Source organism: Coloeus monedula (genome assembly GCF_965178545.1).
Source record: "Coloeus monedula genome assembly, chromosome: 1".
In the NCBI taxonomy this organism is placed as follows: Eukaryota; Metazoa; Chordata; class Aves; order Passeriformes; family Corvidae; genus Coloeus; species Coloeus monedula.
The window spans coordinates 31096918-31169006 of NC_138781.1; positions in this window are offsets into that span (position 1 = coordinate 31096918).

Sequence of the window (72089 nt, forward strand, 5' to 3'; positions counted from 1 at the left end):
GAAATGCAGGTTGCTCTCGTGACTCGACTTCCCTTTTTGAATTTTTTGGGGATTCCTACTTTCAAAATTTTCTTCATAGTCGTGTGAGCAAGAAATTTTCTTTTCTTCTTTCAAATTCAGGCCAAAGCTCTCACATAATCTGACTCAAGATATTGGCCAAAATGTAAGCGCCACAATTTATGAGACTGAAGAGAAAGTCATGGAAGTTGTCCACACTTCCCTGAAAATAATTATACATGTGTTTACTTTCAGATAATAAATAACAGAGAGATAGGCACAGCAATTTAAGCAGACTGCCAGCTTAGTAGCGGAGCAATTATTAAAAATGGCTGTTTGGGGACAGAACCAGGTCCATCCCAATGAGTACCCCACTCCTGACAGCAGTCAAGGGCAGAAACACTGGGAAGAATGTAAGTGCAGGACAGCTGCATTGCACTGCATCATGAATGTCATAGTGCAAGAAAGTTTTCATCACCATCTCTTGTTGATATTCTATACCTGTTCAGCAGGTAGCATCACACTGTTGCAGGAGGCGATAGTGTTGTAGAGCTGCTCCAGTGTGTTTGTCTTTTCCTCCCTTAATATGGAGAAGATCCTAAGACATAGGAAAGAAATCACTGTCCTTCAATGTGAATAAGACATTCTGTATTTGTATACATTGCGTGTGTAAAGCGCCTTGTGTTCACTAAGCAAGAGGTACCACAAAATGGCAAAGTATTTTTATTATTGTTGAGCAAAAAAATTCTACATATGCCTCCAAAAGGTTGAGCTGGTGTAAAGAAATTTTCACTGTGCCGAGGTAACTCAACAAAAGATGCATTAACACTTCCTTGCTTTGATGTACAGATCTTGAAAAATATTTTGATGGAAAATAAATACTTTGTCTCAATAGCTGTATCTTTTTCCGCTGTGAATCTATTACAATAAGGAGTTTCTCTTGCAGATTAATGGCACCCGGAGCTGAGTTAAGCAATGACAACTTTGGAAGTCGATTTATATTTGAATCAGGAAATGACTCAGTATTTTCTGAAGTGTTACTTCAAAGCTCACTCTTTTATAGTTAGGTAAAAATGATATCACATCTTCAGAATGTTAAATTAAACAATTGCACAGAGGCCAGGATTTATTTCTGATGGTGCTTCAAGCTGCTTTTTCATACTCTGTGTGTATATATATATATATATATATATATATATATATATATGTCCCAGGATGGTGTTGTCACATCTGGACAATTAGTGAATAGTGTCATATACACACTCACCAGTTCTATGACACCTTTTGCAATACTACATGTTACTCTGTTTTGTGTTGCCACACATATAACTTGTCCACAATGTGTTAAAATTAGTGGTCTTACGGTTAATGGATCTCTTGACATTATATCCCATTATTATGTTAGCTGAAATGCAACCTTCATGTGAAGGTGGTAACAAAAAAAGATGTTAGCCAATAAGAAGTATTTCTACAAATGGTCAAATGACAGTGGAAAAGGAAATATTTTAACAAAGCAATGTTAATACACCCCAGGATCAACTCAAATGAAATCCCTGAGGAACACTATCTGAGGAAATATGCCATACTTTTGGCACAATGTACTTTACTGCATGCCCAACACATTTTCCACAAAGCTCTTGTATATTTTCTGTATGAAAATCTAAAACATAAAGTCTTACATTTAGCAGTTGAAAAAACACAGGAGACTTAAACCAGCAGTGGTTCTGCTGTATGCCTACAGATTTTTTTTGGCAATTAGATCTGAAGGAAAGGATCTATCTAAAAAAAAAAAAAAAGAGAGTGGAGGGGGAAGGCTGATGAATGTGGTCATATAATATGATTGAGCTCTTTCTTTCTCTAACAAGTAGAATGTTTGTGTTAACTATAGAAACACAAATAAATAACTACTATTGCTATGATTAGTAAGTGTATTTTCAATATGATCAGCTTCAGTCTTGGCACCTATTGAATTAAGGAAGTGCTGGACTCTGTGACTGAGCACTGCTCACTCATGCCATGGTCCCCTATGCGAGGCACACTGAAATTTTCTCCAAGCTGGTGCTGCAGTCTACTCTACAATTATTCTTGAAATGTTCTTGCCAGACAAATCATCACAGTACCTCAGAAACATTAATGGAGATAGGCTGGTGGGACACGGTTAAGTTGGAGTCTTCAACATTGTAAACAGCCCAGTGAAGAGGACACAAAATGCAGCTGTTGGAGCAACAATGTAGAGTGTCACTCCAAATTTTAGTTTGATCAGCCACTGTCATTAAGAAACCGAACGTAGTTTATGGAGAAAAAATTGATCCACTATGATTAAAATGAAAAAAAAACAAATTAGATGAAATTCAAAAATTTTGAAACATGAAATGTTGACAAGTATCCACATAGCTTACTTAAGTTTGGGTCTAGAAAGCCAGATGTCATAGGGGAATGCCAGTAGGCAGTTTAGTTATTTCTTCCCACAATAACTCCCTGTTGAGGTCCCACCATTATGATTGGTTTTTATTTATGGTTTTATGGGATCAAACTCTTTCGCAAGAATCCCAGCAATGACCAGTATCCATAGGTGTCATATTTTAGGTAGTGTTCCAGTGTTGCTGGTCTCAGACATTCTTTTTGTTCAATCACAATTATTCCTGAGATTTGGTACAGATTTAGATTTTTTATTTTTCCAATATGATTTAGAAAACCAAGCTTATCTGCTGTTTCAGTAGATCTGTGGCTATAGACTGATGTCCGGATGAGTACTGAATTCCAGACAGTTGTTGTAAGATAGGAGAATGGAGTACATGACCTTCAAAAGTACCTCTAAACTGTTCTCTGCAGTTTTCTTCACTGGATTTTACCCCGGCAGAATTTCTAAAGGAGAAATTGTCTTAAGATTTCCATTGGAATTCAAAGTGTATTTTACCACTATACACACAAACAACAAAGAGCTCAGAGGTCTTTGTAAGGTTTAGATCACTTGGATGTGTGGGGAAATTGCAAAACAACAAACTGAATCATCTGCAGAAAATCCCCTCGGCTGAAAACAGCTTGTGGTCTGGAGGAGTTTCTCCTCCCTCTGACAGTGTATGGTTGCTGGTGGTACCCACTCCTAACTTAGCAGAACCTTAGGTACCCATCCTGCAATTCACTCCCGTGAATGGAATAGAAGTCCAGGGCAGCAGCAGAGCTCACCAAGTAGGCGCAGTGTGGGTGAGTATCTACAGGAGTGGGTGGGTGTATGGCATGACAAACTCCACCAAGGGAAAAGCAGGCGGTTAAAAACCTTGTTCATCCTCTTTAATACAGCACATGGCTACTTCAACCCATCCTTTCAGCACTTTTACCCTGCTATTTTACAAGCCTGGCAAACTGAAGATGACGTACATTTCTCTCGGTGTCCTGTAGCACAGTGCAGATATTGAATCTTTTGACTTTTGTAACGTAATTCTTCTATTTCTTAGAATGTTGGGGATGCAGAAGGCGGCGGGGGGGTTGTGTGTGCAGAGAGGGAGGGATTAGGCAGACAGATGCAGAAATACAAAAAACAAAAGTATAATAAAAGTTTGCCCTGGACTAAACATTTTCTACATGTTTTACTGAAAATAAAGAAATTGCAATTCTACTCTCTTTAAGGAACTTGTACTTTGAAGAAGCAAAACACATGAAAATTTGCACTTTCTCTTGTAAAATCTCTGTGTCATGTATAGATAAATGGCCACAAATGGAATTTCCAATTATATTTTATTTTTCCTATGATCCTTGGGTCATTTGTAAAGTTCCAACTTTTTAAAGAGGTGTGTTAGAGGGTGTCCTGGTTCAGGTCAGGACAGAGATAATTTCTGCAGTATTCAGGAGAAGGTGTGGCCAGGACACAGAGGTTATTCTACACCACCTCACTCCCTTCTGGGCAGAAAGCATTCCTTCTGGTCCAGAAAATGTGGTGAGGAAGTTGCCTGGTATTGTTTGTTGTCATGTGTTTTCTGTGTGAGTGCTTTCTTTTCTTATACCTTTTGTTATTTATATTGTTGCTGTCACTGTTCCTTTTCTTGTCGTGTTACTGTTTCCAGCCTATTTATTGATCTTATCTCAACTGATGATCTTGACCTTTTGTGCCTCCAGCTGGAGCAGGGGCGAGTGGCATCGGATTGTGGTTTTAGTGGGAGAACTGGAGAACACCATTCTTGCACCACAACAGAGGGAACAAGTGGAAAATGAATGAATGCAACCGAATTGTTGAGTCTCAAATGATGAAAGTGTAACTGGGCACAGTGGCAGGAATGGTGCAGCACAACCATTCTGAATGCTACAGAACAAATCAAAATACCACGTTTGAAAAAACAAAATCTTGCTGCAGTGTAGAAAGAACATACAATTATCCCATCCTTTCTGGAATGAGGATTGGAAACAAAGACTTGCACTGCCCTTGTGTCTGCTCAGTGGAGTTTTGGCTCAGACATACCTATGCTTGGCAAGACTGGTCAGATTTTTGACCATATTGAAACAGTATTGCATAAATGTCCTAAAATACATCTCAAACCATCGAAAGATAATTTAGCCCCCCCAAAAAACCCCAGCAACAAACAAGCAAAACAAAATCACAACCTCCACCCCAAAACTAGATGAGAATTTGGGAAAAGGAATGCTAGATCTAGGAGCTCATATCTGCAGCCATCCTTGCTCTCAGGTGAACTCCTGAGAGATCCGAGAGACAGCCACCACAGGTCCACCCAGAGCACTCCAGACTCAGGCTGGTGTGGTCTGCACCATGTAACTGCATGGATGCCGAGCTCCAGGAGGAACTCACTACCCCAAGAACCATTTCACAGGTCTTCTATTTGATGTGAAGTAATGGCTCCTGCATAGATGCTCTGGATTTGAATCTTCACACTTAATTTTAGGCAATTTTTCAGTGTGTGTTTTTTAATAATGAATGGCTGTACTAAAAATTAAACACAGGGGAATTGCCTCTTGGCACTTATGCTACCAGCAGTTCCAGGAAAGATTATACACTGCTGCATCAAGAAAGCATTATTCCAAATGAGGAGTCCAGATGTTAAGTTTGTACATTATCTTCCTGATTTCTTCCCCTATGCATAGTTCAACTTTTCAAATATTTTGTCTCTTATCCAGATATTCAAACCCTTCTGCTTTATGGGGAGGACCATGAGATCACCCTGTCTGCAGCCTAAAGAACTGAAAAGACTAGTTGCACTTCAGTCAGCTTTAAGTCCTTAACTCATGACGTAGGAATATAAGCTATTAACCCCAAGCCATTTTGAGCAAAGTACTTCATAAATAGTCTGGCTGACATAAAGATTGTACCATTTAAACAGCAGAGTAAATGCATAAGCAATACTAACTCAAGCTGTAAGTTTTGCCTATGTACGTGCAGTACTTTTAAAAGCTGCCAATAAATTGTAACAGATAGCTTAACACTTTGAAACACAGTGGAAAAGCCAATTAAAAATACCTTGGAGCTGCAATTGGAAATACTGTGAGCCAGCTGGTCAAAATTTGCTTTCAGAAATAATTCAGAGCTTACTAATTTTACCATTGACAGTCAATTGAAATGCAGCAATTAACTGAAGTATCCTCATTTTACTTTGGACTAATGCTAGTGTCATAAGCAAGGATACTCAAACCAAAGCCATTCCTTTGACATGAATGTCAGCCCAGAACTTTAGTCCTCAAAGAGGGAATTAATCATGTAACATTTTCATAAATGCATTCATTTCCTTTTCTCCATAACATCTCTTTTAAACTATGGATTGCAGGCTAGCTGGAGCCTAGAACAGGGGGATCTTCCGTTAAAGTGCACATGTGTGAAGCAGTGGCATCCCAGCTTATGACTGGAATTATGCATGATAATTCACAACTTCTGTGCTGTCTTTTGGGAAGTATTTGTTATATTCCAAGATATAACCTTAGTTTTACAGTCTGCTAACTCAATGAACCATCTTTTAATACATTTTCCTGGAAGACATACCTTAAGGAAGTCTCCTTGTTCTCTGTCATAAATTCTCATGATTCAGAAAATCAACTCTGTTGAAGGTGCTTTCTTCAGAGCTGCAGGTGGCAAAATCAGTAAATATCAAGCAGCGCTAGTAGCAGGGTTTGGTGACAAGCCTGCACAAATGTCATTTTTCTGACCAGTCAGATCTGTGGAAGACCCAACAGTCACAGCTCCTTTTTATGTTAAATTGGAAGATCTCACCTCTCCCTCTGTTCATAATATTTCATCAGTGAAGCTCCTTTGACTTAACATGCCCCTGTGGAGGGGAATATTTCACCTGCTGTTTTTCTCTGCTTTTTTCCCCTAAAGGTATGGATATGATAAACTGGTAAAGAGATATCTGCAATAGAATTTTCTCTGTCTTTTACCTCAGTAGTTAACAGGGTACTCCCAAAATGGGTTCTGGTCAATCTCTGAGCAAAAGCATTAAATAAACATGCTAATAGCCCTGCCCTTTATATCCTATGCAGAGGGAGAATTCAACATGCATTTTGACATGCATTATGCAGTTAAAACTGATGATTTAAATTTAAAATTTATTTTTTAATATCTTGAAAAAATAGTTATAAAATAGTATGGACACACAATATAGGGACATACAGGAGAGTCATACAGGCTATTAATGCCTCTAACTTGTAAAAAGGCAGTCTTAAATAGGACTTGTGGGAATACTAATACTCTATATTGTGTTCACTCATACTGTCAACATATTTTCTGAACAAGTTACCAACCGAAAGATCATTTTTCATTATCATCTTCTATTAGCATTCAGACTCATCTAAAAAAATGCTTAGTCATGGTGAAACATCAAAGTAGACAGAGTATTAACAGTGTAGACAAGCACATGGATCTCAGAGAGAACTTCAAACAGTTTGAGTGATTTGGTTCAGCTGAAGTTCCCCAAGCAAAACAACACTTCTTATATGAAACTTGACCCTTGAAAAATGTTAAAATATTTTTAACATGATCACCAAACTATGTGTTGTTTTACAGCAGTTTCAGAGGTCTAACTCATCATTTCTATAAACAAAATGACTTCCTGTCTTCAGTCAATTGCTTAAGAAGAACGAAGCATGCCAGTTGATAAATATGGGTGTAGCAGAGTAGCAAAGGAAGAACATTAAGAAATAGGAGAAAATCCCCACCAAGGGACATGCTACGAAACAGTGATGAATTTTCATCTTTCATTTTTAAGAACTACTCTCAGAATCTAGAAAGAAAAACCTTTATTTTAAATTCCTTATCAGTAGGATTTATAGTGCTATAGGTTGCTCCAGGCTGGAAAAAAAGTTTTAAAAATTCAATCATGACAACTGGATAAATACTGCCAAGCCCCGAATTTTAATATTTTCATTTGAGATAAAACAACAACTCTTTTCTTTGATAGGATCTACAATCTCTATCTACAATTTCAGTTAGGTTTTGCATAAATATTCACGAGTGCTCTTTCCTCCACAAGGAAGATCTCAAAAGAGAACTCAACAAAGCCCAAGATTGCTAATGGTTTCAAAGAAAAGCTTTCCACCTACGCTCTCAGAGTCCATATTTGGAACCAAAATGTGTATTTTTTCTCAAGGAAAGCTGTGACTCTCCAGTTAAAGCAGTTTCCACCTATACATGGACTATGCACCGCAAATTGCAAGCTAAGTGTTTAGGGCCAAGACTATGAAGTATGTAACTCATGTATTTCCCATGTTGTGAGGATATTCAGTGATTACAAGTAAGACTATTAGATCTCTATTGATCGTAGTTTAAAACAGAGCTGCAACTATATTTTGTATGAAATCCAACTTCAGAGAAGCCAGTGTCTTTTTGCATTAGCTTTGGATGGACCAAAATTTCACCCCTTTTCTCTGTCAGAGAAAACATATTTATCATCTCATTGCCCTGGGTATGAAGAGCAAGTTCTGATCCACCAGCTGCAAAATATTTTGTATTATAAATAGACTTTTTGAACCTCCAGTGGAATAGATGAAGGTAAATGGGGAAAGAACATAATCCACTTTCATTTGCCCTTTGTTTTTTCAGATTAGCAATAAGTAGTGATTTCCATCAGTAAGTAACATGTCTTTGTCAGGCAGCATTTGCTAATGCCTTTCAGAGATGAATGAAAGTCACAGTAGTATAAGCACCATTATAGACCTAAAACTGAAATTTCAGCTAACAATTTTATACTGGCCCTATATTCTAATGCTATCATGAAGTTGCACTTCCTCAGGTGTTTTCATTTTGTTAGTACAGCAGGAAGTTAAGACTTCAGTACAACATTACACATGGCATAAAAGACTAAATTGGAAATTTGCAATATGTCATTAATTTCTTGCCTTGTGTGCCCTGGCACACTTCTAAAGGCATTAGCAGTACAATATTTACTAGTTTTATTGGAGAGTTTCAGCTGTGATTACCCAAATGCCATCTGCTGAAGTCCAGAGTCAGGACAGTATTTCAGGAAAGCAAAATTCCTTGTACAATCAGGGTCTGAGGGCATTTGGCACCTCGTGATTTCTCACCATGCTACAAAAATTTCCATTGTTTATTCTCCTGGAAAGGACACTCCCTTTCCGGTGACCAAAAAGAAAAATTGTGAAAAAAACTCTTATAAATATTTCAGTATTGCTATCAATACATATTGTTATACTTTATGATCACACCATGACCTGATGTGATCATAAAGTGATCTACAGGAAAGCAAACAGACAACAAAAAGGCCATGCCATAGCTAGTGATGTCTCAGGCTTCCTTAGTCCTGCCTGTCTGGACTGACCCTGCGGCTCATGGCCACTGGGTTGGGGAGCTCCTGCTGGCCCAGGCAAGCAGCAATGCTAGTCAGGGCTGCCTGCAGGGCAGGCAGCTGACTGATGGGGAAGAAAAGTAGAGCAGCAAAGAAACCCTGCCATTGTAGGGAGAAGGAGTGGCCCTATTTTTGTTCCACTTTTCTGCGGAAGCTGTCACTCATGCTGCAGCACGTCAAGCCCAAGCAAACACAGTTTGCTGTTCTCAGTGACAGGCTCACAGCAGGGCTGGGGCTGGCTGGCACCTCCAGAGATGGCCTCGTCCAGCCCCCTGCACAAAGCAAGGTCAGCCTCAGCAGCTTGCATGGGGCTGTGTCCAGTTGCGTTTTGCATCTTCCCAAGCTCAGAGCCTCTCTGAGCTGCCTGTTATTAAGTTGTAAGTTTTACCTGCTGAGTCCCTTTGCTTTGCAGAAACACCGAAAGGCACCTTTCAGTGGCTTCTGCAGACAATGCTGCCTTTCAGCTCCTGTGTAACTGTAGATGGTTCCAGAGGACACCAATCCCTGCAGGACTAATCCAGGGAACAGGCTCTAGCCTTTAGCCAGAGGCAGGGTGCAGTGGCAAGGCGACCACAGTCCCACCACCTTCTTTATGTAAGCCACAGTTCAGGCAGTTTTTCCAAGTCCTGCTGGAAGCCTTGGCAAGGTCAGATCTCCTCATTTCCCATCTCTTGTCTCTGTCTTTACTCAGTGCCACAGCAGAAAATGGTCCACCTTAAGGGAAGAAAATCTATCTTTTGAGAAGCTTTGGGCTTTGGGTCTATTGCTTTAAAACCCAGAGAAAGAAAAACAATCTCTGCATGACCGAAATGCCAGTTCAATGCATAATCTGTATTTATGAATTACTGCACAATTAATCTAACTAGTTTCATCTTAAAGAGACATACCATATCAAGCCCAGTCATACTGTCAACATTTAACAACACAAATTATATTTCTTGAGACAGAATAAAAAGAAGGTGGAATAAAACAACCCACAAACACCAGCCCAGTTGCCTTGCTACTGATTTCTTCTTCTAGGACTTGATACCACAAGCTTCCCACAATTATGATCCTTCCTGGTAATGTGAGTTTAGAGAATGTTAATCTCTGCTCATCTAGCAATGCAATTCAGTTGCAAGCTAAAGTAAGTACAGATACAACAATATTTCAACTCTGATTTCCTCTGATATACAGCATAAATATATACAGCATAAATGGCAGCCAATTCCAATTATTGAGTTATCACAGCACTGAGGAGGTCCAGAGATTTTGAAAGACGGTGCAGAAAAGCCCTAGCAGGACAACTCATGCATGGAATTTTGGGCCCATCCCCCAACATTTCCTGGATTTTTTTTATTCCTACCCAATAAATGAACAAAAATATGATGCTTGACCTCCTCCTTACTCCTAACCTTTTCTTTCTCTCCTGTGCTTCAAACTTCTTTTAAAAAGCCTGGGTGGAAATACTTTTATTTTTCCAAATGCTGTGAGAATAGCTGGTCCTGTAACACTTCCAGAGCAGCTTTACTTCAAATGCTGCCACAGCAGCAAACGGGTCTGATGAGGATTAACACCTCCCTGTAATTGGTGGATTTTGATCATTTACAGAAGTGACGTTACTCCCACTGCTCTCATTGATTTTGTTTCATAAATCCCAAGTGTGGTATTATCCCCCTGTAGTTTAACTGCTTTTTAGGTGGTGGGAAGGATGGAGAAGGGGAAGAAAATGGGGGCAAGTGGCACAGTTCATGCTATGTTTAATACTCTAATCCATATGTTTTATTTCAACGTTCTCTGGTTTAGGCTGCCTTATTTTCATCTTTAGCTCTCTTTGTTTCAATTCTCCTTGCTTCCTTCATCTTCCTTTGGTTTACAAAGTGTTACTCTGCTTTCTACTGTCTAAATTTGCTACGTATTTAGAGGTGCTTAGATTCAGTCGTAAAGAAGGTCACACAGAGTTCAGAAATGTTTGGAAAGGAAAAAAACTGAGAAAGATCCCTATTTTTCTTTTGTTGATGGAGGGTGCTGATGGCTTTGTGATTTGCATGGTGAGGGTTATTGGGGACTAGCTCTGGTACAGCTTGTCCACATGCACTCAGGACAGTGCAGGGTTGCGATGCTGTTTCCTCACATGAGATCATATCTGCAAATGAGCAGTGGGAGTTCTGCTGGGGGAGGCTGGGGGGAGGAAGGGAAGAGACAGACTGCAGTCCAATTTGAAATAATTAATCTAATCTTTCTGTAACTGGTCTGACCAATTCATATCATCCTTCTGCTCAAAACAAACTGCTGGATGTTGTGTTCTCTTTTTTATAGACTTCCTGTAGCCATTAGCCCTACGTCAGCTTATGTGATATATCACGTATCCTTTAAAATTCTACATTCATTTGAATGAGTTCTTGAGTTATTAGTTCCTCCATCCACCCAGCGATCTCTCCCTTCCCTGCACTGCTCCAGGTAATCAGCAATTCAGCAGGACACTCAAAGCACCTACTTACAAAATTATCTATCCAGGAGGATGTTAGAGGTTTTATGCATATACAGAGGAGGACCATAAACAATTGGCTGGGTAAAACGTTTACACATAACTTCTGGCTTTCTCTCAGGCAGAGCTTTTGCAAGGGATTTATAGGTCAGATTGGCTCAGCAGTTTCAGCCAATTGCCCACCCTACCTTAACAAAGCTTGTGTGTGTTTGTACAGCTGTGCTCATAGCTGTGGGAGTCCCAGGGATCCCACAAGCCTTCAGTTCCTCTACCTCCCCTTCATCATTTACCAGCACACAAATGTGCACAGAATGAAACTGTAGAAATCTGTCTGACTAGCAGGTTAAAGGCCCAGGATTCAAACCCTGTTTATTTTCTTTGCTTGATTTCCTGCTGCTACAGTGAGTAAATGGTATTTTTCTCCTTGCCTTTTTACCTGTTTGTCTATCACTGTTTGGCCAAGAATGAAAGAAACCATCCCTTTCAGGCTCCTTTAGATGACTTCAAGGGACACAGAATGTTTATGTGCTGCTCTGGGTCTTCAGTGTTTTGTTCTGTTTCAGCAGGGGTGTTGGTATAAAATGGGATATAAAGTCACACAGAAGTAAACCCACCTGCATCCCTTGAAACTTCATGCTAAGGAAGGGATGTATTTTAATTAATAGTAAGCCAATTCACAATTAAACCCAGTAAATGCTTGATGCTGAGCAGTTTAGAGGCAGTTAATATACCTTTTTGAACTGGTGCCACAAATTACAAAGTCTGCCATCTGGGGAGGTATTACATTTGAAATTAAATAAAAAAAAATCAAGATGTTTCTGAAAATTAGCTAGCAAATTCCAGCCAGCCTCACATTCATTAGGACTTTTTTTGAACAGCAAAAGAAAACAAGACAAAAAAAAGGTTTTTAAATTATATCTATTAACCTAATAAAGTCTAGAAACTAAGAATATCAATAAAACATTAGCTTAGCTAGTGATTTCAAAAGAAACTCTATTTGTATTTCAAGTATTATTGTCATTCCTAAAGTCTGATGGCAGTTTGATAAAAGCTCTAATTCAGAAAAGGATAAACTCTACTAACAAAAGAAATTAAAAACTGTCACATTTTGAAAGGATCCTATTACTCAGTTCTTGCAGACATTTCTAATTAGAGAACTGTATTCATTAACACTTGATATGTTAGCAATCTGCCAAGATTTCTGCCTTCTCTTTCAGTCATTTGGGCCTCTGTTCTGCAATGAGCTAAGCGAAGACTCATGTCCACATCCAGCCTAACTCTGAGGGTAGAAATTCAGAGGGAGTGAGAGCAGGAAGAGAGGCTCCAACACAGAGCTTGCAGGGGCAAAAGGACATTCTTGTTCCTTATTCTTCTGACCTGTCCTTTTTTTCATTTTACAATCATGTAGACATAAAAAGGAACAATGAAAACCTCAGATGTTGTCTCCATTGACGTCCATTTATGAAAGCGAGTGCGCCAAACTTTCTAAAGGGATTAAATATTGCATCCCTATTTGAAACATCACAGTAAAGTTTCTGACTAGAAATAATAAAAAAAAAAGTCAGTCTGCAGTTTCTCTTGCAGCATTCAGAATTGCATCTGTCACATTCCCAATTATTTTAATTTTTCCAAGCTGCTCTAAATAGTTCTGGTTTACCTTGCTCTTCTCAGATTAACCCCACTTCTCACATCAGGTAAGATGCTTGCTAGCTGAAATGAAGTAAAAAGAGAAAGAGGAAGTGTATGGATACACAAGTAACATTCACTTACCAAATGACCGTGTTAAATCTTTTCATGGAGAGTCTCAAGGACGTGCCCCAGGGAAGTATTGTAAAGAAACACTGAAGGAAAAAAAGTAATTAAGCGTAAGAAATCTCCAAACAGTATTTTTCTGTACAATTACTCATACTATTCCTATATCAAAGTTTTTCAAAAATCTTGCGATTTACTTTTTTTGGAGGGTGGGGAAGGAAGGAGAGGAATTGCCTTTTGGCTTTTGACACCTTTTCAGGTTCATATTTTAATGATTTCTGTCCAAGTTTAATGGTTAAATTTTTTATTTTTTTTTTTTAGTTAGGAGATGAAATTATTTTCTCATCACACAGAGTCCTCACTTTAAGACAAGGGGGAACTGGAAATCAGAGCTTCATGCCACACCGAATCAAAGATCCTACTTAGCATGTGACTGCACATTTCATTTCTTTCCACAGGACATATGCACAAGAGACCTTCAAGAGATCTCTGGTTGTCACAGTACTGCCTCTTGACTCAGGGGAGTTTCCTCTGCATCCTGGAAATAATTTCAGAGGCATTGCGGGGATAAGACAGTTGGACTTCCATAGTCAAAGCTCAAGATAAAGTGAGGAGGAGAATAGTGTTCAAATACCAGTGCATATTGTCCAATTCTGTACATTTTCATTAAGGAAGTAAGAAATACTATTCACTGCTGAAAGTATGACTAGCTGAAGAAGCAGCTAATCTTCTTTTCCAGTTATGAAGAAAGTTAGATTATAAGCAGACAGTACAGGAAGGGGGTGAAGGACTGGAAAACTCAAGCCCTTCCCTTGAGATACATTTGGAAAAAATCTGTGGGAGAGCTGAAGGAGTTTTTGTTTGACTTTCCGTTTGTTTGGTTTGTTATACTCCAAAGCAAAAAAAGAGTGTGGATATAATACAAATCTCTTCAGTGTTACAGAAGATCCACCTCCCATATTAATCAAAACATGCAAAGATAGACATTTAACTGAAGGAATTTGTACAGCATGGCAAGAAGGAGAGATTATTGCAAAAATCTGGAATGGAACATCTCAGTGAACAGGAATAAAACACAAACTTATCTGAAGTAAATGAACGTGTTTGAAACCCCCTTTTGGCATGCATAAAAAATTCATAATGTGTTTTGCATCCAAGTGAGACAAGGCCTCCTCAAGGCTACTAGCCCAAAATCTACACTTATTTCTGAAGAACTCTAGGAGTTTAGTCCAGTACTTAGGCCAGGAGACTTTCTTTTGCTTTTTATATTTTTCAAATTACCAATTAATTTTAGACCTGCCTCACTTACCCAAATAAAAAAAATAAAACCACACTAAAAAAAGGAATTAGAAAAAAATAAATATGCAGCCTGACAATTCCTTACGTCTTTTGTCATCGATGAGACTAACAAATATGCAATATTTTTTCACCACCTTGTGCCAAACATTTTTTTATACTGATAGGGACCACATGGTGTCAAGAAGCAAGTCCTGACAACACACAATAAAGACAGCTACATACAAGCTGTTAATAGCTTTCAGACCACAATGGAAAATCTTAATTACATTCTGCATATTTTCCTCACATTTCTAAGGTGCTACATATGTAATCCTGGCAGCATAGCTCATCTGCATTTATAAGCCTCTAGTATGATTAGAAAGTGAAAATCTGATGTGACTGAATGACAATCCTTTAGTCATGCTGTCCCGGGGATAAAACTTCTGAACAGTAGATTTTGCTTTTAGGTGATCCAAGCAGAGGAATTTATCAGCTGGTAGAACTGTACAGTGCCAGGCAGTGTCAGCCACCATTTCTGTAAGAAAAGGGGAACATTGAGGAGAACACATTGCTATTGTTATCAATCCTCACAGAGAAACCAAGGACCAACAATTTTCAGGACTATACTTGGAATTTGTGAGGTCTTGAGATTTGTGGAACACTCTAGTAGACTTTTATAATTAGCAAGTGATACCATTCTCATGCTGGTATCATTTAGACTAAGACTGTGCTTAATCTTTGTTTGTTCTTTTCAAGAAGGGCACTGCTTCACTGAGGGCTCATTCCTCCTGTATCCTTCTGTGATTCTCACTGACATTGTGCCATTTAAGCCTCTTCCTGCTAATTCATTGCCTTTCAAACCTTGACCTGGAAATGCTGCAGAACAGATAGGATACTCGGGAGTATGACTGAGTGATTGGCAGGAAGGATTTAGGAATACTGGAAAAGCTAATCAAAGAGAAGCAAGAGAAACAGAGAAAGAAGAAGCTAGAATTGAAAAACACTGGGACAAATTCTTACAGGAGACTGTGGAATGTTATAGAATGTTTCCCTCTGGGAGACAAGAGGTTTCTCCCTATAGTTCCAGGAAACACATTTTCCAGAAACCCCTATTGATGTTCAGATGAACAGGTGACAAAAAGAGAGGAGGAGAAGAGGGTAAGAATTCAATAGAAAACTGGAGAGAGGTAAAGGACAGGAAAGACATTAAATGCACCACAAGGAGTTCCAGTTGTGGTTTTAGTGGCTCAAGGGCTCACCAAATCTTACTTGGCTCTGCAGAGCTGCCACTGTTGGATTGGGCAACTCCATAGCTCCCTGCAAGGAGGTTTTTTTTAAGAGAAAATTTGTCTACTGTATGTGAGAGTTGAACTGAATATTGTTCCCATGTTTGGGTCTTCTGAGCGACAGTTTTTCATGTCTGCTCTGTGCCTGTGAACATTCTTGTAAAACCCTACAAACCGAAAAATAGCAAAAGTGAGTGTCAGTTTGGGTACAATAATTTTAAAAAATGTTGAAATTAAGGCTTAGATGCTTTTGCACAACAATGCAATGTTCTAAATTGCTTGAAACAAGATAGGTTTTTGGAGTTTTTTGTTACTGCCTTTAGCACAGAAAACTGCATCTCACGCTGGGCAATGTCATGCAGTAACTTTAATTTCTACTACTGAAGAATTAGTCAAAGAGGCAATGTTTGTACCAGACTCCTGTAAACTTCAATCAGGTTTGGATTTTATCCTCAGCTTTCATTTTAAAAAAACACAAAGTTAAGTTTTGCAAATATACAATGAACAATGACATGAAGCAATGAGAAAGTTCTATAGAATTGAACTGGTAAAGCACAGCTTTTTTCTGTGAAGGTTTATCTGAGTTATTTTCACTTGTGAACATGAAACAGAATACAAGACACTGAATTGCAATTGAACATTTTCAGTTGTATATATTTTTATACTACATATATATGTATTTATATAAGGTAAGGCAGAATGCTACAATAAAATAGACTTTAAAAGCAGAAGTTTCATCTGAATTGCAATTTATGGAAAGGTTCAAGAAGCATTTGTCATTCAGCTCATTTTGTATGTGCACAGTTGGCTCCCTTCTTCCCCATCCTCCTCATCCTTGAAAGCAGCATGCTGTTATCCTAAGTAGTCTGTTTCCGGTCTAGCCTTCTTTAATCAAGATGAAAAGCTTAAAATCCAGAAGAAGATCCAGTGTAATGATATTTTTTTTTTAACAGAGAAATACTTAGCAAGCATTTATTGTGATTGGCCTAATTATAGCAGCAGCAGAGATGTGCCAGTATGTCCATTACAGTTTTCTTACTCATTGCAACATCTCATTGGAGAAAGAGAACTTTCAGCTCTAATTAATGGTGGCAAACTTGATGACTTTTCTTATGGCATATACTATCCAAAGTCTCTGTTTATTTATTTTAGTTGAGACTGGTTCTAAAGATTGAAATTATTCCTGCATTGTTTTGATTTTGGGGTGGAGAAGAGCCTTAACAGTTATGAATTATACAATGCAATGAACTTCTTCTCACCTGACCCTTTGCTACATTTACTATATGGAGAGGTTAAATCTTGAAATAGTTCTAAAAACTAGTTGTTAAAAAAAACCTGTTCAGGTACTGTAACAATTGTCTTTGTTCTGAGTTCTATCAAAAGTGAGAGTGGACTCACTGTATTCTCAGGCAAATTTCACAATGAATAAGGGTGCACTGAAGGGGAAAAGTGATGAAGTCTTGCTTACCAGAAGGAACTAGGAGGAGCCCATCAATGAAAGACTTGAACTGATAACTCATGATCTTGTTGGCTCTCCACACAAAGATTCTTTCCTTTTCCTACATGACTGCTTTTTAGGGTAGTAACTGTCTGATTGCATTTCATTCATACTACTGCACAACAAAGAACAGGGCTCACCAAAACTCCTCCAAAAGGGCTGAGTATCCTGCAGCAATGAGATATTGTGCACGATAAGCAGCATATGATGTCATTTTCTAGGTCCAGCAAGATAGCTGTCTTCCTGAAAGTCAGTTAAACAAGAATTTTCAAGCTAGGAAGAAGCATCTGCTCATCCAGTGTGAATATCTGTTGCTCAATACCAGGGAGCACCTTTAAACTGGCTATTCAAGTGGTCTTAACCCTAGTTTCTTCTTTTGACATTTTCATACTAAGGAAATAAGCTTGTCACAATCATGGACACAATGAACATTTTAAATTTCATTTTCTTTTAGCAAATTTCAGCTGCTTACCTGGATGTATTTATGTGCAACAGAGTTATAAATTCAACTGGAATTTTAAAGACCTGCAAGCATATCAAGTCTCTAATTCTTAGATCCCAATGTAGGATCATACTTTTATCTATAAGACAGCATGAGAAATGCAATGCTATCTGTCTCCTTTATCTTTCAAAAGCAGAAATAAACAGAAAGACTGAATCTCTTTTTGGCTTCAAACTAAGTTCCTTTTTTTTTCTTGCATCTAATTCATATCCTGTTCTCTCTGGTCAATTTGTGACAAAAGTGTCTTTATTATCCTCACTTGTTAGTACATTTAAGTAATGCAGTAGGGAACAGTAGCTTAGCAGTGAGAGATTGCTCCACATTTCCTGTTTTCCAGGAGAAAAAGGGACATTTCATGATCCTTGATATGCCTTATGGACGTAAAATTCCTTCTCATCATCCCAGCAAAACTTTTGCAATTATAAAATATTCAGGGCTGATCTTTTGGGCACTGGAAATTTCCTGGGAACTCTTACACAATTTAGTGTTGTTACTTAATTTTTTTTTTAAATAACTGCCACTGCAATAGACACTTTTATTTCATATAAATTACCATTTCTAACTAAGGCTCCCAAAGTTTTAGCTTGTTATAGTGGATGATTTAAAACATAAGAAACACATTGGTATATTTTCTGAATCTTCATAATTTTAAAAAAAAATTATTTTAGAAATGCACATATGAAGTTGAGGCAATTATTGTTGTTTGAGTTGCTAAATTACCATTAATTGGTTTTCACCTGAAATCACAGAACTTAATTCATTCAGGATATCATAATGCTGGCCCATATTATGTGATTTTCAACCACTTCATAATTTTTGTAGGAAATAACTGTTAGGATATAGCAGTCACCACATTTTTTCTCACCAGGCATATACATGTATTAATTTATATGCACAATATGCAACAGGAAAAGGTTAATTCCAAAGGGAGAATTCTATATCACTCAAATATGCTGTTGCATATTCACTATATGTGAACACTTACATGCCCAGCTAAACTGCATAATCACTATGATTGTAGGTGCAAATTATGTAATTGTACATGCTGGTAATTGCCATAACTCTTTGCCTGTGAAGTCACCTTATTTGCATGTGTGACAGTGGCATCTGCATTTTCAAATTAGGGAATTTACTGTGGGGCAAAACGTTTAACAAAATAGAGCCCTACAGATTAAGTCTCACTTCCATAAAAATGTTCCTAACCCTGAGCAAGTTGGGAGATGTACAGGGAAATGAAACAAAATTATGTCTCCCAAGAATGTCACTGGAAGATTTTCACATGGTATCACAACATTTTGAAACAGCAATTGCCAAATGACAGTGCTGCAGGAATCGGGATGAAAGAGCCCTTGCAGGAAAGTGTGTTAGAATAGCATGGAAATAAAAGAGTAGTCATGCAAATGTCAGTTCCATTTTGCAGCTATAATCTAACGCTTCAGTCTAACAAGTATTTCCAGCCATTATATTTCTTTGCTTGCATCACCTGGTCTTCTTCAAGGGTAAGCCAAACTGCTCCACAGAAAGACTTGAGAATGGGCCTGTTTAGCTGACTGTGCTATCACAATCTCTGGCACAAGTTCCTTTTTCCTCTTACTCTCCCACAAAGCAATATTAAACTTTTATGCTATGGGGGAAGGTCACTTGTTTCCTTAAATTAGCAATCTACTACTGACTGCTGGAATTTTAGAGAGAACAAAACCTCCATAAAACACTGTTTCATGGTCTGTATAGGCACATATCCAAAATTATGATATAATTTATAATCTTTTGCTTGAAAGTGATGCATGATGTTAACCTAGCCTTAGAAGAAGAGCATTAAGAGCATGTCTATACTATCTGGTGCAGCCTGAGGGAGAGCTTCCCAAGGCAGGGCCACAAAAATGAGCTAACCTATAGACACACTGAGGTATAGACCCAAACAAGTAACACAGCACTGCTGCTCCAAAGCTAGTCGAGGGATTAATCCTCAGGAGATGCTTTTCTGACATGCAACTCCTCATCAGGGTGGATTTCCCCAGTCAGAGTGCAGCACTAATAACCTTCCTTGAACTTATCAAGTGAGCTATTTATCACTTTCACTTCTATCCTTAACGTCTGTAATCCTCTCTCTTTAATAAGCACTCAGGTCATAAACACTATTTCAATAGTTTAATGAATTGGTTCTTCCTGTGACTGTGCAGCATTAATCTCACATGTTTCAATAGGTGTGCTAAAACTACTGCCAGTCATACCCACTTGTTAGCTTGCAAGGTGGTTCTTCTCTCTACATAAAACCTGGCCAGGAAGACAGAACAATCCTATCTGCTATCCTGTTTTTTGTTTAAAGTCCGTGATGGGAAGTATGACAACTCTGTCTGCATTGGCTGGCTATGCGAACAGTCCTCTTCGTCCATTTCTTTCCAAACCAAACTATTTTCTGTTCTCGGACTCTACCTCTCTATATCTTCTTTTTGGCAATCCAAAGGCCTCAGTAAATGATAAACAAAAATTGGCACTTGCATCCTAACAGCACTTCCAGCTGCCTGCCTTTGACAGCTTCCAAGTCAATCTCAAGTACAAAATCAAACCTACAGGTTGTGTCACCTTCTTGGAGAGATGAAACCACTGGGAGGGTCAGAGAAGGAAATGTATGGAAATTCTTTCTCAAAAGACAAATGTTGCCAGAGGTAGTTTACAAAAGCCCATAAGTTCTAGTGATAAGATATGTGGGCATGATCCCCTCTTGGTTATTTATGTGGAGTTTATATTTGTAATGTGGAGTGAGAACAATACCGCTGTTCAACACCAGCTGTATGATTTTAGATAACACTCAATAGCCAATTGCACAAGACCAATTCCGATCTGTCAGTGTAGTGTGGTCTGTCCTGTCACAGGAAGTGTTGTTTTTGGAACAGTTTGAGCAGCCATTGCCATTTTACTGTCTACTGACAGAAATTAGTAGTGAAGGCCTTGTAGAGCAATTTATCAACAGCTGTTTGAATTCACACTTTTTTCACCCCTCCTATCTCCAGACCAGAAGGACTGCCTGCCTATTTATGTCAAAATGTCAGTGGAAGGTAGAAATTGAGCAGGATCAACTCCTGGGAGTAACTGATCTCAGTGACACAGGGTTTCCTTAAACTCCACTCGGGCGGTTTTGAAAGGGGCTGCAAGGCTGCAGCTCAGGCAGGTCACAGGAGAGATGTAAACACAGATGCATTTAGCGAGCCCAGCCCTGCAAACGCAGGCCCCGACAGCGCAATCAGCGCTGCGCGAGACAAAGCGACGGCACAAAACCTCCGAGAGGAGCAGTTGGTTTTGCTTCAATTCAACCATATAACATAAAGTAAAAAATACAGACATGTTAACTGATATAAGAAGGAAGTTTATTTTCAGCCTTTTCAACCTTTTTTTTTTTTAAAAAACCCCCACATTCCCACTCTGAGAGAAAATATGAACGACGGCTGTTTTCAAAGTCTTTTATAAATTCCATTTCTTCTTCTGAAAATGCCAGGCTGAGATTAGTGTTCTTCTATATCCACAGACTGTACTTGTGACACAAATTGTTCTGCCATCCACCTTAAATGACAGTGTAGTTCTGCTAGAATACAACAGTACTCATAGATGTACCTTATTAGTAGTGACAGGGTGTATACAAACAGTGCTAGGATGGCAGTGTCATTTCAGTATTCAAGAAGAAATAAATCAACATCAGAATGGAATTCAAGGACTATATGGAAGATCAAAAGCAAAGAAGTGAATGGAATATTGACAATCTTGTGAAAAAAATTTAGGGTTTGTTTTTAGGAAAATAAAAAAAAATATTTGTTAATGAGAAAGTTATTTGAAACAATACTTGTGTGTATATATGCATAAAGATAAATTGAAATTAAATCTTCATTGAAAAAAACACCACTCTGAGATACACAGAGATTCTAAAAGGATTACATTTTTAAGCATGAATGACATTTATGTAAAAATATGTTTGTACACAATAGCTTTGAAAAAGATTAATCTCTAGACAGGTTTGTCCATGCAGTTTTTCTCACTAGCTTGCATCACTGGAGAAATAAAGTCTTGCAGAAACTTTGAAAGCACATTTTCCAGTAGCAGGCTTTATTTTCAGCAATTTATCTTCTGCTGCTTCCTTTCTTTGAATGTGACTTTTGATGCTGTTTTGTGTAAAGGATAACAGCAAATGGTCTGGAAGAACCTCAAAGGGGTGGGGGACAGGGAAAAAACAAGGCTGCCTTCCTTGATGAATAAAAATATGCTTTACTGTTCTCTCATGCAAAAAGCTGATTTTTCCAGCATAGGAAAAAAAAGGGCGTTCTTAAATTTCTGGCAGCACCTAACATAACCTTCATTACTTGCTGTCCTAACCACATCATCAAAGCCTTAAAAATTTAATGAGGAAAAATTGCTTTTTTTTTCTTCAAAGGATCTCATCATATATTTCACCATGAATACAGACAGCAGCGATTTTCTTTCCTCTAAAAGGTGTGATTTTTATAGCAAATCAGAAAGACTGTGGAGGTCCAGACTATGTTTTACACCAAAAGACTAGCACACAAGGAGCCTTCATGACATATCGCAAGGTCAGGAGCTGTAAAAATTAATGCAGAGAGCATACCCCAGTTAATAAATAGTTTTACAGAATCTGATCAGCCCAGGAATGACTGGAATATACTTTTTTCTTAATATAGTATTTGTTTCTGGTTTGTAACTCCTTGGGAATAGTGGCTTGGTTGCATACATATTCATTTTTCAGACTTGAGATGAAATACAAAGGTAGGTGCATGAAAGAAACATGGATAGGAACCATCCATACGGAGCAGGATGAAGGGTGAAGAAAGATTGTTCTCACTGAAGGACAAACAGGATTTTGAAATAGCTTTATACACCAATGCATCTTAGTAGAAACCGTTTTTACTCTGAAATGAAATTAGATCTTACCTTCGTTTCTCCAATTGAAATGCCTGTCCTGAATGTTGCAGGACATGAATGCCGAATTGCTGTTCTGCAAGGGACACAGGAAAATCCTCCCACCAGGACCCCCCTAGCACAGCTAGTGAGTTCCACTTGTGGGTAAGTACAGCCATATGAGTTGTTGAATATTTTGAAACAATCTGTCATCTATCCACAGCATTGATGTAGCAGAGTCTGGGGCATAGTGCTTCACACAGAGGAAATTTTTTACTCTTTCTTTCAAGCTGTAGCTGTTTTAATAAAGACTACAGGCAGTACCTACTGAATTCAAAGAAACATAGGTAAAACCCATATAAATGCACAGACCTAGTTAGAAATGTGAAACTGAAAATACAACTGTGAATTGACTGTGACTGTATACTGTCCATATTGTAGATCTGAAGACAGCCAGAATATAATCAGCAAATGCATTAGAAGAAAATACCTGGTCTTATCAGCAACAATGTGAGATCACAGTTAAACCTGGGTGATCAGAGTGTCCTGAAAACAGTCAGATCATCCCCGTGTGCTTTGCAATTGTCTGTTTATTAACTTTATTTCACCTCTGTATACTTGCAGAGGTGCTTTTCTTTAAGAGACCTTCTCCTTAAGTACTTCTTGTTTATCATTGCATAGAATTTTTTCAGGTGATACTGAACCCAAGAGAGAACAATCACTTCTCCCAGCTTCACAAAATTTGCCATCTCTGTCTGATGCATGTTACTATTCTGCTCAAGATATTTCTTCTCTCATCCATGTGCCTTGTTGTAGTACAGGACATCTGGTGGGTGCACATAGATTTCTGTTGTTCCAGTTTGGTGCAGCTTCAGAGTAACTGAACCTTCACTGGCATTTAAGGAGCTAAGAGCAGCTGAGACACAGTTATATGTGTGTCCTTTAGAGGTGTTGATTGCTGCTGTGTTGGACAGTGGGAAAAAAAAAAAGTGGCATCTTAAACTGGTATAATTAAACCAGAGCCATAAACCAGAGAAACCCCTAATGTAATTTACCTTTTTCTAAAGTTGCTTTTTGTCAGCTGATGAGACAACAGAAAAAATGGAACAAGGAGGGTTACCATCATATTATTCCCTCTCAGCATGACAACAAAATGAGATAGTAAAAGTAAATAATGATAAATTCAGGTAACTAAAATGTGTTTGTGAGGAAAATTACAACTCTCTTCCTGACCTGAGCATGTAATGAGGATGCTGAACCAGCAGTGCTACTGAAGGAAGACCAGATCAAAAATGGGCATCATAAAATGAACAAGGTTTCAGGGAAACAGACAAATGCGAAAACAGGTAAAAATATGGTTGTTTACATTTTTCAATAGTGATTCTTTTTTTCACAAAGTTTTCTTAATCCATGAAAAATCATCATAATGTCACACTGTTAATCGGTTTTGATGGTTTAATTTTTCTACTTTGTGTTGAACAAGTGTTCTGTGATTGTGAGACCTGATGAGGTCATTGTGAAAGAGCTTGTACTTACACCTGTTTTACTTTCAAGACAGTGCACTCAACAGACGTGGAAATAAGAGGGTCAAATAAATCTTGATCAGAGCTTTGCCTGCAACAGATCACAGTGGTTTAGCCATAAGGCGGTGAGAGATAATGTTTCAAAGGTGAGTAAGACTGTGCAAAAACTGCTTTTGTCTTGCCAAGAAACGAATCTGATTAACAGACAATTCTTTCATGTTTGGGTGTAACATCTTGGAAATGAGGCATTTGGTCTTTTTTTTTTCACTGAATTCTACCAGTGGGAAGAGATGAACAGGTTGGTTTGTGTACTTCCCACTGGGATATATAAGCACAAGTAGAGCTGGTTCATAGGTTATTTCAGCTGGTTGAGCCTCTCTATGCTTTTTGTATAGAAAATAGGTGTTTATTACTTGGGAACCCAGTAGAGAGTTGTCCTTTAATCATCTAACTGTGGGATCTGACATGTTATAAAATGCACCTGTTAGAGGCTGTGCTGGAATTCAATTAGTTCTCATGTGATTTTGCAGCTGAACTAATGGGCTGAAAGGTTATACTGGGTAAATACAAGATCCCAAATTGATTCACAGGGAAGTCTGGAGAAATGTCATGATTTCACTTTGTAAATTTGGGTCATACCACAACAATCACACTGTTGTTTTGCTTTAAAAAGGCCCTAACTAGAGTGATACTGCTTACTTACTTTGAAATTCCAAAACAAAAAAGTCTTTTAGTTAATACTTCTCCATTAAATGTCAGCTCCTTCTAAGTAAGAAAGAAAAATTACTGTACTACAACAGCTACAGTTTGATAAATGGTGACCATTCATTTCCACTCATTGTTTATACTGTCATGTTTGACTAGTACAGCTAGTCATAGAGAAAATTCATTAAGAAAGTGATCGTGGCTTGTAACAAGAAACAGTGATTTTAATTGATCTGCCTAAAAATAACTTGTAATTACATTATAAAAATTAAATAATAAGAGACAGTTTTCTTTTAGGCATATCTGCTACAGCAAAGATTTTTTGGTGTGTGTGTCCACCAAGGATTTGGCAGGTTTATTTCCCTGCAAGTTTTCATTTGACATTCTATAGCATGGTCTGGTATCAACTGCATTATGCATTTCCTACTTGTACATTGAACAAACAGAACTTTTACTGGTTTACTAATATGAATGACCAAAAAAGCTATATCTTGAATCAATTTAATGTAATCTTTTAGTGTCTTTCACATTTCGTACATTTTAAATTTTGCGTCTTGTAAACATCAAATTAGAAACACTTGGTGCTTACATAGCAAACACAGCAAAAGCATAAAACCAGAACGCAAACAAGATAATATAAAAAGTTAGAAATTTATGTTACTATCTACACAATTTTTTGTTATCTTTTTAGATTTTGTTCAATTCTACATTAGTCAAAAGTTGCAGATAACAGACTTTGTTCTCTTGGTCTAACCCTGCTGCCTCCACAGTTCCCATAGCTGCACACTTTTCATGAGGTACTGCTTCATAATGCAGAAACCTGAGATACATTATGCTTTTCAAAAAACCCATGAACAGACCTTATTCTAAAATGACCATAGCTGTTGACTTGCTTTCCAAGTGTACTTTGTTATAAATTAATATATGGATGCATAATTGTTTACTTTATGATGTATTATCATGATGGTAATTTTGTTTTTCCCCTGTTGAGAGGAGCAGTGAAGCACTGCAGCATCCTGGGGAAGTTGCAACAGTCTTGAGCTGTGGCCAAAGCCCTTCCACCAGCTCCTGCTCCCCATTCATCAGCCTCTGAGAGCAGGGATAGGAAGGAGTTGGATCATTACTCTGCCTCCTGACTAAGTTATATTTTCAATAAACTTGTTCAAACAAACTACCAACCCATTTTGCCTGGAACTTTCAAAATAACATCAACCTGAGGAAGAATCCTGGCAAAGAGAATTTAAGCCTAATGCACTGTTTTAAGTAGCATCTGAGAGAAACCTTAGGTGGCCTTCCAAACAGGACCTTAAGCCCAGAGGAATACAAGAAAATGATCAAGTAGTGTGTTTTGTTACTGTGAACATCCAATACTGGCTGAGTAGACAGGCCTTGTTGTCCTCCCCATCTAAATCTGGTTTTAGATTTGAATTTATTTTGACTTTTTTTTTTTTAATGTTTATTTATTAGCACAGTACAAGGCTAGACTGAAGGAATAACCTTAGTAATCCTTCGAACAGGTGTTGCTCACCATTCCTTACTCTGATTTTTGCTCATATTTTATTTTTTTTATTTATTCAAGTGGAAGATGCAACAGGTTTTGACAGCTAAATGACTGTAAACCCTGGTTTAGTAGAATGAATGCATCCTTTATGAAGTTTTCTAGTTTTTGAGCAAATAAATACAGCATTGCTTCTGTGTACTTAAGCTGCCTCTAGTCAGGGCTTGGAGAACTGCCATTCCCTGCTGGTTGCTGCTGTGGTTAGAAGCCTAAGTAGAGTGAAGTTATCAGGCAGCTGGATGTAATGCTAATTAATAGATCTTGAAAATGTCTTAACCCACAGCCCTAGAAGAACCAAATCTACTTTTCTATTTGCATTTTTCATAGAAAAATGTGCATTTATAATTTTTAAAACTTTTATTTTGGAAAAATTAAATTCAGTTTTAAAGTTAATTGATGATGTTTTGCTATTAGATAATTAATTTTATTATTTAATCCATGGTGTTCTCTGGGATTTCCTGTCAGGAACTTGTTACGATACAAATATCTTATCTGTCTCGAGACTGTTACTGCACCATCTCAGGCCATGGAGTGCCCTTATACAATTCAGATTATCAACAGTAAGACTGTCTGACCCCATAATGACTAATCAAAATGCTTTTGCTGAACTTGAATCCAATGTCTTCCTAGGCTCTATGTTAATTATTACTTAAATATAGAAGTTAAAAAGAAAACAGAGAATTAAAATGATCAGACAAGCTGCCATGGAATCACTTTGATCACTCTTACTATGATGGAAAAATCTGTAGTGCAAGAATTCATAACAGAAGAAAATTCAGGATGTTCACATTCATAATAAAATCGGCATAATATTACCACTGCAAGCCAGATATGTCCCTTTGAAAATATGAAACAATCCTCTCTTTTATAACAGATGTTATTGAACAATGAATGATGGATTACAAAATTAAAATAGGCATCTTTCAGTACATAGGAAATTTATTGATTAAAAGTCAAAAATGCATATATTGTATTTCTGTTGTGAAAATGTTGTCACATCATCTTTAACATTCAAAATAATCTCCCCTCCATGGTCAGTGAAGATCTGGGAGATTTCCTTCTCCTCATTTATTCTTTTTCTTTCTTGATGGTTTAATTTGCACTAAGCTCCTGTGAAGAGTAAGAAGCAGAAGCAGTCTCTCCTATTTACTCCAGTTTTAGCCAAAAGCAGTAAGAAATTGCTACCCAAAGCACAGGGCACTCCCCAGCCTTGTGCCTGGCTGTAAACTGCACCTGATACGTGCATGGCTACAAGGTGGAGAGAGGAAGACACCAGCAAGGGAAGTGTGAGTGAGCATTTCATTGGAAAAAGGTCAAAAGACATAACTCCTTTTGGGAACTGCGTTTGTTGTCAAGTCAGAGGTAGATTTCTGTCTGACATAGTTGGTTGCTCCTATTAGTTTCTGTGGAGCACAAATAAGTAAAGAATTGCCCATTTTCCATGGCAGAAAAGAGAGGCGTCAAATAAATATGTGGCTCACCTCGAAGGTTTGTTCTGTAAACTAGAACAGAAAGACCTTGAATGGTCTGTAGTCACCTGAGCCAAAAAAGTCAGCAGCTCCTCCCTGAGTCACAGGAGGACTGAAAAACTGGAGAGATGACATTGAACCTTGTACCCCACTTTGCAGAACATCCTGTGCCCAGTGGGAGCCAGAGTGCTGTGTTGGCAGCTGGAGGGTGCCCCTCATCTCTTGGAAGCACAGATCCCCTGCTTCCTTCCTACCTTCCTGGGCACAGGGGTCTGCTTCCCCCAGCCCTCCCTGTGTGCTTATGGGGCTTTGCTGCTGTGGGGCTCACAGATTTGCTTATCTGCTTTCAGTCGGTAGCACAGGAAGGCAGTTACCTCACTGTCAGCCAGCAAGGGGAGAGCTCTCACAGCAGCGGAGGTTTTCCAGGGTGTGTTCTTGGGCTGTGCCTTTGGAGGCTGCAGGGCAGTGCTCATCTGGTGTGCATTGTCAGCCTTGCTGCACCAGTTAGCAGAGAGCTGTCAGATTTGCACTGCCTGAGAAGCTGTTTCTCCAGTGACAGCCCTGCATGGCTGGGCCTGCTTTGTGTAAGGAGGTGATTGGCTCAGCCCCAGAGAGACCTCTGAGCACAGCCCTCTTTAGTTTTGGGAAAGTTTTTTTGAGGTTCATTTTAATGCTACAACCAGAAGAAACTTTGTCTGACTTCAGGGTAGGAACACATGTTCACCTTTTAAATCCTTTTCAGGGTTCCTAAGACAGCAGAAAAGCGGCAGGATCTTTTAATATTCAGCAGAGAGGACGGCTTAGCAGCTGCCGAGTAGAAGCAGTTGACATTGCTTGGGAACGGGAGCAAGCGTTGCTCTTGCTCACTCCTACCTCCCTCAGCAGACTGAACATAATAAATATAGTGGTAAGAAACAAATGGTCTCCCCCGCTGCTTTACTAGAAACTGGAGTGTCAAGTCTTCCTCTGCTGGATAAAAAATAGAGTGGGCAGGATGTGACAGGATTTCTAAAATAAGCTTTGCAGAAGGTAGACAACACAACCAGGATATGAGCAAGAGGGTGGATATGATCTGAGGGGCACGACTGCATGATGGAAAGCCCTGAGGAGGAGTGGGAAGAGAGAAACCATGAGTGCTTGGTACGTAGTAAAGCGTTTACAGTACCATTTCATGGGACGTTTGTGGTTTATGAGGTATGCTGAGGCAGCTGCTGGATGTGTATTAATGTATTATCACAGTAATGGATTATGTTTTAATTCCCTGTAACGTGCCCAATCCCGAGTAATGCAAAGAAGCAAATCTGGCTTCTGTGCCAAACAGCAAGTTGTGTTGCAGATTTAAGACATGCTCAGAAGGTTGTGACGACTCCTCACCACACATTGTGCTGGACACGAGTCCTGCATGCAGCTCTGTGTCCCAGGGCTTTCTACAAGAGGCAGTATGTCTCCCAGGGAGGAGAAACACTCTGTCACCTGTCCCTAGCAAGTCTTTTTTATTGACGGGAAAATGTTTTCTGGTTTAATCCATTAGTATAGAAACAGTTAGGGAAAGGGACTGGAGCAGCCTCACGGGCAAGATCAGATCCTCAGCTGGTGCAAGTAGTCAAACTCTCACTGATTCCAGATAGGCCATAGTAACTTAGCCAGCAATGGTAAAAATAGTCATAATGCAGGTCCCCAAGAGAAGAATCTCACTCTTATTTTACACATCTATACATCAAAGACACCATTTTTTGGCAGAACTTATTGTACGGGAAAACTCCTCTGCCCTCAGGTTTGGCATGGAGGAACCAGGAGTGATGTCAGAGGTGATGCTGGTCACCCCAGAGCAGGCTTAAAGAGAAGCAAAAAAGTGAAGCATGCATTTGCTGTACGAGCAGCACTGTGTCAGTGTTTGGATTGAGACCGGGAAGAGCAAGCCCAGGGTGGATAGCTTGTTGCTAACACTGCAGCCCTGCCTGGGAATTTATTGGCTACAAGTGTGTTAAAGGACAAACTCAGAGGAAAAAGAGACTGATCCAGAATGCTTAATCAGTGATGTAGTATATACCCTTACCAAGTGTTTTCAGTAAAATCAGAGCTACCAAATGACTGTACAGTTTTGGCTGACTAGCTGGACTTCAGTGTGTTACCAACAGCACCAAAATCAATAGGCAGAGACTTCCTATGGCTGCAACATAAAAGGGATTTAGGAAAATACTGTCAAATCTCATAAAGGAAACAGGCTCTTGGGGACCTGATGCCAACATTTGAATGAATTCAAATGTCTAATACCAATTAAGAGGAGCAGTGCTAAACAGCAATCCTAATTCAAGCATGGCTCTAGCAAAACAAAAAGGTTTTCCCTCTGGGTGTGGTCCTAAAAACGATCCCTAGAGCCGTCAGACATACCCCAGGCATGAGTCAAGAAGCAGTTATACAAGTGGCTCTGCTCTCTGTGCTCTTCAGTCAAGGAGAGCAGATATTTCATTCAGGTAGCAAAGAGCACCTGCCTAGCTGGGTGAAAAAGTTATGTTCTCTCTCTTCAGCAGAGCAAAGTACCTGAATAGCTGGTCTGGTGGAAATATTCCCCAAAAATGCTATATTGGTGTCCAATGGGCATTTAGAGTTATCAAAAATAAACTCTCTTTACATGTATTTTCAAGGCTTTCTCTACTGGATCAGTAAAAGAGAAGGTGTCAGATGATGTGATAGTGCACAGCTAAAATGTTTTCTTTTAACAGCCTCATTGTATGTTGCTGGGGTGAGTGAGTTGTAAGATGATCCTCTGGACACATATTTTGGAAACTTTTTGGTCAACTGCCATGCAGCCAGCAGATTTAGGGCCAGTGATTAAGTTACTGAGGCTTTTGTTTTTTAAGTATGTTCTCCTCAATATATCTTTCAGGACTAGCCATGTGCCAAGGGGTTTGTAACCAAGCTGTGATTCTCTTTCATGCTTTCAGAGGTCTCATTACAGGCTGCTGGCACCCACAGCCTGCTTCCTGCTTATTTCAGATGACCACAGCACTCAGCAGAGGTTGAACAGAGCAGACAAGTCCATCAGTGAGTGGGTCACAAGGAAACAAAATGTGTTTTTCTTCTGGGAAGGCAGAGGGTTTTATTTGTTACAAAATGGTGGTTGTTCTGATCCCAGAGAGCTATTTGAGCTCAAGCAATTCTTTGCATGCATGCATATAGCAGCCAAAGCCAGGCTTTTGAAGGCAGCAGGGCATTATGTAGAATTTTTGTAAGTTTTTCTGAGATGCAGGCTTCAGGAAGAGTCTCTGCTTCAGATTCTTGGTCAGGGTAATTTATTTAGTTCTCTTGGCTTCCTTACTGTTTAGCCAGTAGATTTTAGGTCTAGGATTTAATTGTGGAGAACTTTTGTTCTGCATCCATATTGTGGTTTATTCATATAATTTGGTTGTCATCCTGCTTTGACTATGCTAAGAAAACCATTGTGGGTTGTTCTTTTGTTGTTGTTGTTGTTGTTGCTGTTTTGTTTTCCTGTTTTTTGGTTTTTTTTTTTCTTTTTTCTTCTAAACAGCTTCAATAATTTTTTCTCCCGAAAACATTAATACGTACCTACATTAATACGTACTTACTAAATATGATACTCAGATCCTCAAGTCAAAGGACAAGCTGAGATCAGTGGAAGTTGCACCAAATGAGGATCTGGCCCATGACTTAAAAACAGACAAAAGGAAATACCGTCCAAAGCTGACTTCTCTATTACAGTGTTTCAGCCTAAATGAAATGCTTTGAGGACATGATATTGGGATTTTTTTTTCAAGAGGATCAAATGCAAGAAATAAATAGGCATGCAAAGTCTGCTTCCCAGGTTATTCGGGTTTCGGAGCTCTGTTGTGTCCTGCTGCAGAGTCTTTCCTTTTGCTTTGGTAAAACATCAGAGTGTAGAGGGTGACCCTGTGCACTTGTTTCAGATGAGTGTAAACAGAAGATGATATTACTTGTCTGAACGAAGTGGACTATCCCATGGAGGAGAATAATAGCTGTCTCCTAGGGCTGTTTTTCTCAAAAAGACTAGTGAGAACTTAAAAGTCAAAAGACCCAAGAAGAGGGTGAAAGTTGATTACTTTAAGGATTAAACTGTTACCCTGGTGAAGTCAGCAAATACTGTTTCTAAGCAATGATTTCAGTGTCTCTTGAGCGCTGTGAATCTGAACCGTGCAATTGGAATGTATTTCTTAAAGATGCAAATATAATGTTATTAGTTTTTTAAAATGTTTTTTGGTCTTTTGACTTCAATAAAATACATTCTGGAGTAGTGCATAAAAATCAACGTATGCAGAGAATTTCATTTGGATGTGTGTTTTTAAAAAATGTAAAAAAACTGGAAGTATGTAATTAAAAATTATGCAGCTCTTTAATTTGCATCAAATTGTGTCCTGTTAAAAATGTGCTTTCACTTGGTGTAGATTTTTAGCCACTTTTTCTTCCTTGGAATTCCTTGGAAGAGAAAAACGAAAGCACTGTTGCTCTGGTAGCGTCCTGTTAGGTAGGGAGTGATTTTTCACAAAGTCTTGAGTATTATTTTATCAAGAAAGTAGGTAGATATTAAAGGTTACCCAGATGGTTTATATATTACTATAATAATCTTGTTCATAGAAACTCTCACAAAGAAAATAATTAATCATAAACATACTGTGATCCCCCTAAAGCAGTGACTGTTTTAAGTTGAAATCCCATAATGGCTATGACCTCTAACCCTGATGTAACTGTTTCTATCCTGGCTACTAAAGTGGCTGCTCATGAAAGGCCATCAAATACAGAAGTAAATGCAAAGGTTAACAAAGTTAGTGGACCAAACAAACTTGATACTGAGAATGAACTTTCACATGTAGCAAGAAAATAAACACCACTCTTCCAGACTGATCTACACAGGAGGTTTGAGATGCCAAAATATTAAATGTTATTAAGCACATAATCTCTATTTTACAGATAAGTGTTTACTCTGGGGGTTACCATCCTTTTATATTGATAAAAAGTCTTCGCTCAAATTAAAAAAGAAAAAAGTTCATGCACTAGCGTGTTTTCATTGAGATGGTGTTTGCTCTAGACTCCAAGAGACCACTGGTGATTGGTTTGGGAAAGAGAAGAGATTGCACTGAGATGTGTAAATCTTAAGCACTTTTTGTGTGTGGCCTGGTTATTAACACATCATTTGATTTTTCAACCCCTCCCCAAGTGTAACCTTTGTATGATATCATGCTTCAGGTTGTTTTCAAAATTTCTGTGTTGTATTCTTCCCCCCTCCCCAGCCACCTCTGCAGATGGGGAGAATGCAGTTTGCCTTTCTAAGACAATGTCTATTGTGAGGGGTTTTTTGCTTCAGAAATAGAAATTGCTAATTGATGCTTTGCTGGTTGAGTTCAGCAGGACAGGACTTTGTAGCTTTGTAGTTAAACTCTAAGTAAGTTGGCAAAGGAGTGGAGTACAGGCAGGTTTGCATGTGGCATGTACAGGTATGCACTGGTAGCTAGAAAAGGCATCTTCCACATATAGATATAGTGATTTCAGCAGTCCTTGAAGAACAGTGTGGGATTCAGTAGTCTGAAATTTATAGCTGTCCCCCATGCTGACAGATGAGACACCACCATCACCAGGGTGTCAGTGACTACTACTCCAGCTTCCAGCTGTCTGTGGTGTTCTTTTGTGGGATCCAGCATCTCTGCTGACCTCAGCCGCACTCATACCTTCAAAAGCACAAATTCTGCCTCCTTACTCAGAAGTGCTCCACAGCATTAGGAAGAAAGCTTCTTTTTCAGCATCATGATCCTGTGAACATGCATAGGACTGCCAGGAAGCTAGTCCCAAATGAGAGAATAAAAAGTCAAGCTCTTTTTATGAGTTTTGAAAAGAAAAACAAGAGCTTTCTTATTAATTTAATCAACTTGGCATTCTAAGCCCCAGTCAGAAATTTTTAGGCTGCTAGGGAATAAGCAATTCAATGATGAAAAGAGAAAGAAATGTTGGTTATACAAAACTTGACAGTTGGGGAAACTATTTCCCTGGCCTACAAAGTAGTTTTTCAGGTAGATCAAAAAGAGTTGTTTAGCTCTACACAATTTCCAGTTTTAACAACATTAAATACCTTTTCTCCAGTTAGATATCAGTCTTTGAAGGTCTTGAAATTCTTATTCCTGTGGGGAGGAGGATATTGAATAATTCCTACCAGTTATGAAACTCAATATTCTCCAGATGGTTATTGAGACAAGCTTTTATACACCATTGTAAAATGGGTTTAAAATATCCTATGCTGTGATTGACTAAACAAGTCACATGACTACTGAATACAAGTTTGAACTCCTTTTTCAACTAAATGACCTTATTAAAACCATAAACAAAATGGTACTTAAAGGCTGGCTTTAAAGCAGCAGCTATAAATCCTAGATTTGTTGTAGTACTGTCTGTTATTTGTGCTAAAAAAGACAAAAAACTAGGAAGGCCATTCTGAACATGAAATTATGCCCTTAGTGATCAATTGGTTTTAAAATATATAGTTCCATGTGCTTTAGCAGTCCTCTAACATTGTCTTCAAACGACTTAACAAAGTTACATGTATACACAGCCTAAGCAATGTCAAACAGAGTAAGGAAGGAGCAAAATGCTATGGTAAGGAGTGTTCCTTGAGCAACACTCTGCCTTCTCTTTCAGGAGTAAATTTGTGCCTAAAAAGACCCTAAGCATGGTTCTTCATAAAACCTTCACTCTCACTTGTGGTCTAGTGCCAAGTTGTGCTGCAGTTCAGCACAACTGCAGCACAACAGCTCAAGCAAAGACTCTGCAAATCATGTAATATAAACAAATATCCCCAGGAAGGGGTTACTGGTGGGGGTAACTGGACAAGGAGGTGGGAGTCTGGCTGGTGTGGGTGGCAGTGGTTGCTTGGCAGGGCTGGACTGGTGCAGAATTGGAAGCAGGATTTCCCATCTCTGCCTGCTAATGCTCTCAGCCTGCTGCTGCTGCCCCTCGTGCAGCCGGGTGCAACCCTCCTGGCCTGCCACTGCTTCTCCTCCAACTGCACAGGCAGAGCCTGCAGCACAAGCCAGAGCAAACTCAGCAGAGACAAGGCAATTCCACGGGAGAAGAAAAATTATACTTAAGACCTCTGCTCCCTGACCTTGCACTGCAGAGTTTGCTGCACCTCAGGGGAATAACATCAGGCACCTTTCACTCTTTATCTCCTCTACCATAAAACCATGTCTACCATGGTGGATTTTTTTTCTGTATTCATTAAGATGCTGGTCCTGTAAGCTTTCTACCAGAAATGGTTACATTTCAAAGTTACTAAACTATCCCCTTAGAGTTTACAGGGTGTTTAGGAGCCCCAGTTTACAAAATTAATTATCCCCATTCAAATAAGGGCATGATTCAGTTTAGGGATTCTTTGTCACTGTTTATGGACCCTTTTTTAGGGTGAGTATCTACCAAGGTAAATTATAATGGAAAAGGCTATGTAAGTGCAGTGGTTTTAACTTTCAGAATAACTCTATGGCATAATTGTAAACTGAATAAAACCTTGGTATTTCTCTTCCAGGAATCAGCCTATTTCCCTCTTACTTTTACCTATATGCTCTATACAAGCATTGTATATGGCTTGTGACAATGAAAATATTAGACATAATCATTAACAAAAAGAGCTTTAATAAAAATAACATAGTGATGAGAAAAATGCTTAGGGATTTATGTTTCTTTAGGAAACGTGTTTCCATGAAAGGGAAACAGGAAAATCCATAAAGTGGTTGAATCTGGTACTACACTTAAAATTATGCTGCTGAGATTTTTAAAAGCAATTTTATTTTTTCCTCTTCTGTAAATATTCCAGTTGAAACATAACTCAACTCACTTATCGACACTTTTTTTTTAGCTTATTTAGTGTGCCTTGGTTTCAGAGTTTCAGTTTAATATTGCTAACAGTCTTAGTAAAAACCCCAGGATTAGCAGTGTATTTGAACACCTGCAAAGTTCATTTAACAACTGGAATGGCAAATGTTGCAAAATTCAAAATATATTTAACATATTTGTAGTTTGAATGTTAACCACAGCTGCTTAGCTGTTCAAGAGGCTTGGAATGTACATATTTTACACATCTCAAGGAATAGCTGTGATTGATGGCCTTTCATGTCAACTGTTTGATTTGCTGAAAGACAGAACCAAAAACAGTGGAAAGGGGAAAGACTGGGAAGTGCTGCCAGACCAGCAAAATTGTTTATTAAACCAAAAAAACCTATCCAAGTTTGGCATGCTTCTGAATCTTAGCTGAATTCAATAGAAAAAGGGGGCAGAGAGAAAAAGAAAAGAAAAAAAAGAAATAAAACCAGGCAAAACAGAGAAAAAACGGTTTATTGTTTTGCTGATTGCATTCACACCGATGAGTTATGCTATCATTCAGACAGATGTAAGTCCAAAATATGCTTCATACAGAGCTATGAATATCTGATGTACAGGCATTTTACTATCCTTACAGAGCCAGATTTTTCAATGGATCATTCACAAATCTTTCAGAGAAACACACTTTTCTATGATCCTTGGCACTGATAGTATCATTTTCCATACCAGACTAAATGATTAATCCAGATGCACTACATTCACTTTCCTTTTTCATTCTGAGGAACTGGTTCTTCTCATATTTATACTAGCATATTTATACTGCAGCTCAAAAGTTTTACTTGAGCAACTCTTGATTTAATTGAGGGCAAGAAATAAAGCCTTTTAACCATTTCCTTTCAGTATTGATAAATGTAATGTATTTTTGTCCGGATTTCAGCCAGTTCCAGTTCTAACCAAAACCATCATTATGTACAAATTTAACATTTAATATTCTAGGAACCTTTGGCCTTCACCTCTTAACACACTGGACTAACAGGCAGAGATGGAAAGCCTGCAAAATAAACACATGCTTCACCCTCTTCTCTTTAGTTTTACAGAAGCTACTTCCTAAATTCTTTATTAACAAATGCTGTAGATATTCAGCTGAGTGTGCTGGCAACCAGGACATATATCTTGCACTCCTAGATTTTAAGCATCCATGTAGAGTAAAAAAAATATTGAAGAGCTTAAAAAACCAAAATCTGCAGTAGATATTTGTGCACAGCTTTTAGGCTATACCTATTTAGGGCAAACTGTTAAACATGCATAAGCTGAAGAGACAGTAGTGTTCACATACCTTAGTCTAGACTTGCTTTGTGTTCTGTCTGAATCATCAACTCATCACTTAGAAGAAGCATGAATGAGCAAAGATGAATGTGGACAGCAGAAAGACTGAAATACTTTGTGGTGTGATCTTCAGCACCCAACATATTTCTGCTGTGGGGGACATTTTAATTGGAACTGTAACTCTGGTGTCTCTTCGGTCTAAGCAATACTTGGGATAAAAACCTTCATCTCTTTCAATGATGAATCAGAATACTCTGTCCCTTTTTAATGAACATGCGTCTGATCTGAGCACCTTCATACACTCTTCAGTACTTTTTTTTTTGCTACAGCTGCTCAATACTTTGAGAAATTCAATCACACTGAAAAAGCTTCAGACATTTCAAAATTCAGTATGCCAAGAGCTTAGTAACATGGGGGGCTTATCCCCGTGCTCTATTCACTTGTTTCCCTGTGGAATGCAATGTCCAGATCAATGTTACTATTCTGATACTCAGAGCCCAGTACGAATTTGGCTACAGCTAGATGACGACTAAACAGCTCCTTTGAGAACAGGGCTTCCCACCAACAGCTAACTTTTTTCTCGGACAATTAAATTGTGCACATTCCAGAGAGGTGTTTGAATGCAAATGCTAGGGGAAAAAAAGCAACGATTCAGAATAAAATCCAAAAAATAACTGTGAGATGTAGTTTTGCTCAGTAAAACCTGGATCGAAGTGTTGAATAATTTGGCTTGAACTATTGAAAAATGTAGCCAAAACTGTTTAAAAGTAAGTCTCCAGGTTTACTTCAAACATGTCACTCAAGTATGTGCTTAATTACTTTTTCCAGAATCTTTTTTTTGCCAGCATCTTGAATAATCAAGCTTTATATTCTTATTTTATGTACCTAAATACACAGTTGCCAAACATGTAAAACACAGAACAGTCAAGCCTTTTGGGGACGACAAAAGATTTACTTTATGTCTTTTATTTTTCATTACTATTATAATATACTTTGGAGGTGGTTAGATAATGATAGATACATTTTGTTTTCTCTGTTTCATTAAATGTCTATACTCCTAATTTTTCACAACAGGAACTCATTGAAAAGTGGAACTTGCCATATGCTGATACAAGGTCCTGTACATGTGCAAGTGAGAATTTCAACTATATTAATTAGTAAAGTACATTCTTAGCAAAAAATTGAAGCTTAAATAAACCTTCAAATAAAGCTTAAATGGTGCATTAAAAATTACTGGATAAAACCTGTTTAAATTCTTTTCTAAACCAACGCATTTTTACTATTTCTCCTTCCTCTGTCTGAGCTAGAGCATGCTGCCCAAGCAGAGGGATTGTTGCCTTTACTCATATGAATGACACTTATGGAATCTGTCTCTTTTGGCCATAAATATGATACATGTGTCTAAAAGACCGGGTATAATTTCTAGCTACAAGTTACTCTTTGCAATTTAGCTCAAAATAGGTATATGACTATTAAATTATGTTAACTGTAATCAGGTTATTCCCTCACTTTTGAGGGCCTGAGTGCATTAGAGAACATTTTTGCACGTAATTGTCTTATTTCATTTTGAAGCTCAGTCTTTGAAGCTCTTTTGGACTGAAACACCCCACTAACCGTCTTCCAGATACAAATGTGCAAGCCCCGCAATCTGGAACTAATTGCCCAGACACCATCTGGAGGTCCTGTTCCTTGGTACAGGCTGCTGTAATCCTGAGGCTTGCACAGCAGAAGTAGCATTTTACAGTATCCTCAAGATCTCAAAATATTTCAAAAATGTTTCAAAATATTTCCAAATACATCTGCCAACTGGGGACACTGGGAAGGCTGCCATGCCCATAAACGCTTGCATGCCCACATGCAATACAGTCTATTTCAGGTAAGTACTGCCCAAAATGAGAAGCTGGGCGGGGCACTGGGCAGACACACTGAGATGGGAGCAGTGTAGGTGAAATATCCTGAGTCTGGGTGCACAGTTGTTCCAGGCAGTTGCTTCTTTCAACCCATTTTTAGCACATCTTTTTCTCAGGCAAAATGTGGGGGTTCTGCAGGTGGCTGATCCTCCTGCAAGAGTGCTGCCCTAATTATTTCCTGCCTTTCAGTATGTGAGGAACTCCCCAAAACTGTGCTTCTCTCTTAATCCTGAACTTCCTTTTCATTCAAGAGGCTGTTAATTTTTCTGCAAGGAACCCCTTTTTGGGAATGGGTTTGGCCAATAACAAATACCTTATATTAGAATTTTCCAACTTCAACCATTTCAGCTGCTTAAGAGCTATGATGAGAAAGTAGCTAAGAACAATCAGAAGAAAGAATAGATAGGAAAATGAGGACCTAAGGATTTCTTGCTTTATGTTTTCAACTCAGGAATTCCTTGCTTTGGAGAGAGAAATATTGGAGCCAGGAAATGATTGTCTTTTCTCAACAGCACTTTTCTCAGTGGCGTATAAAAATCTGGAGTTTTTGTAAGGGTTACCTTGGTCTTTGCGAGACTCACAGATTGCTTACTTCTGAGTGGAACATTTAAGCCTCAAGTCAGTGTCCACCAAAACCAGCTAAAGTCTTTGCATTTTCTCTAATTGGTTTTTGACTTTCCACTTAATGGTCAGGGGGAAGCATCTTTTCTTTCATACCATCTATTCAAATTTTAAATATTTGACTACTTAAAACTTGCTCAACCCAGAATCCTCTTTGTCTGGAACAAAGCTGTACGGTGACAATCAGTGAGAAGTAATTCCAATTCAAAACGGAATACAGACATTCAGTGGCTGGTCAGTCTGGAGGCAGAAAATGCTGCACAAGTGCTCTTCTAGTACAGCTTTCTTACTTACGGAAATGTTCAAATAATTTCCATCCAGACTTTCAGAAAACCAGAGTTGAACACTACAGTCAAAAAAAGAATTTATAGCAAATTTTCATGGGAAAATTGGGCTTTGTAATGGAAACTATTTTTTAAGTAACAATAGCAGCAGCTGTTTCTTATGTTGCTCCCCTTAATAATAAAATCCTGTAGGAGTAGTTGACCATGTTCAAACATGACAAACATGAAAATGTTTCAGCCAAGAAAAAATGTCTTGTTTTACTGACATTCTTTTTACCCCCAGCTGGTTTTGTGTAATTAAATCTATCCACAAGGAAATGTCTTAGAATTGTTTTTGGCTGTTTATTTAAACTTCTAATTTTCATGTGTTCCCTACACATGCTATCAGGCCAAGTGCTGCTCTCAGTCACGAAGGTTTGAGTCCAGAACTATTGTGCTAATATCAGCCGCATCAAAGTCAGCTCCAGAGGCTAGACATATGTCTCCAAGAGTACTAGGTGAATGCTGTCTTGGAATTTAACACCATTCTTCAAGAAGAGTTGTCTTTCTTGTTATTGCTTAGTCATTTATGAACAGGTTTACTACCGTTATTACACTGACAGTAGTCTGTTCCTTTAACCACAATGCAGTGTTTTCATGCTGGTTAACTGCTTGCTACCTGAAGACCTTTTAAGTTCTTGTGGCAGACAACTTTCATATCCTATTTTGTCACAGAAATTCATCTCATTCAACAAAAGCCCCAGCCCTACGTGCATGTTCATCTGAAGAGACCTAAAAACTCCACACAGAAAGAAAGTGAATTTAAGTTCTCCAAGGATTTTGATATGATTCTTGAGACAAATGACGTTCAGAAGAAAACCCGAAAGTTAACTAACTAAATAAATTTTCCTAAATGCAGTTAGAAGAACTTTGTAACTGCTACCAGACTGTCAACATTTAATCAATTTCTATGTTGTTCCGGAACTTAATGCTCCTGCATTGTCAGCTTCTCTGGCCAGCTACTATCATAATGCTGTAACCATGAATATTAATATTTTTAACAACAATATTATCGACCGCTCTGGAAAATTCACTCTTTATCATATGAATGAAATTATTAAGATTTACCTTTTTTTTTATGATCTAAGTGAATACAATACATGAAAAAGAAAAGGTAATCTGTCACTCATCAGACTTCCCAGAAGTAAAAGCATGCATCCAACTTTCATTTGTAGTTTGTTATAATGTAGAAAGAATCTTGATTAACATAGGGCTAACATAAGAAATACAGGTAATTAGTTTCCTTCCTGCCTTCCTGCCTTCTTCATTCCCTTTCTCTTTTCCTTCCTTCCTTCCTTCCTTCCTTCCTTCCTTCCTTCCTTCCTTCCTTCCTTCCTTCCTTCCTTCCTTCCTTCCTTCCTTCCTTCCTTCCTTCCGCAGCACAGACAATAGTTTTTTGAGCTTACATTCATTATCTGTGCCATTTATTGAGTCTGTAAGGTGATCTGAGGTAGTGGACCACTGAGTTTGCTTTACCAGCACATTTTTTCAGAGACCAGGGATGGTTCAGACCAGGGTATAGGAGATGCTCAATAGTCTCTAGCGGGATTCATTTCTAAAAAGATTTAGGCAAGGTAAGCCTAACTGTCTGATAAACAAGAAAACATTAACACAGTTTCAAGTTCAAATTCCAGAAACGTTCATCAAAAGTTGCTGAAATCCTGAAAAAAGTAAACCTAATTTAAAATTGCCTGTCCTGTTGTGCTTTGTTACTTACAAAATCACCAATGGCTTTGTTCATTATGCCACAAAGGTTCATTATTTTTGCAGTGCAGTGGGCATGCATTCTATTGCCAAAGAACTTATTTTTTAGTCTCAGCACTTCCATTTTGACATTAGAAAAATATACAACTAAAATCTATAAGACTTTGATTAAATGTTGATACAGCTGATTCCGACACAGCCAAAGCCAGTGACCATACATGGAATCTAAACAACAGCTAGTAATTACAGTGTCAAAGGCATGTATACACTGTGTGTTATGTTTCATTGTCTGGCATGCAAATATAGACTTGGTTTCCTTTGCACTATTTCCAAAGTATAAAGAAAGCTAACCAGAGAGTTCTGTTTCGTTTACACAAAAGAACAAGGTTCAATCATGTTTGATAAGTTGCAAATTACTGGTAATACCACAAGTGTTGTTACAGCTGCTAAGAGTGGTCAGGAGGATGTACAAAATACAGCAACGGCATGAATCAAAAGAAAAAGTCTAAACAATTTGAATGATAGTGTATAATACTTCTAACTTTAACTTGGTGCAAGCGCTTGTCAGCAGCATCTTGGGCAGTGGTGAGATATGTGGAGCAAGTTGCCACGTATTTGATATTCTGTGCTTTGTCAGACTCTCCACTGACTTATCTCCTAAGAGGACCAGAAGATGTAAAGGGGAAAGAAAGACAAGGGAGAGGAGAGGAGAGGAGAGGAGAGGAGAGGAGAGGAGAGGAGAGGAGAGGAGAGGAGAGGAGAGGAGAGGAGAGGAGAGGAGAGGAGAGGAGAGGAGAGGAGAGGAGAGGAGAGGAGAGGAGAGGAGAGGAGAGGAGAGGAGAGGAGAGGAGAGGAGAGGAGAGGAGAGGAGAGGAGAGGAGAGGAGAGGAGAGGAGAGGAGAGGAGAGGAGAGGAGAGGAGAGGAGAGGAGAGGAGAGGAGAGGAGAGGAGAGGAGAGGAGAGGAGAGGAGAGGAGAGGAGAGGAGAGGAGAGGAGAGGAGAGGAGAGGAGAGGAGAGGAGAGGAGAGGAGAAGAAAAGAAAGAAAGAAAAGAGAAAGAAAGAAAAAGAAAGAAAGAAAGAAAGAAAGAAAGAAAGAAAGAAAGAAAGAAGAAAGAAAGAAAGAAAGAAAGAAAGAAAGAAAGAAAGAAAGAAAGAAAGAAAGAAAGAAAGAAAGAAAGAAAGAAAGAAAGAAAGAAAGAAAGAAAGAAATGACGTACATTTCTCCAATAAATGCATTTTTAAAGTTTTCAGCTTAGCAATTTGCCTTATGTGGAGATTTTCACAGCTGAGTACATCCTTTTCATTGAAACTCTAAATATGGTACATTTTTCAAGGCCTTCAGGTAGAACCCATCTCTTTTCTGCAGAATGTGGATGTTGCAAGTCTCATCTAAAGTGGAACAAGTCTCAGAAAAGAGGCACAGTTTGGGAGATGTTCACAAACCACATGCAACATGAGTTCAAGATTTGTCCTTTCTAAACCTTCAGATTGATAGAGCAGACTAAGTTCCCTTGCACAGGGAAATCTGAATTACTATCTTGCTCTGTACTCGGCTCTTGCAGCTCTTAAAGCTGTTGCAAGACTTTCCTGGAAAAGGGCTCTGGAAAGATAAAGTCCCTTCTGATCATGAGATAGAAGAGTTGCTGCTCTGTGGGTCACTATCCATCTCCTTTCAGAGTGAATTAGCCTCCTTGACTGTGATTATAAGGGTTCCTCTTTTAAAATATTGGCAGGAGGTACTCACCAGGGCCATATTTAACTATAAAAAAGGAGCAAGGAGCAGGAACTTAGACATGGATCTTCTGTACAGTACTTTCATAGTGGTGGTCTTTTTATTTGCATAATTTCTAGTTAGGTTTTGGTGGTATAATGTATTTGCCAAAACTTAAAATAATGTGAAATTATCAACAGTGAAAAATACAGACTTACCTGCATCCAACTGATATAACAGAAATAGAAAGCATTCCAGGAGACCAAGTATCCATAAAACCAATGCAAATGCTGCAATTTCTTCAAGTACTGTGAAAAGGAAGGAAGGAAGGAATTCGGAAGGAATTCGGAAGGAAGGAAGGAAGGAAGGAAGGAATTCGGAAGGAAGGAAGGAAGGAAGGAAGGAAGGAAGGAAGGAAGGAAGGAAGGAAGGAATTAGGAAGGAAGGAAGGAAGGAATTCGGAAGGAATTCGGAAGGAATTCGGAAGGAAGGAAGGAAGGAAGGAAGGAAGGAAGGAAGGAAGGAAGGAAGGAAGGAAGGAAGGAAGGAAGGAAGGAAGGAAGGAAGGAAGGAAGGAAGGAAGGAAGGAAGGAAGGAAGGAAGGAAGGAAGGAATTCTGAAAATTAGCACTGTGAAATCTTTGCATTAAAATGAGCATTGAGTTCCTTTGGGCCCTGCTAATTAGAATCAAGAGGATACAAGAAAATAATTGGCTTTTACAAAGAAAAGAATGACAAACTTTCCCTATTACAGAAATAAAATTGGAAGACTGAAAAACGTTACTAGAGAATGAATAGCTGAAAAGCAACTTAAACCCACTTTTATTTGTAGTATCTCATGGTTTGTAAAGCTATAGGAATACTGGGCAACAGGGAGAGGATGATGCTTGTTTCCAAATGTGAGAGGTAGGCAACCCTATGAATGAATCCCAGGAGGACTAATTTTTATTTGTACATTAGATGACTGTGATACTCCTAAACCTTTAAGTAATTACATTACATAGGACTCTGCATTTTTAAGCAAACTTGTTCTTCTGTAGTCCTGCCTCTTAGTCAGAGTATGTTCCACAACTGGAACAGCTCGCGCTGGGTTAGCCCCCTGGGAAAGTTCTAATTTACCAAACCCTGTTTAGAAAAATCAAATCTATTTAAAGGCATTACATTATAAACATAAACTCCCTAATGAGCTGTAGTGAAATGGCTCTAGGCAATAACTTGCGAAGTTCAAATGATTTAGCCATTTTCTGCCGTGTATTATTTTAATTTAATCTGCATCACAAGGACTGTAAAGAGTCCAGCTGTTCAAAGTGAGTCTTAAAGAGTCCTGCCAAATGCAAAGCCTTGTCCAGTTGTTTCCTTTTTTTTACCGTGTTTGGTTAAAGACTTATTAATTGATAGATCAAATGGTTCCTAAGTTTAAAAAAGAATAAAAAAAGGAATGCAAGGGGAGTCAACATTTCTATATAGAAATTATTGCACTTTAAAAATAGGCAATTAGAGGCCACTGAAAAGGAAGGAAGGAAGGAAGGAAGGAAGGAAGGAAGGAAGGAAGGAAGGAAGGAAGGAAGGAAGGAAGGAAGGAAGGAAGGAAGGAAGGAAGGAAGGAAGGAAGGAAGGAAGGAAGGAAGGAAGGAAGGAAGGAAGGAAGGAAGGAAGGAAGGAAGGAAGGAAGGAAGGAAGGAAGGAAGGAAGGAAGGAAGGAAGGAAGGAAGGAAGGAAGGAAGGAAGGAAAGGAAGGAAAGGAAGGAAAGGAAGGAAAGGAAGGAAAGGAAGGAAAGGAAGGAAAGGAAGGAAAGGAAGGAAAGGAAGGAAAAGAAAGAAATCTGTGGAACATCCTTGGTGTAGTGAAACAATCTGTGCTTTCATGTTCAGATCTTCACTTCTTTGGGACCAAGGGTGCACCTTGAGGATATGATAAGTCTCTCTCCGATTGCCTTTGCCATCTGCAAGCTGCAGTGCAGCTTTTTTCAGCTATACCTGCAAGAAAGGCAGTACAGTGCCTTTGTATGGCAGTTAATTTCTACTGTGTTGAGATCTTACTAGGAAATTTTTTCAGAAATTGCATCATTTTTAGAAGCAGGACTAGAGGAAGTGATGGAGGACACACAGGTTCTCCTAGAATAAATGCAGTGTCAGACGCAGAATGCACTGGTGACTAATAGGTAGCTCTTACCATTCCTTCAGAGACCATTGTCCTGTTAAATGCAGGCCATGGTTTGCATCAGGTTAGATTTAAGTAATGGAAATTACTTTTTGGTGAGATTTATTACATAATTCTAATAAAAAATTAGAATATAACATCAGTACTCTGTACCATTGAGTAGTTGCTCTTGTCAAGACTTTTTATTCAACATCCAGAAAATGCAAATCTGTACCTGTTACACGATTCAGTATTTTGGTCTGGTCAAAATCACTTGACAAATTTGAACATTAAAAAGTAATATTCTGAAATGTGTAAATATTAAAACCACAACTTCCATGTAGTAATGGTGAATAAACATAGCAAACTAGGTCTATTTAATAAATGAAATGGTGTAATATTAACTGGAAGAGGTGGATTACATTCATTTAACTGCTTCCTATTTTAAGTAATTGCAAAAACATTGTATGCTGGTCGGAATGCCCATCAAAAGCAAATATAAGGAAACAATTTTCACTTTTTAACTTCTTATTAATAGAAAGATTTGGTTTGTGCAAACATTCCCTCTTTTTACAATGGGATACTGTACCAGAACTGGTAACACAAATTTGGAAGAACATGGGTCAAATAAAGTTGTGATGCAGCAAAAATTTTGGTTCAGTTTTTCAGCTCAGTTGAAAATATTGTAACAGAGTCCCTTGCTGAAGGCAAATACAACTGTACTGGCATTTAAACTGGATAAGGATTTTTTTATCTTGCTAGACTGGTGTAAAAGGATGAGCCATGCATGAGGGTCCAGTCCAAGATATACTGCAGTACGTATTCTTTACAAAAGAAATTAACTCATTTTTCTGATCTTCACCTATTTTCTTTGGCTATTTGCCCACAATTTAATCATGCAGCAAGTATATGTAAAAGCCGTTTGACTTCAATGACACAAAACCCAATCCTGAACAAACTACAAATATAAATGAGTTTTGTGGCTCCATCACAATCCTGCAAAGGTGAAAAAAAGGGTGATTCACCACAAAGCCAATATACAGCTGAAGAACAATGTTCAGGTCTGTTTTGATACTATTAGGCATATTACATATCAGTACTGATTTGAGGGCCAGATCATTGTATAGCTCAGTGTCATTGCAGCTGCAGGGCACAAGGACAGCTTTAAGCTGTTTTCACTCTCCCTTCACTACTGTTAAAGAGACCGCCACCCAAATTTCCCTCTGGGCATACTCTGTGAGACTGACAGTTCTAGGAAGACAAGCCAGAGCCCTATGATAAGTTGTGCATGAGAAAATCCAAGACACACTCTCTCCTTCAGATTAAAGAGACAGCTTTAAACCCACTCCATTACATCATGAAAACAGTAGCACTGTAGCATTTGGAATAACTTCTGTATTTAAAAAAGTAAGAATTCCTCTACCTGCTTCTCTAGTGACTGGCCAAGCAGAAATTAACGTAGGCCTGCAAGGATGGAGAAGCACAAAGGTACCTCAGTGTACTTGAGGTTCAGTCTGGAGGAGTAGAGAGGTTGGGTATTGCATGGTTCTCCTGCCAGTGAGATTAACTTCATGACTTCAGGAGCCCTATATTCTCATTTACCAAAGAAAAATTGAACTGAATACTTCACTGCACTGTTGTACCAAAACACAGAAGCTCAATTTTAATGGCCTTGCTAGAGTACCGAAACAGAACCTCTTGTCCCTTTGTTATCAGAACTGGCTTTTCCTGCAAAAAAGTAGCCCATGCGATGTTTCACTACTGATAGTACTTGAGCCAGCTCTGGTGTAACGGAATGCAGACCTTAAGTTACAAGAGCTTCCATTACTTGCTTCTAGCTGATGTATATCAATACAGTTCCACTAAGATAAATTAATAATTGAAACTCTTAGCTCATGAGTTAAGGTACAGTGCTTTGACCAGGCAATCAGTCTTTACTTCTATTTATTTGGTTAGAATTGTGCAGTGCTAATGAGATCATATCTTGGGGATTAAGAAATACCTTTCCAGAAAGGTAGGCTGAACTGGAGAGAGATGAGTGACACGCTAACCATACACAATGTCCATGGAACATGCAGACAAATATTGTCAGATCAATGAACTGTAGATCACTCAATGTGTTGTCCAGGTAAGATTGTACAATTGCAGCAGACATAGAGAACACAGTCTATCAAACCCAACAAAATGAAAAGTTGGTGTGTAATTTGTGGTGGTGTGCAGTCACAGACATGTTCATACTTTAGTCAAATGCACACACAGAAACAAATGTTAATCACAATTTTTTTGTTATCTCTTCATGTAAATACACTGCCTGTTGCTTCTTTTCCTACAACTGAAGAAATTTTCTCCTGGGAAAAAAATGTCTGTTATTCTGTTTTTAATTTCCCATCTGGTCTGGTTTTTTGAATACAACTGCCTGGACTTTGGAAGAGTGGTTCTTTCTTTACTCTCATCACAGGACAGAAGATGCAATTATAGAATCCATCATCTGGATATTTATACAGTTACACAAATTAAAATGAAATGGCTAATAATTATGAGATAAATCTCAAGTTTTCATGTCCTCTTATCAAGTACTAATGGTTTAGGAACCAATGAGGATGAAGATTTTGATAATTTAATTAAAAACTGGAGGTAGAAAATTAGGATCAAAGGCAAAGGATTTCTTGGTGACTTATATCAGCTTATAGCTGTTGAGAAGTTTGCTCCTGAGTTCCTATTGTCCCACAGTCTTAGGCAGAATGAGTATGTACTCCCAGTACTTCATGGAAAGGATATCAAACTCAATAGTTCTTAGCATGAAAAAGGTGTGAAAAAAATTTCAAAGAAGCTACACACCAAGATAATGAAGATTGATGCAAGGTTTCCCTTGAAGAAAATGTGCAGTTCAAACAAGATGATATTACGTGATGAAAACAAGCAAAGATAAAGACAAACCAATTTTTTCCTCATCCTTATGTTAGGTCTCACTGAGGTAAAACATATTTGAGTTATTACAATGGTCATTATGATTGTCACCCTCTCAACTGCATCTCCATCTGGCCATGATAAAGAGGTGCTGGGGATGGCAGAGTTATTTCTATGATTATCCTTTAGCTGCTGAGGTGACTCAGTTAAACAAGCTGCTGGCTGTGTCCTGTTGGCCTCCTCAGTTTAGTCTATCATTGCATGACCAGTAGTTCCGACACAACCTGTGCTTGCCCATCATCTACAGTGACGTTCCAAGGTGCCTCCTGTAGGTACTAACATATGGTGAGGCATCCTGGCACCTACCCTTGCAACTTTTTCACTCAGTTATCACCACCAGCACAGTCTAAGGCTGTGTGACAGAGTTCATGCAATTGCACTTATGTACAACCTAGCTGTAACTCACTTACTAAACTTAATAATTATGTTGGAAACAAAGCGTGTGTTAATCTTGCAAGTCTCTTCAGGGGTTCTAGCCCTGTCTAGGGCTGATAAACACTGCCATTTACCCTGTCAAAACACTTGTGTTTTGAACTTCTGAAATCCTGTGACCAGATTTTCTTTCTTACTGTTAATATTCCCTGAAATACAAATGCCAAACTAATAGATGCTGTGTTAAGATGGGAATAATTTTCTAGTGAGACAGAGTAAGGACTATAAGCTGTAAGAGGAAACACATTCACTGTTAAACAAAACATTTTGCTTTTGAAGGGCTAGGTTTAGGAGGGATTTCTGAAGTGTGCCCACCAAGCTCATCTATACCCATCTAGTAAATGATGTGCATCAGGGTTGTTCGGCAAGGAGGACTAAACTGAAATACCCTTAAAGCAGCTCTATAGACCATGCTCACCTGCAGAGTGGAAAGCTTCAAGTCTCCATCCATCTCAGCTACTCCTGAGGTGCCAATATGGGGACAAGTACAACTTCAGGCTTCCTTCTGCCCAGATTTGCTCAGGACTTCAGTCTGTGGTTTCTCTCTCCACACACAGAGCAGAGGCTGCTAGCTATGTGTCTCTGCCCCAGTGGAAAGCCAGAGCTTTATGGCAAGCACTGTCTGGTACAAGGGAGGTGTAGCTTTCTCCATCAAGGTTTCTTTAGAATAACATTGCCAGGATGGGGCAGCCTCCAAGAACTGGCACTGTCTTTACACCAGTTCTGAGACTCTTTGCATTCTACCAGGCAGTGTAAAGGGGCCACAGCTCAAATTTATGAGAAACCACTTAGTTTTGTATGTGTCCTGAAAATCTGCTGTTCTCTATGTTCATCTAAATTCAACGGAGCATCTAAAATGAACAAAATTGAAGCTGGTGGTATTGCATCCTATCTAACCCATATGAGACACGATTTTGCAGGCCTTGTTCCCAGAAGGTATATGCTGTATGAAAAGGATGGAAAGAGGCAGACAACAGAGCAGATGAAGGTTGAATCAAGATTTTGGGTGGGCTTACTCCAGGAAAGGGGATTTAGTGCTGTGTGCCAGGATGCTTGTAACAGGGAACTGATTCCAAAGAAGACTGCCTCTATTCTTCAAAAAGACCTACTCAAAGGAGTTTTGAAAATAAATTAGAAACATGATACTGCAGTACCCAGAACTGGTGTAAAATTCCAGTGTCAGCTGATTTTGTTGAATGCACAGTGAAAGAAAAAAGAAAAAAGGAATTGATAGTTAATATCTACAGAAAAATAAATCTTTGACAAGTAATTTGAGCCAGTGTAACTTTACTCAGCAGGAAAACAGGAAAAGTCATTATTTGCCAAAACAAATCTTTCAAAATCTGATAATATTTAGGAAATAAACAGCTCAATCAACAGACTCAAAAAAGTTCAGGCAATTTCCTTTCCTAAGATGATGTTGGGCAATGTCAAGCAGAACCACACAAGGTGCTGTGGTTGTGAAAAACGATCCCCTACGATATCGCCATGCTCTGCTCCTAGAGAAAGGTATTTCACAGAGACCATGAACGGGTCTGTGCCGTGCACGTCTCTCCACACACAGTTGGCTCTTTGGCATCAGCATCATCGGCTTTGACTTCACCTCTGCGTTTTAACATGAGTTATTTCTCCTGTTGTGAAGCTCATGCTGTAATTCATTACTTTTAGTGAGTTAAGTCAATTGTAAATTGCATGATATAAATGATGATTGCAGTTAATTGAAGGCAGTATCCTTTACTACTGTATGAATCAACAGTGGAGGACTCAGAAGGAATTCTGGTTCTGATTAAGCTCTGATTTTGGCCAAAGGCTTTCAGTAATTTTTTCCTTTTTTTAAAAATTGAAACCTAGCCAGCACCTGTTAGATAACAAAAGAGACTAAAACCACATTCAAAAACTCTTTAATCAGCAGATAAACTAGCAAAAAAGACATGAAGTCCTGAAATCACTCTCCAATCAGACTATCTGTTACTAGCAGAACAGAAATATTTACTCTTGCCTTGGGCTCAAGAGGAAGAACAAACCTTCTGGTCTTGTCTTTTTTCCTGGGCATGGCTGTGATCAAAGAAAGAAGATATTAGTCAGTTTTCCGAAAGTCCTTCTGTAAGAATAAAGAAGTCTGGTTTTCAAAATATGGCATGAGGTTCTTACCTATCAGCCAGAGTAGATCACAATTTAGGACTGCAAATTTTCAGGAAAGGAAATGGCATGAAGCAGAACAACGAGAGCATGGTAAAGGAACACTGTTCTCTTCTCCTGTGCCATTTAATGTTTTGAATTATTTCACATCCTAATTTTGTCTGCAGTGTTTTGTGTCTGGAGTGAAAAAACATTCAAAATGCTAAATCTAATAATATTTTTGTTTCTAGGTTTTATTTGGTGAATCCTGGCCCCATCATTACAGAAATTGAAAGGCTACTGGAAGTTAAAATTCTAAGTCCTATTTGTCATGTTAGATAAAGGTGAAGGGTTGGATATCGGGAGAACAACTTCTCTGGTATGTTGTAGCAAATAACTCCTAAAACAAAATGTACCTATTGTGCAGATGGAAAATAAAAGACAGCTTTGAGGTTGCATTTCTCTAGATAGAATTATGTTTATGACTTAAAAATCCTCATATACAGATTCTGAGGCTTATCAGATGACAAAGAATAATATGATCTCCATTACTCTACGTGCCATGTGCGAAGGAGAAATTTCGAAGCCAGAACAATATAAGATTATATATGGCAAGCTATTAAACAGGGTCTTTTGGCATGTCATTTTGGACGAACTAATTGCACCCAACAACCAGAAGAGAAGGAAAATAGATACCAAAGGATTCATGCCAATAAAGCATGCTATAGAGACATTTGTTACTCCACTGGGTCTAGTGAAAGCCTACAGTATATCACTGCACAATTGTTCTCAGGACCTTTAGCTCTTTTGTTTTATAAACCCTGGGTGCTGTTCAGATGCAGAGGATTTGGAGAAGGGAGACTGCAAGCAGATAGATAATCACAAGACAAATTCAGCCTTTTTTTTCACGTATGTTGTGCTCCATGGTATTTACAATAGCAGCAATCTGTTTTCATGACAGCATGTTTTTGTAAATCCAAAGAGATAAACTTTCTCAGCTATTTATAAATCAGATGCTTACATTATGATCTCCTGCCAGTAACTCTGGTCACTCTTGAACTTTGCTGCGTTCAGTTTAACAAATCTGTTTGTTACTGTAGTGCCAAAGGTGAGAAAAATATTCTGGAATCCTGTAGAGAAGATGCAATAGCTCTTTGTGGCTGGGACAGTGATGTCCTGCCACTGTTAGGGTAAAGTCACACACCTTAGTCCCAATACAGCTAGGAGCCAACAATTACAGATTCTGTTTCAGATCTGCCATTAACTTGTTGTGTGGTCTCGGAAGAGGGTTTTGCTTTGATAAAATGAAATCAATATTATCTCTCCACTCTTCAGTATTCTGGTGACCTTCTATTAGATAAATATGCAATTAAGTGGATTATAACTAATATTTTTTCCACTTTCCTTACTTTTGCTATTTATAGTACAATTATTAGAATTATTAAAAAGTAAGATGGATTTCACAGCCTCCAGTAAACATACCACAACAAACAAGAAACAACTTTGCTCTTTAGTGTATCCTTTGTTTTGAAGGAGCTCAGCAATTTGCATTGCTTCTCAAGGTAGAAAATGTACATTTAGCATAATTTATAATGAATCACTTCTACATTGAATAACATTTTATTTTCATTTCCACAATTTTTCTGTGTGAGCAGATCACAGATATCCTAATGGGGCTGTTGGGAGCTTTTTGTTGAGCAATTTACAAAATTCTTGAACTTTTTCAAACCCTTTAAACAGAAACTTCAAGCTCTTTTAATATGTAAATATAAGACCAACCATATTTGATCAGGCTGCAGGTTCACTTAGTTTAGTTTAGTTTAGTTTAGTATAGTTTAGTTTAGTTTAGTTTTATTTAATTGCAGCCAAATGTAATTAGTAAAGCATGTAAGAGGGGAGAGAACGCATGCACCAGGATCTACTTACAGTTTCTAACAGCTTGGGGCTCAGGTATATATCTTTATGCATAACAGCTACTTTAGGAATTATTAAAAACATACTTAGCACTTTTGTCCAGACCATCCAGCAGTTCTCACATATAGAAGTGTAAAGCATGACGAGGGTACATGCAGTGTTAAGCCATAAGTGCAGTGCATAGCCACAACTTAGTACAAATTGTTACATTAACCCTTTTCCTTGTTAACTAACTGCAAACCTTAACTCATCCTCCCTGCCCAAATATGCTCTCTCACACACAAATAGCAACCTTTCAGATCTCCCTCTCCTTAATATTAGCAGAAAAGGTGTTGAAGTCTGAAAGCCTAAGAGAAGTAAATCCTACATAGAGCAACCCTACAGAAATATGCTATCCACACCAAAGAAAGTAGTTCTGCATCTTCTGTAGCATAGGCAGGGGTAGTGGAAACACATGAACTATCTACTGTTTATAAGTCAGTACCTCAGACTACACACTGAGATTGCTTTAAAAGCAGGAAAGTCATAGCTGGATCAGCAGTAAATGGACATGGAAGGATATGGCCATTTTTTTTTAAAGTATGGCCGTGTTTCAGTAACTTAACTGGTCTTTGAAACTTGGTAGCTGAGCCTGGGGGTGGGGCTTGCCTTTTGCTTGTGCTCAAATTGCCTCAAGGTGCTGGGCTGAGCTGAGCTGTGAGCACTGGAAAGCTCCAGTGTCTCTGTGCTATACTCAAACAGCTCAACATTACCTGCATGCCAAGCAGTCTTCTCAAAATCTTCTATTGACAACCCACACATATCTTCCCCTCACTTCAGATACAGGAAAAAAGGATCCTTCCTTCCCTCCAAAATACCCTTACAGCTTCTAAAAGACACATTGAACTGCTGTAGTTCTGCACTTACCTTCAATCTGCTTCTTCACTTCCCACTTTAAGCCTATGAAAGGAAGTTCTTACAAATATCTGTATGAATCATAAACCCAGGGCGTGTTCCCTGAATGTCGTTCATCTTCTGAAGCTCAGAAACCACGACAGCGAAGAAAAGGGAATGATTTTGCCTTAGGAGATAATTTCCTGTCACATATCTAAAGGTAGAGAGAAGGAGAGACCAAAGGGTAAAGAATTAAGGTACTGACACTCTTTTTCCATGTGCCAACCTCATTGACACCTGTATCGATAAACATAGAATATCTCTCGATGTAACCAGAGGAATATGTAGGTGCACTGACTCCCTTAACTGGCACAGGACAGAGTATATACCCTGTCTTTGGGCACGTATGGCCTGACTCCTCACAGCCCAGGGCAAAACAAGGAGCTATGCTTTATCTGACAAATGGGAGGGAGGATTTGTTAACAAAATCCTACTTGTGTCTGGGTCTCCCTTTAGCCATGGGCTGCACAGGAATGTTTATGGAAGGACAGAGCTTTCTGGTGCTATGACACTGATGCGATGAAATGAAGGATGCCTTATGTCCAGTCCTAGTTCTGCCCACAGCCTTACTGGTATCTAAAAAAGTAATTTCATTTCTCATTGACTCAGTTTTTTCACTCCTAACATGAGGAATATGTCAGTTCAAAAGTTCCTTATACACAGCCATAAGAGAAGAAGATGCCCTGAAAGCCACATACTCATATTTTGTTTTAAATGAATAAATATTGCAAGAAAGGATGGAATTATGTGTGTTAAGTAACAATAGGATTAATTAATGGACTGCTTAAATGCATAACAAAGATGCAAGCAAACTCTACACTGAAACAGAAAACTGTGAAATTTAAACAATAATTTCTCTATACTTTAAAGTTTTCTACTGCTGCGTTCCATCAGCATTGACATAATGAATGTTACTCAAATATACTGATGGGTACACTTAATAAATTATGAACTATGAAGCAGGAACTTTATTTTGGGGACAATCCATATGTTAACATTTCTAATTATGATACCAGAGCATGCCAGAAACAATTGGAAAATTATTGTAATCATATCCTTCAAAATTATGTTAGACTTTTTAATGAATAGTTTAATGTGATACAAAATTACCTAAAGTCTGAAAAGTGTTGAGAGGCAAATGGAAAGCACAGAATTATTTTAGCTCAATTAAACACTGATGAGACATTTTAAAGACTTTTCCTCTTAACTGAAATACCATGACTATGAACACGTAATTATGAAATCTTAAACAATTATTCTGAGTCATAATACTGATGTTTTTATTGAAAATAATATTTGATTGCTCATATTTTGAAAAATCATAAGCAGTTAGTAAAACTTGACCTTTGTCCAATATGATTTCTCTACAGTTGCCAAACTCATACTGCAAGCCTGTCTTAGCCTCACCCAAAATTTTGTAAATGCTCTTCAAACTACAATATTTGGTTTCATTCAGAGCGCCCAGGTGACCAGATCTCACAGTTCTGCTAGTGCCTTATGTGGCATGCGGGATACCCACCTGAGAAGGACACGTGGCAGAGTCTTCTAGTTACTACTGTCTGCTGAGGGAGCATACAGTATGTCCCATAATCTAGGAGATAGGGAGAACTTGTCTTTGAGGATACATGCATATACATAAAACCTTCTCCAAATAGAAATGGCTGTTGCATTCCTGAGAATTCTGAATATTCATGCTTCAAATGTATATGCTTGCCTTCCACTATAGGTCTGATTTAATGAAGCAAACAAACCTTGAACTTCTTTAACCTTCCAGTATGAAGTGGGTAGGCATGTGCGCGTATTGTCATGAGACTGTCAAAGATTTAATTTTATTTGACTACGTTTTATTTTCCAAAAGAGAAGGGAGTGTATTGGATACCATCAGCTGCTCTGGGTGCTGTCTAAGGAAAAATGAAATACTTCAAAACAGAAACATCAAAAGACTTTGAAACAAAACCAGTTTCTCCTAATCTTGCATCCAGGGTATGTACTGACTTTGCAGAATCACTGCAATTAGTTCTAAATGATGTATGAAATGAGTAATCCCTGCCTAAAGACTACAACTTGTGCAAGCATTCACTGGCTGGCTGTGAAATGTGCTGTAATATTATGCTCAGACATGTCCAGGAAAAGAGTTCAAACCATTCCCAGTACTTCTAGACATTTTTATTTTCTCTTTTTTTTCACTTCTACTGCTTCTTTAACTACTACTCCACCCCTCTGCCCGTCCTTGCACTGCAGGGCTGATCAATTTTCCCATTTCTCCTTTTCTTCAAGATGCAGCCAAGATGGCCAGTTGCAACACACAGATGTTCCCAGTTGGGCTGGCCGTGCAAAGGTCTGTTGTGAAAAGATCATGGAAATACAGACAGGAAGAGTGCTCCTTCATTCAAAGGCCCTAGAAGTATTTTAATGTAAATGTCTAGATTGCATTCATCTTTGCTTTGAACCCCAGCTACTTAGGAATTACATTCCCCTTGCACCACAAACTAAAGCAATGAGTCTGCAAAGAACTCTGTACTCTACTATCTTCATCTAAATCAACTCCTGCTAATCTCAGTGGGATTATTCACACACATAAACCTTTGAACAATTAGGATTTGAAGTGTTTAGTTCAAGACAGATGAAGGGACATGGTGCCACATGAATGACTGTAAAATTCAACTCATATTAAAAATCTTAATTGTTGGCTTACTCTGGGCATGGAAGAAAATGAATTGTAGGTTACCCATCAATTTTGAGAAAAAATATGGATCAATTTTCCCACTCATATCAGGAAATAGATATTACTGTAGTTTTATCCTCTAGACACAGAATTAAACATCAGTATTCACTCATAAAAACCCTTTCTGTTAATTATTCTGCTCAAAACCAAGCTGATGTGAAAGTGTTGTGCAGTAAAATGTTGAACCATACTTTTCAGACACCAGATTAGCAAAATTTGGACTCATTCACTTTATGGAATTCTTGTATTTGAAATCAGAGATTCCAAAGAAAGATTTTACCAGTCCTGACAAGGACCCCCTGTATACTGTCTAATCCAAGAAAGCCTGGAGCAGACCCTGTCAGATGGTCATCACCTCTTTAGAATGCTAAGTAAGATCAATCAGGCTAAATTTGATGAAATCTAGCTTTGGTAAAATATGTTTAATAGCAATCAACTTGTTTTTTGCAAAAATTTTTTGTGCTCAAAGAGAGCCTGTGTCAGAAGTGATGGCTGGTTGTCAGGCAGCAGGTAGAGGAGCACACATACCTGCCACACACACACCCCCTGAATTGCTCAAGAGCTATGCAGTGTTGCTCTATACAGTGTACTCAGAAACAAACAAAAAAAAAAAGAGTAAAAAGAGCACCTTCAATTTCCTGAATGAAGAGGATGGAAGCAAAAAAGCTATATCTTCAATGGGGTAGGGCAAACACTTGAATTTCTGTGCCCCACTTAAGCTGGACACTTACACCCTCAGCTACAGCATAAGAATACACAAATTTGTTTTTGTAAAAAAGTTCAGAAGATCTTTCTACCTCAGTGGTAAGACAAAACCAAACCAAACCAAACCAAACCAAACCAAATAACAATCAAGCCAGCATAATTCATATAAATTAACTGTTTGTCCCTGGCACCCAAATGCCTTCCTACACCACTACCAACATTCAGTAATACTTAAGAACTGCTGGTATAGATTGCACCTACATATAGTTATTAGATTTTGAGGTGCTTTTCTGGTAAGGTGCAGTTTGTGAAGTTTGTAAAGGCATGTGTCAATAGACCACATGGTTTTGTACTGGAGCTCCAGATCCCTGAAAGGGTTCTTAAAATAACTTGATAGTGTAATAACTGTTAAGCAGCAGTGTAGCAAGGGAGCACACTTAATGAAAATATGACTATATCCACAGAGATTTCTCTTCAATTCTGCCTTGAAAATTAATTTTTAAATGATATTCCAAGTCACTGATAATGTTGTTAAATTTCACTCCAATGACTCTTCAGTTCTTAAAAAAAATGGCTTCAGTTCTGGTCATGTGGAAAATACTTTTGTGATGATTATAGGAAATACTGACAATAGTTTTATATGTAAAATAATCCTAAAGTAGAAAGCCCAACAAGTTCACAACTAATTTCCAAGTGCACTTGCTGCCCTAATAGCATGGTTGTCTCTTATGTCTGCTGTAGGGAGGATACTGCTTAGAGATGGAAGGAACTAGAAATGTGAATGAGTAGCACCTGTGTTAGTGCATGGCACAGGGAATGATAACTTCTGTGCAGGAGAGGAACACAGTCAAGGCACAGCAAAGCTGTAGTGCAGACTAGAGATTATTTTGTGGCTACAGAAACACATTCCCTTTCTGTCATGTACAGAAATCATCCCCAAAGCTATGCTTCCTCTTGCTCAGTGTCAAAAAGCTGAGTGCCTGTAGCAGGGTTGGTCTCAGAACAGCACATCAGACACATCACAAGTCAAGAAAAAATAAACAAAATTCAGATTTGCCAACACCAAATCCACTTTCTGCCTAACAAGCTCACAATCGTTTTGCTTCTTTTCATTCACACCTAATGAATCAAACAATCTTCCAGAAAGTGACAGTTAATTAGGAGGTCACAGAGCAAAAGTACCTGGATGGTGAAGAAATCAGAGATTTTCCAGGGCCTCAAACAATGAGGACAGATTGCTTTGTCTGGGACATGCTGGTAGTGTGGGCATTCTACTGACACGTTCAGAGTTTAAAGGTGAGGAGCAGTAGGCTGCAGTGTAGCAGCTAAACACCTGCAGGAACATCTTCACGATGCCAAAATCAGATGATGCACACCTACAAGGCAGTACTACTCAGACCAGTAGCAAATCAATCATCTCATGTCTTCAGTACAACCACAGAGCATACAGCTCAGCCTGCCATGTTACTGGTGCTTTAGGAAGGAGTGTTCCTAAAAAAGACAGAGCAATATACAGTAAATATATTCAATGCCAAGAGCACAGAAATGTTGACATGCCTGGCCATAATTATCCATGCAAGAATGAAGAGTGGTGCCACAGAAAAAAAGAGCACCACATGTTTAGAGTGTCCTATAGAGAAAAAGATGTTCTCGCAAAGTCCCAGAGAGGTGAATCTAGGTGACCTCAATCTCTTCCTGGACGAGCCCCTCTTCCTCACTGACTACCACAATATTCTCAAGAACTACCAAGACATGTGAATCTATGATAACTTGGACAATTTTATTTATTTTTGTAAATATTTTTTGTAAAGTCAAGAAAAATTACACTCAATTGGAGAAAAATTGTTTAAGGACTTCAATATAGAAACATTTTCTTAAAAAAATAAAAACAACTCATCAGCTATTTTTTGCTTTCTGTTCTATTTTCTGAGTCTTGTGCCTATTTCTGCTGTAGCATTACATTAAATTTCTCTTTACACCCTTGTTCTCTCCTTTTTTGGCAGCCATCCCAGTCTAGGGTTGCTCCTGTGGCATGTGTAGAGGTTGCTGTGAGTGTCTATTTGTGCTGACAGTGAAGTCACACAGAACCCCTGAGACAGCACTGTTTGTGGGACAGCTGTAGCTTCTTATCAGCAAGCACTTGATAAAGTACTTCACTTAAAAAATGCCATGGACAATTTTTTTTTTTTGTGCTTGGTAGACATGCAAACCTGAAAGAATTCTCCCAGGGGCATCTAAGGAAACTAAAGTGGGAACTGAGAGATGCCATCTTAGTTTAAGCCATGGATCTGCTGCAGGTCAGAAGTGTTCTTTGAGCCCACTGCATGCAGAATGAAGCTTTTAACTAAATGTCTGGCATTTTTTAATGTAAAATTTCTAAAGGTTGTTTCAGGATGAGACACCCCTGTGTGATTTAAAGCTGCCAAATAGTAATGGATTAACTTAGGCAATGGTTAGTTAGCTATAGTCTCACTAAAAAAAGTCTGCGTCTCAGTCCACCACCTTCTTTTGGACCTAGCTCTTCCTGTGGTAAGGAAAGCAATCTTGTCCTGGAAATTACGTTTGTACCAGGCTGTAAACATTACCTACTTGTGCCCTGTGCCCTGTGCCTGCTGTTTGCAGGCAACCAGTGGTCAGAGAGCTACATCTGAGGAGGTGAAGAGAAATAACGGTGAAAAGACTTTCGTCAGTAATCTTGACGTCTCTATGCTGGTATCTGCACCTCTACTGGAATATTGCTGAGTAGAGGCATGTATCAAGAAAGGTTGGGAGCCACAGCCCTCTGTCTTTCTACTTTCATGAGTACTGAATCCTTGAAATCTAAGTACTATATTTTACATTTGACATGTAGATAGTGGCAAGAGTTTAAACCAAATGTAAAGGGGCCACTGGATTCCAATAAAAACATACTTCTCTTTTTCAAGAGCAGACAAGCAAAGACTTCCCATATCTAGCCTTTCTGACTAGAAACAGGACCCAGCTTTCACATTTTTGTGATCTTATGTCTGGCATGTACTTTCAAAGTCTGTAACATTTTTATCCCTGGGATTGAAATGTATCAGTCCCTAGAGGTGATTCAAACCAGGACTCTCTTGGTAAGGAACCACAGGCTATTCCAAAATTTGACAGAGACATACTTTAGCCACAATATTCAAAATAATAATCAGTTTTACAAAATACAGTTTTCCCCTTTGAAGGCTGAATTGTCTTGGCCAGAGTTATATGCTAAAACAAGGGTCTAAGGTGCCTTTCTTGGCTCTGCCATTGACTCAATCTTTGCCTTTTAGCAAGCCATTTAATTTTTCTGTACTTTCATCTTCTCCATCTGTGAATTCAAAATATTAACTATTTATGGTATTTTTTTGGTGAGTCACAAGCAAAACTGGCCCAAAGATTGTGGTCTAAACTTCCTCTTGTCAAAAAAAAAAAAAAAGACTGGCATTGAAAATAATCATAATGGAACCACAGCAGCAAGGATAGTAACAGCAATAGCAACAGCTTGGATGAGATCCTCATATTCCCAAAAATATTTAAGGTCAAAGATGAAATTTCCCACAAAAAGGTAATGTGGTTTCTCTCCTGCCAGTGTCCTGTGAGAAGATCACTTGGAGGCAGAAAGTCCGAGTACCTGATTTATTTGATTCAAACTTCACTGACTGGTATTGCAAATCATTGTTAGTACGGGGTACTTTTGTCCACTGAAGTTTGTAGAAAATCTTTTTGTTCTCTGCAATATAAAATGAAATCAAAAGACGTTTCTGATTTTTTTATATATGCCTGCTTTTTTCACATACTCTGTGTTTTATTTTTTTAGCTTCAAGCTGGCATAACTCCCAACCACAGGTACAGAATGGCATGTATCCGTTTCAAAGGGTTTCTAATGCACCAGGTTTTCAGCCAGAGAATATGGAGAGTAAAAAAAAAAGGCAAACACTATAAAAGAAATCAGAAGTCAAAGTCAAAAACATAGAAACCAAGGCATAAACAAAAACAGAGCCAGAGACCACAAAGCCAAAAGGAATCCAAACAACATCCTTCCAAACGTCCATGTGTTTATTAATTTGAAAGGTGTGAAATAGCTGGAACTGAAATCTGAATAACATTAAAAAGAACTAGCTCTAAAAGCAACATCTTAATTTACCTTTGAGAAGAAATATAAATGCTGCAAGATACGATAAGGGATATTTTTCTTTGTAAAAATATTAGCAGGGCTGCTTTAGAGTGTGCTGGGTGATGAAGGGGCTGTTGCTGTATCCCAAACCCAGCCATGGCCCTGACTCCTCCCAGCACTGACCAGTTTAAAATGAAGGGTTTCCATGCTATCAGCCATAACTCGGGAGAGTTTATTTTAGCACAGCTATTAACAGAGAAAAGGTGAATGATAGTTTTTTGGCTCCTCTTTTTACTTTTTACTTTTAGGAGTAGGTCGTTTTATACTACTCAAAGCCTAGTTCACTCCTTTATAGTCAGGGGAGGGAGGAGGTCATCTCCTCCAAAAATCTTTTGAAATTGTTCCCACAGCTGACTCCGTAGTGGGGCCTGTTTCCCCTCAGCAGCCTTGAGGACAGGCTGGGCTGGCAGGGCTGGGTGCCAACACCAGGCTGCCACACACAGATGAGCTGTGGCCCCTCGCCCAGCTGCATCCCCTGGGTACACACCCCTCGCTGTGCTCGGGGCTGCTCCCCTCTGCACCAATGCAGGCAGCTGCCTCAGCTCTGCGAGATGCTGGGGCAGCAAAAATGCCCCAGCTGCCAACTTTGTGAAAGCCAGGTTGACTTTTGCTGTCAGGAAAGGTACTGAGGAAGGAGAAACCTGAGCCATCATTCACAGGGACCCTGTGTGTCCTGTCCTCTGCAGATGGGGAGGGGGAGTGGCCTTCCCCCATGCTCCACTGTTCTTACCAAACTCTTACCCTTGAGTTTTGTCTTTGTAGAAAGGGAAACGAGCATTTGTATCTTACACATTGTAGTTGGACTGGGATAACTGAATTCAAAGGGAATTACACTGAGGAAGACTTACAGATAAAACAGGTACTTAATATTTGCATCATATGTGAGAAGTCTTTATGGATTTTTTTTTTTTTTTTGCAAGAAAACTATTTATTAGGCAAAGAAAATTCATTCTAGGTTGATCAAAACAATTCACCTTTTTTTTGCCAAGTGTTGTGAATATCTTAGGCCAAAGAAATGAAGGCTTTCGCTTTTTATGTTAAAATGCTTCATCTCAGTTTATTTCAAAAAAGAATGTTTTGTTTCAAAACAGTGATTTGAGATCAAAGTTGCTTAAATTGAATACAAAAATACAATGAAAACAAAATTAAATTAACAGACTCTAAACTGAAGCATTTTTTGAGACTGAATGGAAAGGTTCATTTGACTTCAGATAAAGTTCTGAGAGAGGGGTTTGGTTTTTCAGATTAAAAAGAAAAGAAATACCCATTAACTATTCACTCAGCCTTTGTCTGGAGTTTTGGTTCAGCTGGTTCTTGAGAGTGTAGTCAGCTACCAAGTTCAAATCCAAACTGGAAATTCGCCATGCTTTGGGGAGTAGGAGGAGAGAAAACAGGATGAAGCAAAGGAGAGAGAGGGTGTTGGAAAAAAAAATGCAAAAAATGACAAAAAGTAAAAGCCAAAAATAACCAGTCTGATTTAAAGGAGAAACATATCAGCACAGAATTTCCTTAGCATTAACATACGTTTATAGTAGAAATCACTGATAAATCTTATGTTGTCAAACATCAAATGTCAAACACAAAAGCATCACGCAGTCCCTTAAAAATTGAATAGGAGGGAATGATTTTTAATTAAAGATAAAACAAATGAGTTTAGTATAGCTGAAGCATAAAATAAGTTTGGGAAAAAATATGTTTCAAAGAGGTAGACATAATTAATAAAATAGTTAAGAACACTTTCATATTTTTATTTGTTCTAAAGTAATATACACAAGAAAAAAGTAATCTTCAGGCTTTTTAAAGGGATTTTTAATTAGCACAATAATAATAATAATTACAATAATAAAAGAATTGTTTCATTTTAAATACATTTCTCTGTTCTATCTCTGGTTTTTGGGACCTCTTTATTTCTGCTCCAGCAGCTGCATTCCCTATCACACTTTGTCACGTCATCAGTCATACAGCTACTGAAGTCAACTCCCCCTCTGCAGAAAGGGACACTTGTGAGTTTATATTGCTGCCATAAATTTTTTGGCAGTAAATTTCTTAACAAATAATCCCATATTCTCCTGTATATAGTGCACAAACTGGCTAATAAAATGATTTCTACTTGGGGATTTGTGGAATGCCTCCATCTTCAGTCAAACGTGTAGACAGAAGTATCTTGTAAAATGTACTGGAAAGTTCATAAGTTTCAGGGTTTTCAGGAACATTCCACCTGGTGAGAAAAGCAGATTTAAAAAAACCCCAAACTTTAAAGTTCTCCAAGTTCACCACAATCATGAGCCAAGCAAAACCTTAATTAGAATCAATGGAGAAAGTTGAGCAGTTAAGAGCTGGCCTTTTGGGGCTAACAGCACTCAAAGAAATCCAATTATTAAATAATAAGTTATTTGTGGTTCTGAGGTTTGCATTGTGAATATGTTAGCCCATGCTTTATGCCAGCCTCCTCTTCCTGAACGTTTTAGCTGGAGATGCTTGAAACAAAGTAGAGCACAAAGCTGCAGAAGTCCTTGCAGGTCTTGACTTAAATTGGGACCACTTCTCATCTGCACTTCTGACTCTTAATAAACATTTGACAGTGCAAACATCCTTTGAGTGGGTATAATGAGCTTTCTAAGAATGAAAATAAGCACATCTTGCCCGTGTGAAAAATAACCCTTTATTTTTTATCTCCTTTCAGTAGCTCTCAGACTTTATCACCATCCTTGGGTAATCTCACTATTTTTAGGATAGAATAAATAGTGAGAAAAAACAATTTTTGTGACTTCTAAACTTAATTTGTGCATATGTTCCAGTTTCATTCAGTTTTCTCCTAAGTACATGCAATAGCAAACTCTGGATCTTGGAGAGGAGAATAATTTAAGTGCTGAAAGAAATGCAGTTTATAATTTCATAAATTACTTCACAGCACACAAAAACCCCAGGTCAGCCAAAGGAGAAGCAAAGCCAGTACATGGTTTAGGAGGCAGTCTTATCAAATTAGATTAATGAAATTCCTAGGGAGGTAATAACAGTAATCAGTGATGGAAGGACAAGAAGGGTAGGAATTCTCCTCACCAAACCTCATATGTCTAAAAGCTTCCAAATTGGGTATCTGCACCCCAGTATGTGAGTCTGCTGCAAAACCCTGGTGGTTTTGCCCACAAATCATTAGCAGTAACAACGAAGAACTGAGAGCAAGGTGCTATCAGGAGCACTAGAGAGCCCTGAAGACAAGCAAGGTTTAAACTCGAGATAAGAACAAGAAGGAAACTGTTAATGAGGCTTAGATAGAAAGTGGAATTATACAAAGAGCCGAGTTTCAACAAATATGATAGGAACATTTCAGGTCTATTGAAAGGGACATTTATAACATGTAAAGCATATAAGAGGTTCATACCTTTAAAAATGGAAGGGTTCCTAAGTACCTCACAAAACCAGAGTGTTAATAAAAGCAAACATTTCTGCAGAAAAGTAAAAGTTCCTGCGTCAGAAATGGAAGGAAAAGCCATGGAAGCACCTGCCCTTCAGTGCAATGAAATTTATTGCAGGGGCCAATCAAAGGCCAAGGAGTTCATGGTCTCCCCTGCCCAAATCTTCCCGGGCTGAAAGTTATGGTGTTATTTTTTCGCTCTATCAACATCATGGCAACAAAAAATATCATGTAAACCGAGTATATATCAGAAGAAACCTTCAGTACCCTGAGAAGAAAAGGGAGTTTCCTTTTCTCTCCATCAGCAGCTCTGGTGAGAATTTTGCCTCAGGTCTGTGTTCCAGTATTTGCCCATGTCCCAGACACTGTAGGCTTGTTTCTGTCTGGTGGTGGCCAGTTCCTGAGCGTTCCTTGATGAATCCCTGGAGTTTGTTTTGTTACCTTGGGCAACTCAGCTGTGCCAGTAAATTACAGTTTAAGGATGCCTGCCATTTAATTTAAAAAGAAGTCGCTTATGCAATATAAATCTTTCTGCAATGAGGTTTATTTTCTAAATAATTATTTTTGTTCAACCCTGGTCATTAGGAATGTATGTTTGTGAGTTGAGTCCTAATCTCTTTAGATTTTGGAATCTGTGGGTTTTAGCTGTTTGGTCACATTTAGGATCAGTTTCACACATGTATCAGCTGACACACACTATGTTAACAGCATACAGACTGTCCACCTACACGAATATAAAGAGGTTTCCGAAGATTTAATTTTTAACATCTTTAATTAAGTGGTGAAATTTAACCCCCCCCACCCCATATTAAAAAAGTAGGATTTTTCTCTTTCTGATTTTATTTTTCCCTTTCTCATGTGTCAGAGAAAATGCTAACATAAATCAAAATAGAGGCTCTTTGATTTTTCTTCAAGACATGCAGATGTCCAGTGTAACTCTTAAGAGAAATTCAAAGGAAGTAAAAGTCTACCAAAAGGGTATGGACATCAATAAATTTTTGTTACTCAGACTGTGATCTGTGAGCCACTTCTGGTCCAAACTACATTAGATGTTTTTCTGCAAAATGACTGCAAACAAATTAGAACAGAATGAAAACAAAAATTAGGTGCATTAAAGCAAACAAACAAAAAGTGGTGGGAAAAATGGTACTAAACAAACACTGAAAGGTTTGGCATCATTTCTACTTCATTGTAAATAAAAAAACATTCCAGCACAGCATGAGTAAATACAATAACCACTTTATTACAGAGGGAAAGGGGAAAGGCTTGGAAAAATAAGAAAAGCTCTGAAACTAGAAAAACCACACTACAGCTGCTGATTTCTAGCAAAGAAATGTCACTCCCACTCTGGAAAGTGAAGAGCAGCTATCCTTCAGGAGAGAGATTTGGGTCAGCTCTGAACCCTTCCCTGGGTGCCTTCAGTGAACTCAAGGCACGATTCTGCTGGGAACAGAAGTCTCATATCCTCCTTGCCACAGAGCTGGTGTGTGGCTCTGGCTGCCCCTGCCCTGGGGAGAGGTGTCTGGGGTGGCAGAGACCCACTGTGTTCTGCCTGGGACATGGCAAGGGGCTCTGGAATTGGCCCGGGGCTGCAGCTACACCAAGCCATGCCACATGGTCTGCAGGAATTTTCCTCCGCTTGTTTTCCTCTGCACTCCTCAGATGAAGAGCATGTAAGGAAGAGAACTCTTTCTTGCTAATAATAGCTTAAATTTTCCTTGTGGGAGTAGAGCAGGCACATTAACTCCAGTGTAATGGGATAAGGGAATGAAGGGTCAAGCTCAAAAACAAAAAGATATTTTAATATCTCATTTAATTTTTCCTTTAGCATTGTTCTTGTGCTCTCTGGACTGTGGCAAATGGACTTGATTTGTGTTTCTAATCTGTTTCAACCCAGCTTCACCCAGCTTTCACAAGTGAGTCCAGTGGTCACAAAAGCAGAAATGGAATATTTCAATCCCATGTCAGCAAGTGTAAGTAACTATAATCCGTTTATCTGTAAGACTTTTCCTTCAGAATAATCTTGTTCTTCTGTAGTCTGTAATCAATCACAGCCACAAATCTTTTACTTAATGTAGATTTTTCTTCCTGAGAAAAAAATGCCAGGGTATTATTGTTTTGAATAATTGCAGGTGATGAGAACACTAAGAGGTGAGAAAGATTGGGAAATTCTTGTTTTCTGAGATACACTAAATGCCCGTCATAGTTTGGAACAGGAAAAAAGTGAGTATAAAGGAAAAGCAAGCAGAGAAAAAGCAGATTCAGTAAGAGTTCTTTCTAAATTTTTACTGTCAGCAGCCATATGTTTGCAAAAGCATCTGGATCAGGAGAATTACAAAGTGGTGTGTGTGTTTGTGCATGGCATTTCATTCTGTGAATGAAGTAGAGCATGAGTGTAGCAGTTGAAATTTAGGTTCAAAGAAGTGAATATCTTTATTTTTAAGTAGTTTCTCCTCTTTGTACAGACATTTTTGGCAATACACCTTCTGAAAAATTTGGCATGAAATATTTCAATCCCCTCCCAAAATCCTGAGACTAAAAATATTTAAGAGAAGCTTCTGGAGTATGAAAATGCCCAAAAATCACTCTTTGGAAGGCAAGAAGTTGTAAATGTCACTTGGTTCCTGGAGATAGGCACTGCTCCATGCACACAGCTACACTTGATTGCTTTCTTATTGTCTGAGAGCATATTTTAAGCAAATGTCTAGGCATCTTTAGGTAGCTGCACTGTGCAATAAAAGAATGGTGCATAGTGAATGGAAATGGAATATTTAGCATTAAGAAGGAAAGATCTGTCTTGCTATTTATCTCAAGAAGGGTTGTGTTATACCAATAAACATGGAAATAAACACTGGTAATGGAGCTAAAGGCTGTTAAAAGCTGGTGGTAGAACTTGTCCCAGCAACTTGGCACTTTGGTAAGCCAGCTTTTGTAATCCATGAGCTCTAACAGCAGCTATGGGATTTAGGCGCAGAGCATGCAAATAGTGACACGTGTGCTTAGCCTAAAGACTTGTAAGCCAGAGGTCTCGAGTGTGTCAGATTTTACAGCCTTGGCCTCTGCTTTGTGATGACCAGTTCTGTTCCACTGAATGCTCCAAATTACTGTTGCTCTACTTATGAACTAAACAGAGACTCCTGTCTGTGTGCTCTAGGGTAGGATTCAGGTTATTATTAAATCTGTCTTCAACTCTTCTGTTTATAAATCTGGGAGCTTCAAAGCCCTCAGCAAAACCAGCCCCTTCGCTGAGGCCGGGAGGCACTGCTGCATACCCACAGTTTAAAAACATCTTAGTGAAGAGATTCTGCAAGCCCAGTGATAAAGGTAAGGCTGTTACTAGGACAGAAGCAAGATGCCTTGCTACTCAGATCATTTGTGCCAATCCTTCCTTAGCTGCAAGGGCCACTCCAGTGCTACTCTACCCTTCTTTCTAGTTTGCAGAAGGCAAAGGTATTGCCACCACCCTGTGTTTCCCTGCTCTGAGATGTGCTTAAGACATCAATGGAAATAGATGTGTCACTTTTCTCTGTCTTACAGCTGTGGCACTATATAACACTACAAGAAACACTGAGTTTTCCTTTCACTCAGCAACAAGTTCAGATCAAAAGAGAAAATAAAACCAGAGCAAAAAATTAGCATGCTTAACTGAGTGGTAAGGTCCTTAAAATATGTTTTGTAATCAAAAAGTCTAAGTAATATGTCCATTGTGGCAAGAGCTCCCACAAAATACTTAAGTTTAACATTTCCACTATTTGAATTACACTTTGGTGAAAGACAACTTCAACTAGGTCTTGCAAAAGAATTTACACAATAAACACTATCTCAGCTATAATAAGAAAGACACAGGGATGTAGTCAAGAAAGCGGAATATTAAAAATATTCTAGAGATGCGCTCAAATTCAATTAATTATTTGTCATTGAGAATGGAAGGCAGAAGAGCTGAAGGGAATTGTGGGGATATAAACAGAAATTATGACAGCCAGGTGAAGTCACCAAGTAATAGGACATTTGGCAGTGGCAGTTAGGTTCTTGCATTCTCTTCTTTGACCAGGACAGAAGAAACAGAAAAATCTGGCTAGCACTATCAGCTGGAGCTCAAGAGGATTAGAGAATTGTAGAATGAAGTTTAAGGGACAAAATAATTAAACACAAGGCAATGTATTTGGATAAATTAACTGATTGCATCAGGACCATGACAACTACCAATGAGAAAGGCAGATGTTGTGTTAGGATTAACCAAGTGCAGTTTTTCCAGAAGTGTGCAGTTGCCAAGGCACTGATGAGTCCTCATCCAGAAGACTGTCTACAGCTTTGGCCATGAGTATTCAGAAAAGCTGATGTCCAACTAGAGCAGATGTATGTGAAAGTTAGAAGAAAGAAGTAGAATTTCTGTCAAGCAAGAGACTGGAGGGACATAGCCTGGATGACCTCACATGATTATCCTGAGCATGTTTGTGGCCCATAAATCTATGAGGAAAATAAATATTAATGAGAAAAAGAAGAGGAATTAAAATAAACTTTTATAAAGCAGCCATGAAGACAGGTAGAGTGGAAAGGAGATTTCCTATGGCTGTGAGATCCTGTAACAGCCTTTTGGTAGGAGTAGAGGGGGAAAAAACCACTTGTTTATTTTCAAATGGGACTTGATCAGTTTTTGAATGAGATTATATGGTAAGAATGCCTGAGTTTGAAGAGGACCAAACGTAGTGATCCTTCCATCAGCGTGTTTCTAGCTGCACTTCTCTGTTCCAGCTTCACATTGGCGAGCTGGGAGGTTGGGAGGTTTGCCTTAATCATAGAAGTAACTCTACTGAAGGGAGAGAGAGGAAGAAAACTGAACTGTTCTGAACCTTTGCCAAGGCTTTGGAGACATTAAAATAGAAACCCAGGAATTTGTCCAAGATTTTATGTGACCTAGTTCAGCAGTTATGGTTCCCTCCCCCTGCACACACATCTTAAAAAAGACATAGTAGAACTGAAAAAAAGTAGAGAGGGGAGTGACAGAACTGATCAAAGATATGGAACAGCTTCCAGGTGAAGAATAAGTAACTGCACCATGACTCTTTAGCCTCCAGAGACTTCTCTGAGGACCGACACTTTACAGAGATCTACAAAATCAGGTACAGGGCAGGGTCATTGCACAGGCAATGTGTGGTCTCTGTGAGTGGAACTGGAGGACATCAAAAGGAAGCATCCAGTGGCAGTTTTGAAAAGCAGGAGGCTGGTGTGGTGGAGCTCCCTCCTGCAGGGTGATGTGGATATGACAGGATAAATCCTTTCAATGAAAAGGTATCACAGCTGGCTAAGTTGCTGAAGCATGAAATGCTGCAGGATGTGAAAATATTTCTGGGTAGAAGTATTATACTCTCCACTACCAACTTCTATTTCCCTCTGCCAGCAGCAAGATGCCAGGGTTAGACAGAGTTTTGGCCTGATTTGACACAACTGAACAGTTCAGAACTGCTCAGTACTTAAATAGCACACCATGGGCAGAACAGAGATCACATTTGGGATCAGCCCTGTGTGCTGTGCAGTGAGCAAACACAGTCCTGGCATGGTCACACAGGACAGACATCTTGGGCCACACCTGCCTGACTACACTCCACTGTCTCAAGGCCAAGCTTGCCCAGGCCAACTGGCAATGTAGACAGAGGGCAGGCAGGAGCTGTCAAACTCATTGCTTTTTAGCAATATAGCCACAGCTGGTGAATGCAAGACACTTTCAACAGCTCTTGGCAAATTGTGCTGTTGGAGCACAGCTGAGAACATTTGGAGCACATCTGCAAGAACATTTGCTGAAACACACCTGGGTCCTACTGTGTTTGTAACAGTGACCCCATAAAAAGGCTGTGGGCCTTAGCTTCTAGTAGCTAGTCCATGTAAGGACAGTTGAGGCTTGTCAGGTATTCACAGCTTCAGAGTTACTCAGTTAACAGGGAGCAGTATGGTAAGATTTATATTATTTTCTTGCCATTCTCAGTGGAGTTAAGCAGTACTTGAGTAAGGTAGCATTAAACCAGACATTAAGGTTATGCTAATTGTCAGCATTGTAATCTCCTCTCGAAATCTTTCATCCTTGTTTGCTCCCCCTCACCTGATTTGCACTACTACATTATCTTTCAAGGCATTATCCAACAAGAATAATGGGCAAGAGAAAAATAGGTCTCTGGGTACTCTACACTGTAGTACCAGGAGTGCTTCCAAATTCTTGTGCAAGGTACACAAGCTGGCCACAGCCCAATTTCATATGAGAGTGAGACTGTGCACATGTCAGGCTTCCCTACACCTCAGCTTTTGCCAAGTACCACCCCAACACATTCTCCAAACGAAAGCTCTCCCCACCCACCCTGTGCCCACCACCCGGGTGGTACCCAGGGGTGTAGATGGAGCCAAAACCCCAAAGCTTAAGCAACCTGATGCCTGTAGGCTTTAAAGCTGGTAAACTTTTAACATTTGAATAGCTCACCTAAAGCTGAGTTACTCAATGCTTAAACTTAAGCACTTGTTTAATTAATTTGCTGGCTTGGGGCCTAAAAGTTTGGTAGCTGTCACCTAAATGCCTTGCCTACTGCAGCTCTGTGAACTCTCTGCACTTTTTTGTGGTCTGGATCTTCTCTTCCCACATGCGCAAAACCAAAACACCTACCCCTGCAGCCAGGGCAACCCAGGCTGCCATAACTCTTCTAACAGCTTCCAAGGAGCTGGCTGCTGGGAGTGCATTTAGCCATGCGTGACCTTACAACTGTCCCTGGACATTGAAAGGCTCTCCTTTTCTTAGCTGGAGAAATGATAAATTTCATTGACACTTCTCCTCATTCCTATGCCCAACTGGGAGCACTTCAGAATTCAAGCTAATGTTTTTGTTACAAGGATTTTTCCCTTCTTCTTTTTCTTTAATGGACTGCTTTGCTGCAGTAGAAGTTCCTTTACTGTTAAATCCACCATCTCCAACAAGGAAAAAGAGTTCCCTCTAGCCACCAGCTTTTGTAATAACATCCAGCTGCCTCCATCCGCACTTTAAATGTGGATTTCTGTTTGCCTAGCAGTAAAACTGTAATCTGAACATCATTGACAAGTCTACTGAAAAGTTATTTAGATCCTAAATTATTATACTGGTTTTTCAGAGGGAAGGAAAAACAAATTTATCCAGGGGCAGACAGAATGCCAAACTGAGACAAAAAATATTGGCCATAATAATAAACTGAAAATGTTTGGAATAATTTTGAATAAAATGCTCATTCAAAAATGTTTTCCAGTTTTTGGAGAAAAGCCAGTATAGTCAAATAGGTCTGGGAAAAAATATCCTGATATTAGAACAAGAAATAATTAGCTTGTAATAGAATTCAAAGAATCCTCATTTTAGTTCTTCAAACAGACTCAGGAACCAAAAATATTTTTATTTC